The sequence below is a fragment of the Melanostigma gelatinosum genome (assembly GCF_949748355.1).
Source record: "Melanostigma gelatinosum genome assembly, chromosome: 4".
NCBI lineage: Eukaryota > Metazoa > Chordata > Actinopteri > Perciformes > Zoarcidae > Melanostigma > Melanostigma gelatinosum.
In genome coordinates, this window is record NC_136637.1 from 15,436,767 (window position 1) to 15,508,855 (window position 72,089).

The window sequence follows — 72,089 nt, forward strand, 5'->3', positions numbered from 1 at the left end:
CGTTGTACTGTACTTAACTCTCAGTGAAGAATCAATGCTAACAATTTGATATTCAAGGAGGGATTTGGTAATCCATAAATTATTATGGTGGCACCAAACATACCAAGCTAAATTACGAAAAGTGCAAACGGACAAAATCTATTCTGAATCCAAAGTGACAGGTCAGACATGCTACTGGTTCACACGACAGGAGTTTGGTGAGGGTATATTACCCCATCACACTACATCGGACACGGGGAGAACACTCACGCTGACTAGCACATGTGCCACAACAGCGGCAGGTCCAGCAATCCGGTGCCAGATAATAGATATGATCCAAACAAACCTGCGCGTGAATGATAGCATAAAGACTCTGTCCTAATGTAGGAGGTGAGAGGAAATCCCAACATTTTACACAGTTAGTTCATTATTTTACAACTGTATGATTGTAAATACTATATTTCAATATATCCCTCCTATAAGCAAAGCTCTCTACGTTGTACTGTACTTAACTCTCAGTGAAGAATCAATGCTAAAAATTTGATATTCAAGGAGGGATTTGGTAATCCATAAATTATTATGGTGGCACCAAACATACCAAGCTAAATTACGAAAAGTGCAAACGGACAAAATCTATTCTGAATCCAAAGTGACAGGTCAGACATGCTACTGGTTCACACGACAGGAGTTTGGTGAGGGTATATTACCCCATCACACTACATCGGACACGGGGAGAACACTCACGCTGACTAGCACATGTGCCACAACAGCGGCAGGTCCAGCAATCCGGTGCCAGATAATAGATATGATCCAAACAAACCTGCGCGTGAATGATAGCATAAAGACTCTGTCCTAATGTAGGAGGTTAGAGGAAATCCCAACATTTTACACAGTTAGTTCATTATTTTACAACTGTATGATTGTAAATACTATATTTCAATATATCCCTCCTATAAGCAAAGCTCTCTACGTTGTACTGTACTTAACTCTCAGTGAAGAATCAATGCTAACAATTTGATATTCAAGGAGGGATTTGGTAATCCTTAAATTATTATGGTGGCACCAAACATACCAAGCTAAATTACGAAAAGTGCAAACGGACAAAATCTATTCTGAATCCAAAGTGACAGGTCAGACATGCTACTGGTTCACACGACAGGAGTTTGGTGAGGGTATATTACCCCATCACACTACATCGGACACGGGGAGAACACTCACGCTGACTAGCACATGTGCCACAACAGCGGCAGGTCCAGCAATCCGGTGCCAGATAATAGATATGATCCAAACAAACCTGCGCGTGAATGATAGCATAAAGACTCTGTCCTAATGTAGGAGGTTAGAGGAAATCCCAACATTTTACACAGTTAGTTCATTATTTTACAACTGTATGATTGTAAATACTATATTTCAATATATCCCTCCTAGTGGCACCAAACATCGTGAGCCAAATTTTGAAAAGTGGTAGCAGTCAAAGTCTATTCTGAATCCAAAGTTACAGGTCAGATATGCTGCTGGTTCACACAACAGGAGTTTGGTGAGAGTATATTACCACAGCAGCCGACATCGGACACCGGAAGCCTGAAGTGAGGTTGAAAAGCTTGCAAGTTCATCTGCCAATTTGTCAGATGACAGACCTTCACAAGATGACACCTCAACATTCTCTGCTGTGTTCCAGTTTCATCCAGCATTCTCTCACCGACGTCACGATCTCCTTAGTTACGACTCCCGCCAGTCCGCCCCTGCCCCGCCCCTTAGTTACGACTCGTAACTAAGGGGCGGGGCAGGGGCGGACTGGCCATCGGGGATACCGGGGGAATCCCCGGTAGGCCGACGGGGTTTGGGCCGGTCTCTGACATCGCCGGCCCCGACTATATTATATGCTTCACAGAACACGTTCAATTGACTCTAATACCGAAAGTCAATAATCAGTGAAAACTGTATCAACAGTATAGACTGACATTATACTACTCCTCGCGATCTGAGACGCCATAGCACGGCTGGACACTACGGTGCTTTTAAAAACTTTTCTCCATAACCGCGGTCTGCGCCGTGCGCTCGTGCCGGGCGACGGTCGGGGCGGGGCCGCGGAGGTGCGAATGGCCGCTGTAGACCGGCGAAATACAGGGGCGGCTCGACTGTCACGGCGTCCATGAATCGAGAAGGACTTCTTACTGGAACTGAAACGATGTACTGGGATTAAATTCTTTGTCAACAAAGAATTTGGTAAGTGACAAACTGCGTTTGTTTTTTTACATCTGCAGTAACGTTTTTATGAATAATATTTGATGGCTCGTGCTCTTGTGTGTGGTGGAATGCGTGGATCCGCTGCAGGTCTGCTGGATTGATGTGCTTTGTTGTCATATGAATATATGTGACTGGTTCTTATGACTTTGTGGCTGTCATTGTGTTAATTACGTTGATTTTACCATGCGTTGTCAGTTATTGACGTAGCGTCCCGTCACGGATTCATGTATCTGCAGCTTGCGTCACTCGCTCAGAGACAAGCCGTTTTGAGTGCGAGCTAGCAGCATGGCACCGGTACCAAAACGTAAATCCTTTAAAGGTGGAGCTGAAAAGCTCAGGGAGAAAAAGAAGAGATATCTGGAGGAAGGTGCATCAAAATATTTAAAAATCTCTGACTTATTTGGGAAACCACCGACTGGTGACAGTGTTATGATGGTAAGTTGTGGCATTGACTTGGCCAATGTTAGCTTGCTTTTCACAGATGAGGTGTTCGGCTACAAGCTAGCCTAGCTAACGTTAGCTAGATAAATGATAAATGTCCAAAATTGAGACCGTTATGATCTGGTCAAATAAGCAAGCTGGCGCTGTTCGCATCATCGAGATTATTTAATTTAACATGTTAGCCGTAGTTACTTGCTTACAATCGATGAGCAAGCTATCCATGGTGGTAGTTGTAAAGAGGGCAATCTTATCATTTCTAATAATTTATGTCAAATAATGTTTAAGTTAACCAGCTCTCAACAGCACCTGGAGGCTTTTATGTTGATGGCTACTCAGACAGATGTTTTGCAGATGCTGGACAGTGAGAAAATCATAGACGGTGTTGCAGAAAAGAGTGAGCTGCTACTCGTGTAGTGAGGTAATAATAACACATGAGTATACTGATATTGTTTTTTATTACTATGTGACTATAATGCACCTGGGCTGGCAGAGTTAGTTTAGGTTCTGTTACTTAACTTATTGTTTTGTTATGCACCTTCAACACCCCTACACACACACACACACACACAATCACACACCCAGCATGCAACACTACTGATACCACTGATGTTCACACCCCATCGTATGTTCTGTTCATTTCAATATAGTTCAAACTAATTCTACCCTCTGATTCCAGTTTCTTTATTGTGTGGTCTTTCTCTGCTGACATTCATTCCTTAAGGCTCTGTAGTTATACGTATAACCATCTGATACTAGCCCAAAGTTCAGCATATTCATCGAGCAAACTACTACCTTGGAGTATTATTATAAAAAAAACATATATGATGTAATTTCTTTGTAATCATCGAAAATAATGTTAAGTGTATGGGTATTTTTCCAAGTAGGCCACTGACATCGATACGTGCGATGCATTGAGTGGGCCGGTCTGACAGTAAACTCCCGGGCCACTTTTTTCCCCCAGTCCGCCCCTGGTTACGAGGTCGGTCGGCCATGTTGGAGTACATACAGATCCTACATGGCGGCGCGTAAACAAGGAAGTGCGGCGAAAATACCATACTTTGAATCACTGGATAGTGCATCAAAGGTTCGCTACCTGGCCAAATTGAAGGTTATTGGTAACTTGGATCCCTATACGATGAGTGCAGATCATTTCAGTGCCGATCCTACTTATCTCCATCGGTAAACTACGCCAACATCTACGCATATCTCGTGAACACCCCCAGTCCTTACACAAAAGACGAGCTGGAGTGCTACAAAGGGCTCGACGCTTATAATCAGTTTGTCAGTGGACGGGTCCGAGACGTCAAAGCAACGGTCATCGACAATTCTCATCTCGTCATTGGAAGAATAAATATATACAGATCTGGTCAGATATTTAGCAATATTCAATGTTTACTCAGCGCAAACAGACACGTGTGTTTGTTTACATTGTACGTGCATGTCATTGTGTGCGTGTGTGTAGGAATTCACTTTCAACTAACTCCTAACTTCATCCCCCCCCCCCCACACATATATATATATATATATATATGATCTGACGTTAAACTCATATCAAGCAATGCTGAGGCTGCATCTCTGTGTTTCGCCTGTTGTACACGCTCGACACGTCTCTGGCACCGACTGCTGTCACGGGCCGATGAAGCTTCGGTAACCTTCTCATGTCCAAGTTTAATTTATATTTCCTTTATTAAATACTGTTCACAAACGAATTTGTAAATAAAATCACTGACCACTTATAAAGTGATCCGCACATACTCTAGTGTACGCCAAATTCCATTCCTTTATATCTCGAGAGATGCGTGACAGCCATTTCTCGCGACGTCGCTTGGATAGCTCCTTCGTGTCATTTCCTTGATGTGTAATGACCGCTGGCAAACGAAAGAATGATTTCTTGTCTATCAGCTCTGCTGCCACAACCAAAGACAGCACAAAAGTTCACCATGATCGATAGGTTATGCGACTCAGCCGTGCATGCCAGTGGCTTTGTGTGTACTCCAACATGGCCGACAGCTAAACTGTGACGTCACACGAGACCACTCCATTCTGTTCTATTCTATGAATTCACTATTTGCTGGTCCAGTGTTCAGCATGTTTTCACAAAACTCCACACATTATGACCCATTAGCAGTAATGATACAACACTGTATATTAAAAAAAATAATTTAGTCTATTGCTTTGCAGATATTTTAAATCATACATGCAACCAGTGGTGTATAGTAACGAAGTAGAAATACTTAGTTACTGTACTTAAGTAGTTTTTTTGGGTATCTGTACTTTACTTTACTACTTATATTTATGTTGACTTTTACTTTTACTTCACTACATTTTGCAAAGAAAACTGATACTTTTACTCCGATACATTTCCCCTGAAACCTTCGTTACTCGCTACAAAATCAAATCTATCTTTAGAAACAAAATGAATGATGAGAGCAGCGTCGGGGACTGTGGTGGAACACAGACTGCAAGCAAGCAGGTTTGGTGAATCAGTGGTCCTAGCAGCAAGTTAAATCATTGGTTAATCACGTTAATGCACAATTGCAAACAAGTGCTCTCAAAGCTGCGGCGTTTTGATTCCCAGTGATGCCAGGATGCTACATGCTATAAGCTAGCGGGCGACTACATGAGTATAATTCCACTCTACGATGACTGATTTCATGATGGAAGCAGAAATGGAAGCACCTGCTACTCCCGCAACAAACTACGGTGGTGACGAAGACCAACATCAGTGGATCGCTAGCGAGTTAGTGAGCTGAGGAAGTGTTGACAGTTGTGACGGGAGCCGAGAGAGCGCAGCGTTAGCATTAGCGTTAGCATTAGCATTAGCGTTAGCATTAGGGAAATCCTTCGCAGCTGTGCGCAAGCTGTCTGTGACGCTGAACACACCTCTACCTGCCTCAGCGGCCTGTGAAAGACTATTTAGCATAGCAGGACTAGTCTTCAGCCCAAGAAGAGCGAGACTGAATTCTCGCAATTTTAAAAACCAACTTCTTTTGAAGATGAACAGGACATTTTTCAGTTTCAAGTAATGACTGTGTTGCTGCTTTAGTATTGATCATGTTTTGATATTTGAGTCATGTTGTGGATGATCAGATGGAGTTATGATGGTAGCAGTCGCCCAATTGCAGATTCAGCTTGAGCAAAACCTTTGTATTCAAATCAGACCCATAGGAGTTTACAAGGCAGGTGTCCTTTCTCTAAACACTGACCTGATGCATCAAGTGGATATGTTTTGCTGAACATAATATTATGCATTTGTCCTCTACATCCTCTAGTCTAATGAGCAGACTTATAAACGCACTGTTACAACTCCTTCATAGTGTCATATTGCTTTTCAGAGAATTATGATGATAAGTTCATAGTAGATGCAAAAGTATACTTATGTACAATATATTATGTTGAACATTGTTGCTCCTGAATGGATCACAGCCAACCCAATTATGTTCAACACAGCTCCATGTCCTTGGTCATGGTGCCACAGCGCTTAAAAGAATAAACTTGATAATTCTCAAAATTCTGACCCTTTGCTTTTTTATTAACAGCATTTACTTGTACTTTTACTTTCAATGAACAGGTTATGATGTTCATTTAATGTTCAGGTTATGATGTACATTTAATATCAGAAAATTACTTTTGTACTTAAGTACTTTTGTACTTAAGTACAATAAATATCAGATACTTTAAGACTTTTACTCAAGTAGTATTCTAATAGGTGACTTTTTACTTTTACTGGAGTCGTTTTCCAGTAAGGTATCTTTACTTTTACTCAAGTATGGCTTTTGGGTACTTTATACACCACTGCATGCAACAAGTCACAACAAAAGTTTAAGCTGTTGCAAGTAACTCCACAAATGATCCTTTTAACATTGTTAAGCTGTCTCTGTTTGCAAATTCATATTCAAACGCTAATATGTTGCATCCTGTGTTCTGACAATGACACCCGAAGTCTGTTCCTGATGTCCACTCGACTCCGCCATTTTGTTTTGATTGCTGTCACTGCAGAACATCCCGCTTCACAAAGAGGAGGTTGGAAATGAAAGCAGGGTTTTCAGTGCTCTAGTGGCGATCTCAGGATATTCAGCCTCGAGTTTAATCCAAAACACCAGCAGAGTTGTGACCGAGACAAAGCGTCTTGACATGTCAAGAGGCACAGGTGGATGAAATTGCGAGAGAATTCGGTCATCTTTCAAAATAAAACTTCCTTCAGACTCTGATAATCAATAAAACGGAAATAATATAATATTTATTCTTCCTGTGCGGCCGGTACCGGTGGTTGGGGACCACTGCTCTAAACTAAAGCTAACCTCAGTTACTATAAACAATGATTCAATTATCAGTGAGGTTATGTCGGCCATATGATTAACATGCAGTAGATTCAGACTAAATCATCATGATGGGCCTTAATGTTGCCACCTGTCCTGTAAAATGCATCTATCAGCTGTTTTTGATTTTTATTACGTTCTGCTGTCCCATTGGCCAGAACCATATACTTTTTCCTTTCTATAAGTTCACTTGAGACTGTTGTATTCATTTTGCTTTTAAGTTCTGAACAAAAAAAGAGAAAACACTCAGTACTTTTCATTTATTGAAGTCACAGGAGTATACAAAAATATACTTGACCATGTGGTCATTTCATAATAAGGTTATTTATGTCTCAAAATGACGTAAAAAATACAGATGAAAATACAGAAATTTAAAAAAATACAGAAATACACTGCATTCTATTTCATCCTTACTGACCGCCAGAGGCAGTGCTTAACACTGGATGTATCCCGTCTCGCGCATGCGCAGGTCGAATATTTATATCAACAAAGTCACGTGTGACCTCGGATGACCACCGTCATCTATAAGTTCCGGTGTCATCCTGAGCTCAGTCCTTTTTTTCTTCTCGCGTCGCAGGTTAGCTACCATGGTAGCTTAAACAAGGATGTGTCTACGATCAAGACATATTAGAGCTCGTCGCTGTAGCCTTGTGACTACCGGTCGGAGTTGCGGTTCTCTCGCCCTCCAAAGGCTGCGACGAGCTGTCCCTCTTCGGAGGGAACGGTGTGTTCGCCGTTCGGACATCGAGCCCCGGACTGGTGAACGCCCCTATCATCGGTCGTCACCAGTCTGATAAGGGTCAGCTAAGTCGTGATGACAGCAATCGGTAAGATCGATTAACGTTGTTTTCTATAACAGTTGCTTGTTCCACGGTTGGCAGAGCGCTTCCGCTCTAGTAATCGAGTGGCGCGCTAACGAGAGCGTAGAATTACGCTGTCGGCCCGCCCTTCACAGTGTTACGGCTATCACAGTTAGCAGAGTGTTCCTGCTCAGGCAAACTTTGTGAGACACTAGTCCGCATTGGCGTTGTGTACATGGAGATTTAATCTTTACATCTGACGTAATTCGCAGTTAGCAGTGTCTTCACTCAGGCTAACTTGGATGCTAGCTGGGACTGCGTCCATCAACTTTGTAAACCTTACGGCTGTCACAGTTAACAGAGCGTCCTCGCTCAGGTTAACTCAGTGGAAAACTAGCTAAACAAAGCTGATACTGGGGCTGTAGCCATCAACTTTGTATCCTTACAGCTGTCACAGTTAACAGAGCGTCCTCGCTCAGGTTAACTCAGTGGGAAACTAGCTAAACAAAAGCTGATACTGGGACTGCGTCCATCAACTTTGTATCCTTACGGCTGTCACAGTTAACAGAGCTGTCACAGTTAACAGAGCGTCCTCGCTCAGGTTAACTCAGTGGGAGACTAGCTAAACAAAGCTGATACTGGGACTGCGTCCATCAACTTTGTATCCTTACGGCTGTCACAGTTAACAGAGCGTCCTCGCTCAGGTTAACTCAGTGGAAAACTAGCTAAACAAAGCTGATACTGGGGCTGTAGCCATCAACTTTGTATCCTTACAGCTGTCACAGTTAACAGAGCGTCCTCGCTCAGGTTAACTCAGTGGAAGACTAGCTAAACAAAAGCTGATACTGGGACTGCGTCCATCAACTTTGTATCCTTACGGCTGTCACAGTTAACAGAGCGTCCTCGCTCAGGTTAACTCAGTGGAAAGCTAGCTAAACAAAGCTGATACTGGGGCTGTAGCCATCAACTTTGTATCCTTACAGCTGTCACAGTTAACAGAGCGTCCTCGCTCAGGTTAACTCAGTGGAAAACTAGCTAAACAAAGCTGATACTGGGGCTGTAGCCATCAACTTTGTATCCTTACGGCTGTCACAGTTAACAGAGTGTCCCCGCTCAGGTTAACTCAGTGGAAAACTAGCTAAACAAAGCTGATACTGGGGCTGTAGCCATCAACTTTGTATCCTTACAGCTGTCACAGTTAACAGAGCGTCCTCGCTCAGGTTAACTCAGTGGGAAACTAGCTAAACAAAAGCTGATACTGGGACTGCGTCCATCAACTTTGTATCCTTACGGCTGTCACAGTTAACAGAGCTGTCACAGTTAGCAGAGCGTCCTCGCTCAGGTTAACTCAGTGGGAAACTAGCTAAACAAAGCTGGTACTGGGGCTGTGGCCATCAACTTTGTGGCATTACAACGATCACAGTTAGCGGAATGTGCTCGCTCAGGCTAACTCGGTGAATGCTAGTTATACTGAATCAACATTGAGGTTGTGCCCATTGATGGTTTTTACGCATTACGGCTGTCGAGTTCGCTCCGGCTAACTAGACTAAGCTAATACTCGGTGTGTCCATTGATTGTTGTAAACATTATGGACATATCGGTAGCGGATATCAGTTAGCAGAGTGCCCTCGCTCAGGCTAACTGGTAGCACACCAAGAGTTACAGCACCTGTCCAAGTGGAGAGTGTCCTCGCACTGTAAGGACTGTGGTTTTTTTTTGTCCGTTTTCACAGTAGCAGAGTGCTCTCGCTCAAGCTAACTGGTGGGGCACCAATATCTGCAGCAACTATCCGAGTGAAGAGTGTCCTCGCTCCCCTCTCACTATGAGGACTGTTTTCCTGACCTGTTCCACAGTGGCAGAGTGCTCTCGCTCAAGCTAACTGGTGGGACACCAATATCTGCAGCAGCTGTCTTAGGGAAGAGTGTCCTCGCTCCCCTCTCACTGTAAGGACTGTGTTCTTTTTGTCAGTTTTTCACAGTAGCAGAGTGCTCTCGCTCAAGCTAACTGGTGGGACACCAATATCTGCAGCAACTAGCTTAGTGAAGAGTGTCCTCGCTCCCCTCTCACTAGAAGGACTTGCCTGGCCTGTTTCCACAGTGGCAGAGTGCTCTCGCTCAAGCTAACTGGTGGGACACCAATATCTGCAGCAATTAGTTTAGTGAAGAGGGTCCTCGCCCCTCTCACTATAAGGACTTTGCCTGACCTGTTTCCACAGTGGCAGAGTGCTCTCGCTCAAGCTAACTGGTGGGACACCAATATCGGCAGCAACTATCTTAGTGAAGAGTGGCCTCGCTCCCCTCTCACTGTACGGACTGTGTTCTGTTTTGTCCGTTTTTTACGGTAACAGAGTGCTCTCGCTCAAGCTAACTGGGGGGACACTAATATCTGCAGCAACTATCTTAGTGAAGAGAGTGGGCTTAGAGAGTGCCCTCGCCCCTCTCACTATAAGGACTTTGCCTGACCTGTTTCCACAGTTGCAGAGTGCTCTCGCTCAGGCTAACTGGTGGGTCACCAATATCCGCAGCGGCTGGCTAAGGGAAGAGTGTCCGAAGGATCACTCGCCACTGACTGCCCCCTGCCTGTTCTCTTAACATTCAGCAGAGCGCTCCCGCTCGGACTGATTTGGAATTCCGCATAAACTAGTGGGACAAGGGTTCCACCAGAATCGCGGCCATGTTAAACTCTCCCGGCTGTAGGACCTGTATAGCTCCTCTTCAGCCGGAGGACGGCCCTGACCTCTTGCCCTAGCAGGGAGAACCCAGGCAGGACCTGCGGCATCACGCCTTGAGCAGTAAGGTCTGCTAGGCTGGCCGAAGTGGAACACCTGATGCGGGAGGGCTACCTCCCCCTGTCAGGGCAGCTGAATCCAGACCAACCTACCCTGGTCATTTGTATGGCGCTTGCACGCCGGGCATACACAGCAGCTGGAACATCCACCTGTGAGTGCCTTCTTCAGGCACCTTCCCGCCCTCACCACCTTTTCTGTTCCTCCCTCCGAGGAATATCTGAGGGAGTTGCGTGCATGGTGGAGACACCAGGGCTCTCTCCCGCCTTACATCAGACCATGCAGGAGGTGGCAAATCTGGCCTTGCACGTATGCCAGCCAGTTAGACGACTATGGCGTCCATCAGTTTCCCCTGAGGAGACTCTGAGGCCCGATGCCAGGTGCCCTCGACCCAATGTCGGGTCAAAGATGACCTGCTATCCAGGGCTTAGGACACAGCAGCGCTGTGCACCGTATCGACAACTCCCTCTCCCACCTCATGCTTTCCCTCGCAGATTCTCTGCAGCGGGCTACTTCGACGCTTCTGCTCAGTGATGCTTCATTGCAGGCGTTTGCGCTCATATCGAGGGAACGTGGATGTATGATGTCCACCCTGGTTCAGACTCGCCGCCAGGTTTGGCTGGCGCAGTCACCCCTATCTGAGACATGTAGGAGGACCCTCCATACTGTCCCAGTGGAGCCTGGTGAGCTGTTCGAGTCAGCTGCTGTACAGGCGCTTCAGCGGACTGTTAGAGCTAGCCAGACCTGGCAGCAGTTCTCTGGTCTTTGCAGGGACATGCCTGCACCCCCAGACCTAGGGGTCCCACTTTTGGCCCACAAGGCCGTTTCTCAGCCTCCAGCTTACCCTAGTAGCGCAACAGGCCTCGGCGTCCTGCTGAGAGGCCGGACCGCTACCTATACAACCCTACTTACGTCCCCGTCCCCCCCGGCAGGGGTGCCAGGAGATGTCTCCAGGCCGGCTGTCAGGGTTCTTTCTCCCATCAGCGGATTTCCAAGGGAGAGTGGTTCACGTCTATCGACGCCTGTTCCCATGGTGCATCACCACAACTTTCAGTCCTGGGTGCTTCCATTCGGACTCTCCCATCTCCCCATGGGTGTCCACAGTGTGTTACTGCTGTCCTTTCCCCCTGCAATCGCAGGGCGTGAACATACTGCCGTACTTAGACGACTGGCTGACCTAGGCGCCGTCCCGGCTTCAGGCGCCACAGGACACTGCTCGCCTTCTCTCACGTGGCCCGGTAGGCCTCAAGGTGAACATGGAGAGGAGCTACCTGAGCCCTTCTCAGAGCATAACCTTCATTAGGGTGGCCCTATGAGGGCCTGTCTGTCGCCCCAGGGCGGATGGCTGAACAGCCTTCACTTGGATGCCAAGTGGCACAGATACAGGGCAATAATATTATCGAAACAGTGTCTATTCATCTATTCACTATCCCCATGGAGGGAGTGCATATCTGGCGAACAGTGTCCCAGGAACCGAGCCCCAGGGGCTCGGTTCCATTCCACCAGGAGATTGTCACAACAGTTACCTGCCTCTCAAGGCGGGTGCAGGGTGACAGAACGGGACAGCCTGGGGGCAGTTGTCTGCTGAAAGACCGCAGGTCCAGGTTCTAGAGCTAGCGCTCGAGCATTTTCTTCCATGTTGAAGGGAAAGCATGTGCTTGTCCGGTGGACAGCACCTCTGCTGTGATTTCCCATGAACTATCGATGGGGCACCAGATCTGCAGAAGTTGCTACGGGGATCACCGTGGCCTTCTGACTTGGGAGGCCCCTCGCCTGACCAGCCTGTGGGCAATGTACCCACCAGGAGAATGGAACAAGGTTGTGGTTTTCCTGTTCCGTTACAAGCCTCCACCGGGAGAGTGGCGGCTGCATCCAGACGTGTCGACCCACTGCCCCCACTGGGTCTCCCTGACGGAGAGGACCAGCCCTCTGGGTCAAGATGCCCTGGCTCACACGTGGCCAGAGGATCTTCTTTATGCCTTTCCACCAGTCCCTCTGCTTTTGCTATAAGCTTGTCAGAGTTCTTCCCCGACAGGAGGGATCTCCTGTCACAACTAGAGGGTCGGATTTGGCGTTCCAATCCCTGCCGCCTTCAATTAGGGGTCACGGGAGGGCCCGACCGGATGCTGAGTGGCTGCATAGAACCAGTCTGACGGACTATTCTGAATGCCAGTGCGCGGTCTACCTGCCTGCAGTACAAGAAACAGGTGGAAGCTGTTCTCCGACTAGTGTGCGGCTCAGAACAAGGTCCCAGTACAGCGCCCCGTGCCTGCTGTACTGAGTTTCTACAGTCTCTCCTGGGTAAGGGCCGGTCTCCCCTGCATGGGACCTACCCTTGGTACTGGACAGCTTATGCTTGTCCTTTTGAACCCCTGGCACAGGCGGAGCCTAGATGGCTATCAGCAAGACGGTTTTCTCCTTGCGGTCAATTCAGCTCAATGTGGGGGCGAGCTGCATGCCCTATCAGTGGAAGAATCATGTCTGAGGTGGAACTCAGATGGCTTGGGTGTCACTTTCTGGCCTAAGGCAGTGTTTCTCCCAAGGGGGTGGATACGTTCACATATAAACCGGCCTATCCAGCTGGCAAAGTTGACCCCCCCCTCCCCCATCGGGAGAGGAGAGGTCAAGGCTGCTGTGCCCAGTGTGGGCCCTCAGAGCTTATATGGAAGCCACCGCCTGCATAGTCAGTTATGGTGAGCCTAAGAAGGGCTGTGCTCCTTTTTAAGAGAAAAAAGGAGAAACGGCACCTGTCCCACTGGATAGTGGAGGCCATTGCCGATACATACAAGGCGAGCGGCTGCGCTCGGCCATCCGGGGTGAAGGGTCACTACCAAGAGTGTCTCCACACCGAGGGCAAGCCTGAGTGGTGTGCCTGTGGGGGATACATGTGCGGCGGCCTCAGGGGCATCACCGAGCACATTCACCACACACTACAGAGTTAACGTTGCCGACCCTCACCCACTGGGGAGGGTTCTTGGCCAATTTTCTCTGCCGGAGCTATAAGGGGTAGTTACTGTGCTTCCTCGTGACTCTTTTGGTATAAGTCATCCAGTGTTAAGCACTGCCTCTGGCGGTCAGTAAGGATGAAATAGAACGAAAGTTACGAACGTAACTACGGTTCTATGAATCCTGGATGACCGCCAGAGTTCTTGGTCACTCGGAATCCCGTGAACTCGCGAGAAGATTCCATAGGACTGAGCTCAGGATGACACCGGAACTTATAGATGACGGTGGTCATCCGAGGTCACACGTGACTTTGTTGATATAAATATTTGACCTGCGCATGCGCGAGACGGGATACATCCAGTGTTAAGCACTGCCTCTGGCGGTCATCCAGGATTCATAGAACCGTAGTTACGTTCGTAACTTTCGTTATAACTTTACAGTAATATGCTGTTAAGTCATTTCACGGTATGAATACTGTAGAATTACAGGACATTGCTGGCAGCACTTTACTGTTATTTAACAGAGAAATTGTAGTGTAGGAATGTTTCTTTTATATTTATATTGAATGAGAGGACTACAGATGTTTGTTCCTCATAGTGAGAATTAAGCCTCCAGAGAGGCAGATACAAAGATTCATCACTTTACTTTGCAGCTCTGCAGAACGTTTAAGCCTCTTTAAGCTCATTGTTTTGGTTTAGGACACATTCACGGTTTGGTTCGGTGTCCCCACTCTCGTCAACAAGCAGCTGTTTTGAGCTGACACACCAATACAAATCCACTGAGCGCTGCCTGCTCGGCACCAAATAACGGACAGAAAGTGGAGCGGTCAGTGTCTAAAGCAGGATTCTCAAACTCGCCCGCAAAGGGCCGGTTGTAAATGTAACTACTCGTAACATATTGTTAAATAACTGTCTGCATTCACAGTTTAAAGTAGTCTTCAATGTGCTCACAATACATATCCATGTCAAATGTACAGTAACCAGTCAAAGAGCTGATTCTAACTGTTTAAGTGTCTCATAATTTTGACTTTCTATTTCATCATTTTGACTGTCAATCTCATAATTTTGACTTTCTATCTCAGAATTATGACTTTCTATCATAGTTATGACTTTCTATCTAATAACTTCGACTTTATATCTCATAATTTCGACTATGGGGATATTTTTATTATTATTAGTCTAACTTAAAAATTAAAAAATTAAAAGAAATAAAAAATGATTTTTTTTTTAAACTTTTTTTTTGCTGGCGGATTCGCGGGCCACATAAAATGATTAGGGCCGGGAGTTTGAGACCCCTGTCTTAAGACCGTTGAGAGTTGAGCCAAATTCTGACATGTTGAACCCGACTGAGTCTTAAATGGCCTGCAAACATTCGATTAGTGTGAAATAAGCAACACAGCCTCATGTTGCACATTTGTTTACGTCCCAGGCGATTTGTCTTTTAGGTGACGTCCATATGTACAATACTGCTTTCAACAAGGATGGTGATTGACAGGTGGGACAAAACATGTGTCGAGGCCAAGGTGCTGTATGTTTACTGTATGTATGTGCTGTATAAAACAATAATACAGTATGGGTGGTGATAATGATATGCTAGCTGCTAGCAAAGAGAAGCAGGATCAATAATCTTTTCTTGTAGTAGAATATGATTATTAGCCTAGCTTACGTAGCTTTAGCATCTATATATACTGTATATATAGGCCTACTACTATAACGATTTAATGTGTATCACTTCCTGCCATTTCAAATGATGAAAAAAAAATGCTGCTGTTCAGAAATGTAACTCTGTGTTTCCAGATGCTGGTTCCAGCTGTGGTCTTCATCACTCTGGGGAAATGTAACTGTTGTTGGAATGAGAGCTTAATGGTAAGGGACTTATTAAACCATCACACTCAAAATCCACAGGAGGTATATGCTAAGCTAAGTCTGCATCAAACACTCCAGGAGTAATGACACTGATGCTCAGCTGATGCTTAGCAGCATCCTCATTTCCCATGCTGCTCTCTAAACATATAAAAATACTTATACATTTCTGTTTGCTGCACACAGATCAAAATCACATCTTTCACGAATTGTAACTCTTAGTGTCCCCATTTTACTGCCATTTTGTTGTTTCTTTCTCACCACTTGGAGAATAATACTGAACAGTTGTCATTAAGCCAGACAACACTGTGTCCTTATGAGGTGGAATGTTAATGCTAATCAACTATAATAATTCTACAAGGGTCCCATTGTTACTCAAATCTCAACAAAGTAAGCTTGGCTCACACCATTCAAGCCACATGCACAGCTGCTGTTATGTGTGTGTGTGTGTCTATAGCAGTCTCTGTATCTGATCTATTAAACACATAAATGAAACCGTTAACATTTATACAGACAGGCATTCACACATACAGTCACAAAGGCATGCCAACACGTTCATGTTCTTCTATATAATCACTTTGTGTGTCTGTGTTGCTCTCCAGATGTGCGGGTCAGTGTTGGCAGCTGTGGTCGGCCTGGTGGGGTCTGGTTACTGTTTCGTCATATCAGGACTTGCCTTGGTGCAGGGTCCCCAGTGCTTCACTCCTTATGGATGGACGTACCCATTTGCAGACCAGGGGGGCAGGTAGAGAGATGCTGTGTGTGTGCGTGGGTGTTGGGGCATGGGGGGTTTATAAACAGAGAAGAATGTGTGTATACATGTCCTTAACTTTATATTTCACTGGTAAACAGAATGAACTGACTACAAACAACTGTAAAAATGTACAGTTTTACCCGTTGCCTTTTGTGGTAAATGTGACTAGGTGCCCTAATCTGGAAAACAATGGACTTTGCCTCCACTTTTTTTGTTAATTTCGTAAATGAGGACACCTTGTCATGTGTCGACTTATGTCATCAATGTATACTTAGAGACAACTCTCCCCCTTAGTATTTCAGTATTTTAAGAATGTGGTGCAGCACTCACAATGAGTTGTAACCAATGCAAAAAATATATAAAATATAAATGTAGTAAATGCTGTCCGTGATTGATCTTTCTCTCTCTGTGTCCCAGGTATCTCTTACAACCAGAGACGTGGTCACGGTGTCTTCAGCCGGTTCACATCGTGGAGTGGAACGTGACTCTGCTGTGTGTGTTGCTGGGCCTGGCTGTGCTTGAGTTCATCATCTGTCTGTTACAGCTGGGAAATGGTTTAGTCAACGCCATCTGCCGGCCCTGTTGCTACAAGCAGGAGTATAGTCTGAACGCGTAGATCAACACACACGTGTATGTAGACTCACCTGCTGAGACACAAGTGCCTGTGCACCCATAAACAAATCACACACGCAATATGTATGCACAGATACAGGACGTTAATGGACACACATGGAAGCGGAAGTCTGCACACACTGCACCATGTGTGCGAGTACAATTCAACCTTACTTAGACACACCTACAGTATCATGGACTTCTGACGGCCACGTCAGTGTAATCACTATATTTTCAAGCTTTTGATTTGCCCTTTTAGAGTGGCAAAAATCACGAGGCAGTCATTGATTATGATTATGATGATGAGCTTTTCTGGTGCAGAAGTCTCAACATTTCAAAGGCAACAGGTTATTAGTACATAATAATGTAGATATGTGTGTGAGCGTGTGTCCTGAATACTCCATAGAAAATACAGTAAACTTAAATAATAAAGACAAAGTAGACAATGATAACGACAATAATATCAATAATATTATTTAGTATGTTGTCCTATCCTACATGGGATAGGTTTCACTGAAGTAAGTAGCAGTGTGTGAAACTTTCATTTGCTTTTTTAAAGAAGAAGATACAAAAACAACTGTTCTCAAACTTGAGTGACAACTGTTCACTTCATGAAATTTACATTCTTAATTTCAAGGTTGCTCACTTTCTTTGTTATCATTATTGGCGGTATACTTTCTGTACCTTCAGAAACCCAATAACTACATTAACGTTTTTATTGCTTAAACAGATGATATTACACTTCAAACCAATGATATTAAACTAGTGTACTTAAGATGGCAGCCACATATGAGATAAGCTCTTGTGTCATTGGTGTTGCAAGGAGAGAAGCACATTTCCATTATTTGGTTGTTTATCCGCATCTTGGCTGACATGATTATCTGGATGCACCAGGAAGTGGTTGTTGTTGTTCCAACATTTATACACTGTTGGATCACTTAAGGATTACGAGCAGATTTTTATGTTTGTACATTTGTTTTAATTTTCAGAGCATTTTGTTGTAAATTGTTTTCTTTACGTCTTTCAGAAGCTAGATCAGTGTAAACAGACATTTTATATATGTTTTAGTGACATATTTTTTATAATGTTTGTTTGTTTGTGCCGCCTTTAATAAAAAAATGTCTATTTCCATTTTAAGTATCCAGTGAGTCATTAAGTTGAGGCTGATCTTTGTCCACAAAAACAGGTTCTCTTTTCATAATTGGCATATATATATATATATATCCTGTGTGTGTATATGTGTATGCATGCTTGACTCCCCTGCTGCACCTCCTCCAAACTGTTACTGGAAACAAAATGTTTCCATTAACTTATCTGGAGAAGGGGCCTTGCACAAATGCAATATTAGCTTACATTTAACAGTGTGTGTGTGTGTGTGTGTGTGTGTGTGTGTGTTTAAAGTGTCCTGGAGTTTCCAGAGTTGCCCGTTATTGATCGATGTCAGGACACAGACTGAGTAACTGTGGCCTCAGACCCTGCAGTCAAGTCCATCACAAGACATTTTTCAATTCTTTATCACACGGTGGCTGTGGGGAGAGTATTTTTTACTTTTTATGTCCATGTCACATTGTGAAAAAACTACTGCGCTTTAAACCTTAAAACAATGACAAACCAGTTTTGGTAGCAGAATTCATTGACCTTAATTGTCTTTAGGGGTAGGTGAAAGTACTTCAAATTAGTTTTAATTCAATTACTTAGCTTGGTTAGACTGATTTTGTGGATTAGGACAAACGCAAATCGAAACAACGGAATCAGATTTTTCTGTATCATTTTCAACCTTGCAGTTAATATTGGACAGCAGTAGTGACTGGATCAAAAGTCTGTGTTTTCATCACTGGCAAAAATCTTGCTTAGTCATGTGTACATGACTAAGCAAGATTTTTGGCTGCATTTCCACAAGCACGGAAAATATAACTGACTGTGGTACAGATCTGGCTTTCTATATTCTGACAAATATGAGATATTCTGCATAATGTCTGATGTAAATGTAAGTTAAATCTGATCTCTTCGTGGTTGTGCCATCAAATGTGGACATTGCAAAGAATAGCATGTTCTGTTCTTATGCAAATGTAACCTTTTGATCAAAAAGTCTGTCAGGGAACGCCCTCCCTTATCTCTGTGATGGGTTGGCTCAAACCCTGTCTGTTGGTCAGTGACCCCTCTGCCCTGCTTGGCTGTTCCCACCAGTCAGCTTAGGTAGTATAAAGACACACAGAGGGTCTAAAGCCTCTCAGACAGACTGACTTACAGCTGTCAGGTGTCTGCACTGCTTGTCTTCATCATTATCATCCTCTGGATCGCTCAACAGAATTAAAGAGTCATCGTCCTCCTTGGGCAGGTTATCAGTGGTAGTGCCAGCGCTATATCTTCAAAATGCAGCGACTGGGGTTAAGGGGAGTGTTGTTGCTGTGTTGTGCAGCAGTATGTGCGTCTGGGATGAGGAGAGAGTACTTCCTCAAGATAGAGGAAGTGTCTTGGAACTATGCCCCAAGTGGGATGAACATCATTCAAAACCGCACACTGCAAGAGGATGAGTGAGTACAAACTTAGTACATTGTCTTGATTACGTTGGAAAGATTATGTTGTCTTTCCAATAGCCACTTCACCCCCATACCATGATCTCAATTAAGATGCATGGATGTTTGAGCATTGTCATTTTTTGACCCACACTGCTCAACAATTTAACCTTCAATGTCAAGTATTGCAATATTATTACGACAATCTTCACTGTTGTGTGAAAACCTTGTATCTCGAAAGAAGGCAACTTTTAAAGACATGACAAATAGCCTTACTTTAACACTTATTCCATCTCTTCATCAAAGAAAAATTCAGTGTCACCACGTGTAGTGCAGAGTTTCCTTTGGAGAGTGATTCTTTATATTTGATGTGCTTTCTGTGCAAAATGCATTTTACATGTTTACTTTTACCCATTTAACCAATTACTTATGTTTCATGTGAACTATTTATTTTGTAATTTTTAACCTCTCTGCTCAGCATGCTTTAAAAAAAAAGAAGAAGAAGAAGAAGAAACCGCAGTAATGAATTGTGTTCCACAATTAATACATTTATCGAAATAATCTAAATAATAAGACCGTTTGTGGTTAAAATCATGTCCGATCATGAGCAGTGTTTGTGGGTAAAAAAGGTATATTGTACATGCTCACTCACTGTCATACTGTCACGACTTACTGGGAAACTTGATTAGATCAGAGCCATCGTTAATGTTATGAGTTACACCTCTGCTTTCCCTAAAATCACAAATCAAAATGTCTGATGTGAAAAGGCCCTAAAATTTTTAGCCAATCACAGGTTTTTGTAATATTTTAACTGCAACCCATAATAATCCTCGTTCTCTGTCTCTGTAGAGAAGCCTCCGTCTTTTTAAAGAAAGGCCCCCAGCGCATTGGCTCCGTCTACAAGAAGGCTGTGTATAAGCAGTACAGCGACGCCACCTACAGGACAGAGGTGGTGAAGGCGGAGTGGCTGGGCTACCTGGGACCCCTGTTGATGGCCGAGGAGGGAGACACAGTGACCGTCCACCTGAATAACACGGCAAACAGACCTTACAGCATCCACTCACATGGACTGAACTACAGCAAGGGCAATGAGGGTGAGGCATTAATGAATCGATGGGCAGCCTTAACAGGCTGATATATGTGTGACTCTGTGTGCTTGTATCTTCAGGAGCCCTTTACCCAGACGGTACTGGTCCAGAGCTGAAGCGTGATGACTCAGTGGCTCCTGGTACAACAGTGACATATGAGTGGAACCTCCCAGAGAGCCACAGCCCAACATTAGAGGACAGCAACTGCCTGACCAGATTCTACCACTCCCACGTTAACCCACCAAAAGACATCAACTCAGGACTGATGGGACCCCTCATTGTCTGTAAGAGAGGTACTGGAACCTTTTTTAACTTATCTGGTGACGGAACTTAAGTACATTTATTTAACTGATGTAATATTTTCAGGTACTTCTGCTTTAGTTTTAATTTTCTGCTTCTATATCGGCTACTTCCACTCCATTCCATTTCAGAGGGAAATGTTGTACTTTCTGTACTTTCTGTGGTTTATTCTGAAGGGGAAACCTACTTTAAGGCCCAAACAACGTTTCCCTCATTTAACTTCTTACTATCAACTTATCAATTTTTGAGCCAATCGTTTCACCACAAATTAAACTATCAAAAATATTGCTGGATTCTTGTCAAATCTGTGAGATCAGCTGTGGCAATACCAAAAATCAGCATCCAAAATAGTAAGAAGTTAATTGAGAAAATAGTTGTGTAGGGGCACTACTTACTGTAGGTTTCCCCTTCAGTACATTAATGCATGTTATCCTAAAATGTCCTCTCTCCACTCCTCTGTAGGAACCCTGGACCTGCATGGAGACAGCTCAGGAGACTATCTTTACGCTCTGCTCTTCATGGTGTCAGATGAGAACTTCAGCTGGTACCTGGACGACAACATCAGGACGCACATTACAAATCCTGCCAGTGGCCTGAAGGAGGATGAAGATTTCATTGAGAGCAACAAAATGCACGGTGAGTGGTAGTATCCAGGTACACATACGCATACTCATATGCATACACATACAAATACCTTTAACTCTGATTTAATTGCAGGTATAAATGGTTTTCTGTATGGTAACCTGCCTGGACTGAGCATGTGCCAAGGCAAGAAGATCCACTGGCATATGATTGGCTTAGGCAATGAGGTAAATATTGTATTTTTAATATCATCATCATCATCATCATTATTATTACTGTTGTTAATAGTTGTATTATTATTGTATAGTATTATTGTACTATTACTATTATTAATGGTATTGTTATTATTATTATTATTATTATTACTCCCACGAATCAGAATATTGTTCTAGTTGCATGTGTCATATTTAAAAAAAAAGTCTTAATTGAGGCACATAACCAACCAAAGTTCAAAATATGCAACTAGCCCTTTAATCCTTTAATTTTTCATTTTCATATTTTCCACGAAGATCATGCGATCGGTCGCGTGTGTGTGCGCATGTGTGTACACCCTTAAGTTTTCTTCCATGTTGAAGGGAAAGCATGTGCTTGTCCGGTGGACAGCACCTCTGCTGTGATTTCCCATGAACTATCGATGGGGCACCAGATCTGCAGAAGTTGCTACGGGGATCACCGTGGCCTTCTGACTTGGGAGGCCCCTCGCCTGACCAGCCTGTGGGCAATGTACCCACCAGGAGAATGGAACAAGGTTGTGGTTTTCCTGTTCCGTTACAAGCCTCCACCGGGAGAGTGGCGGCTGCATCCAGACGTGTCGACCCACTGCCCCCACTGGGTCTCCCTGACGGAGAGGACCAGCCCTCTGGGTCAAGATGCCCTGGCTCACACGTGGCCAGAGGATCTTCTTTATGCCTTTCCACCAGTCCCTCTGCTTTTGCTATAAGCTTGTCAGAGTTCTTCCCCGACAGGAGGGATCTCCTGTCACAACTAGAGGGTCGGATTTGGCGTTCCAATCCCTGCCGCCTTCAATTAGGGGTCACGGGAGGGCCCGACCGGATGCTGAGTGGCTGCATAGAACCAGTCTGACGGACTATTCTGAATGCCAGTGCGCGGTCTACCTGCCTGCAGTACAAGAAACAGGTGGAAGCTGTTCTCCGACTAGTGTGCGGCTCAGAACAAGGTCCCAGTACAGCGCCCCGTGCCTGCTGTACTGAGTTTCTACAGTCTCTCCTGGGTAAGGGCCGGTCTCCCCTGCATGGGACCTACCCTTGGTACTGGACAGCTTATGCTTGTCCTTTTGAACCCCTGGCACAGGCGGAGCCTAGATGGCTATCAGCAAGACGGTTTTCTCCTTGCGGTCAATTCAGCTCAATGTGGGGGCGAGCTGCATGCCCTATCAGTGGAAGAATCATGTCTGAGGTGGAACTCAGATGGCTTGGGTGTCACTTTCTGGCCTAAGGCAGTGTTTCTCCCAAGGGGGTGGATACGTTCACATATAAACCGGCCTATCCAGCTGGCAAAGTTGACCCCCCCCTCCCCCATCGGGAGAGGAGAGGTCAAGGCTGCTGTGCCCAGTGTGGGCCCTCAGAGCTTATATGGAAGCCACCGCCTGCATAGTCAGTTATGGTGAGCCTAAGAAGGGCTGTGCTCCTTTTTAAGAGAAAAAAGGAGAAACGGCACCTGTCCCACTGGATAGTGGAGGCCATTGCCGATACATACAAGGCGAGCGGCTGCGCTCGGCCATCCGGGGTGAAGGGTCACTACCAAGAGTGTCTCCACACCGAGGGCAAGCCTGAGTGGTGTGCCTGTGGGGGATACATGTGCGGCGGCCTCAGGGGCATCACCGAGCACATTCACCACACACTACAGAGTTAACGTTGCCGACCCTCACCCACTGGGGAGGGTTCTTGGCCAATTTTCTCTGCCGGAGCTATAAGGGGTAGTTACTGTGCTTCCTCGTGACTCTTTTGGTATAAGTCATCCAGTGTTAAGCACTGCCTCTGGCGGTCAGTAAGGATGAAATAGAACGAAAGTTACGAACGTAACTACGGTTCTATGAATCCTGGATGACCGCCAGAGTTCTTGGTCACTCGGAATCCCGTGAACTCGCGAGAAGATTCCATAGGACTGAGCTCAGGATGACACCGGAACTTATAGATGACGGTGGTCATCCGAGGTCACACGTGACTTTGTTGATATAAATATTTGACCTGCGCATGCGCGAGACGGGATACATCCAGTGTTAAGCACTGCCTCTGGCGGTCATCCAGGATTCATAGAACCGTAGTTACGTTCGTAACTTTCGTTATAACTTTACAGTAATATGCTGTTAAGTCATTTCACGGTATGAATACTGTAGAATTACAGGACATTGCTGGCAGCACTTTACTGTTATTTAACAGAGAAATTGTAGTGTAGGAATGTTTCTTTTATATTTATATTGAATGAGAGGACTACAGATGTTTGTTCCTCATAGTGAGAATTAAGCCTCCAGAGAGGCAGATACAAAGATTCATCACTTTACTTTGCAGCTCTGCAGAACGTTTAAGCCTCTTTAAGCTCATTGTTTTGGTTTAGGACACATTCACGGTTTGGTTCGGTGTCCCCACTCTCGTCAACAAGCAGCTGTTTTGAGCTGACACACCAATACAAATCCACTGAGCGCTGCCTGCTCGGCACCAAATAACGGACAGAAAGTGGAGCGGTCAGTGTCTAAAGCAGGATTCTCAAACTCGCCCGCAAAGGGCCGGTTGTAAATGTAACTACTCGTAACATATTGTTAAATAACTGTCTGCATTCACAGTTTAAAGTAGTCTTCAATGTGCTCACAATACATATCCATGTCAAATGTACAGTAACCAGTCAAAGAGCTGATTCTAACTGTTTAAGTGTCTCATAATTTTGACTTTCTATTTCATCATTTTGACTGTCAATCTCATAATTTTGACTTTCTATCTCAGAATTATGACTTTCTATCATAGTTATGACTTTCTATCTAATAACTTCGACTTTATATCTCATAATTTCGACTATGGGGATATTTTTATTATTATTAGTCTAACTTAAAAATTAAAAAATTAAAAGAAATAAAAAATGATTTTTTTTTTAAACTTTTTTTTTGCTGGCGGATTCGCGGGCCACATAAAATGATTAGGGCCGGGAGTTTGAGACCCCTGTCTTAAGACCGTTGAGAGTTGAGCCAAATTCTGACATGTTGAACCCGACTGAGTCTTAAATGGCCTGCAAACATTCGATTAGTGTGAAATAAGCAACACAGCCTCATGTTGCACATTTGTTTACGTCCCAGGCGATTTGTCTTTTAGGTGACGTCCATATGTACAATACTGCTTTCAACAAGGATGGTGATTGACAGGTGGGACAAAACATGTGTCGAGGCCAAGGTGCTGTATGTTTACTGTATGTATGTGCTGTATAAAACAATAATACAGTATGGGTGGTGATAATGATATGCTAGCTGCTAGCAAAGAGAAGCAGGATCAATAATCTTTTCTTGTAGTAGAATATGATTATTAGCCTAGCTTACGTAGCTTTAGCATCTATATATACTGTATATATAGGCCTACTACTATAACGATTTAATGTGTATCACTTCCTGCCATTTCAAATGATGAAAAAAAAATGCTGCTGTTCAGAAATGTAACTCTGTGTTTCCAGATGCTGGTTCCAGCTGTGGTCTTCATCACTCTGGGGAAATGTAACTGTTGTTGGAATGAGAGCTTAATGGTAAGGGACTTATTAAACCATCACACTCAAAATCCACAGGAGGTATATGCTAAGCTAAGTCTGCATCAAACACTCCAGGAGTAATGACACTGATGCTCAGCTGATGCTTAGCAGCATCCTCATTTCCCATGCTGCTCTCTAAACATATAAAAATACTTATACATTTCTGTTTGCTGCACACAGATCAAAATCACATCTTTCACGAATTGTAACTCTTAGTGTCCCCATTTTACTGCCATTTTGTTGTTTCTTTCTCACCACTTGGAGAATAATACTGAACAGTTGTCATTAAGCCAGACAACACTGTGTCCTTATGAGGTGGAATGTTAATGCTAATCAACTATAATAATTCTACAAGGGTCCCATTGTTACTCAAATCTCAACAAAGTAAGCTTGGCTCACACCATTCAAGCCACATGCACAGCTGCTGTTATGTGTGTGTGTGTGTCTATAGCAGTCTCTGTATCTGATCTATTAAACACATAAATGAAACCGTTAACATTTATACAGACAGGCATTCACACATACAGTCACAAAGGCATGCCAACACGTTCATGTTCTTCTATATAATCACTTTGTGTGTCTGTGTTGCTCTCCAGATGTGCGGGTCAGTGTTGGCAGCTGTGGTCGGCCTGGTGGGGTCTGGTTACTGTTTCGTCATATCAGGACTTGCCTTGGTGCAGGGTCCCCAGTGCTTCACTCCTTATGGATGGACGTACCCATTTGCAGACCAGGGGGGCAGGTAGAGAGATGCTGTGTGTGTGCGTGGGTGTTGGGGCATGGGGGGTTTATAAACAGAGAAGAATGTGTGTATACATGTCCTTAACTTTATATTTCACTGGTAAACAGAATGAACTGACTACAAACAACTGTAAAAATGTACAGTTTTACCCGTTGCCTTTTGTGGTAAATGTGACTAGGTGCCCTAATCTGGAAAACAATGGACTTTGCCTCCACTTTTTTTGTTAATTTCGTAAATGAGGACACCTTGTCATGTGTCGACTTATGTCATCAATGTATACTTAGAGACAACTCTCCCCCTTAGTATTTCAGTATTTTAAGAATGTGGTGCAGCACTCACAATGAGTTGTAACCAATGCAAAAAATATATAAAATATAAATGTAGTAAATGCTGTCCGTGATTGATCTTTCTCTCTCTGTGTCCCAGGTATCTCTTACAACCAGAGACGTGGTCACGGTGTCTTCAGCCGGTTCACATCGTGGAGTGGAACGTGACTCTGCTGTGTGTGTTGCTGGGCCTGGCTGTGCTTGAGTTCATCATCTGTCTGTTACAGCTGGGAAATGGTTTAGTCAACGCCATCTGCCGGCCCTGTTGCTACAAGCAGGAGTATAGTCTGAACGCGTAGATCAACACACACGTGTATGTAGACTCACCTGCTGAGACACAAGTGCCTGTGCACCCATAAACAAATCACACACGCAATATGTATGCACAGATACAGGACGTTAATGGACACACATGGAAGCGGAAGTCTGCACACACTGCACCATGTGTGCGAGTACAATTCAACCTTACTTAGACACACCTACAGTATCATGGACTTCTGACGGCCACGTCAGTGTAATCACTATATTTTCAAGCTTTTGATTTGCCCTTTTAGAGTGGCAAAAATCACGAGGCAGTCATTGATTATGATTATGATGATGAGCTTTTCTGGTGCAGAAGTCTCAACATTTCAAAGGCAACAGGTTATTAGTACATAATAATGTAGATATGTGTGTGAGCGTGTGTCCTGAATACTCCATAGAAAATACAGTAAACTTAAATAATAAAGACAAAGTAGACAATGATAACGACAATAATATCAATAATATTATTTAGTATGTTGTCCTATCCTACATGGGATAGGTTTCACTGAAGTAAGTAGCAGTGTGTGAAACTTTCATTTGCTTTTTTAAAGAAGAAGATACAAAAACAACTGTTCTCAAACTTGAGTGACAACTGTTCACTTCATGAAATTTACATTCTTAATTTCAAGGTTGCTCACTTTCTTTGTTATCATTATTGGCGGTATACTTTCTGTACCTTCAGAAACCCAATAACTACATTAACGTTTTTATTGCTTAAACAGATGATATTACACTTCAAACCAATGATATTAAACTAGTGTACTTAAGATGGCAGCCACATATGAGATAAGCTCTTGTGTCATTGGTGTTGCAAGGAGAGAAGCACATTTCCATTATTTGGTTGTTTATCCGCATCTTGGCTGACATGATTATCTGGATGCACCAGGAAGTGGTTGTTGTTGTTCCAACATTTATACACTGTTGGATCACTTAAGGATTACGAGCAGATTTTTATGTTTGTACATTTGTTTTAATTTTCAGAGCATTTTGTTGTAAATTGTTTTCTTTACGTCTTTCAGAAGCTAGATCAGTGTAAACAGACATTTTATATATGTTTTAGTGACATATTTTTTATAATGTTTGTTTGTTTGTGCCGCCTTTAATAAAAAAATGTCTATTTCCATTTTAAGTATCCAGTGAGTCATTAAGTTGAGGCTGATCTTTGTCCACAAAAACAGGTTCTCTTTTCATAATTGGCATATATATATATATATATCCTGTGTGTGTATATGTGTATGCATGCTTGACTCCCCTGCTGCACCTCCTCCAAACTGTTACTGGAAACAAAATGTTTCCATTAACTTATCTGGAGAAGGGGCCTTGCACAAATGCAATATTAGCTTACATTTAACAGTGTGTGTGTGTGTGTGTGTGTGTGTGTGTGTGTTTAAAGTGTCCTGGAGTTTCCAGAGTTGCCCGTTATTGATCGATGTCAGGACACAGACTGAGTAACTGTGGCCTCAGACCCTGCAGTCAAGTCCATCACAAGACATTTTTCAATTCTTTATCACACGGTGGCTGTGGGGAGAGTATTTTTTACTTTTTATGTCCATGTCACATTGTGAAAAAACTACTGCGCTTTAAACCTTAAAACAATGACAAACCAGTTTTGGTAGCAGAATTCATTGACCTTAATTGTCTTTAGGGGTAGGTGAAAGTACTTCAAATTAGTTTTAATTCAATTACTTAGCTTGGTTAGACTGATTTTGTGGATTAGGACAAACGCAAATCGAAACAACGGAATCAGATTTTTCTGTATCATTTTCAACCTTGCAGTTAATATTGGACAGCAGTAGTGACTGGATCAAAAGTCTGTGTTTTCATCACTGGCAAAAATCTTGCTTAGTCATGTGTACATGACTAAGCAAGATTTTTGGCTGCATTTCCACAAGCACGGAAAATATAACTGACTGTGGTACAGATCTGGCTTTCTATATTCTGACAAATATGAGATATTCTGCATAATGTCTGATGTAAATGTAAGTTAAATCTGATCTCTTCGTGGTTGTGCCATCAAATGTGGACATTGCAAAGAATAGCATGTTCTGTTCTTATGCAAATGTAACCTTTTGATCAAAAAGTCTGTCAGGGAACGCCCTCCCTTATCTCTGTGATGGGTTGGCTCAAACCCTGTCTGTTGGTCAGTGACCCCTCTGCCCTGCTTGGCTGTTCCCACCAGTCAGCTTAGGTAGTATAAAGACACACAGAGGGTCTAAAGCCTCTCAGACAGACTGACTTACAGCTGTCAGGTGTCTGCACTGCTTGTCTTCATCATTATCATCCTCTGGATCGCTCAACAGAATTAAAGAGTCATCGTCCTCCTTGGGCAGGTTATCAGTGGTAGTGCCAGCGCTATATCTTCAAAATGCAGCGACTGGGGTTAAGGGGAGTGTTGTTGCTGTGTTGTGCAGCAGTATGTGCGTCTGGGATGAGGAGAGAGTACTTCCTCAAGATAGAGGAAGTGTCTTGGAACTATGCCCCAAGTGGGATGAACATCATTCAAAACCGCACACTGCAAGAGGATGAGTGAGTACAAACTTAGTACATTGTCTTGATTACGTTGGAAAGATTATGTTGTCTTTCCAATAGCCACTTCACCCCCATACCATGATCTCAATTAAGATGCATGGATGTTTGAGCATTGTCATTTTTTGACCCACACTGCTCAACAATTTAACCTTCAATGTCAAGTATTGCAATATTATTACGACAATCTTCACTGTTGTGTGAAAACCTTGTATCTCGAAAGAAGGCAACTTTTAAAGACATGACAAATAGCCTTACTTTAACACTTATTCCATCTCTTCATCAAAGAAAAATTCAGTGTCACCACGTGTAGTGCAGAGTTTCCTTTGGAGAGTGATTCTTTATATTTGATGTGCTTTCTGTGCAAAATGCATTTTACATGTTTACTTTTACCCATTTAACCAATTACTTATGTTTCATGTGAACTATTTATTTTGTAATTTTTAACCTCTCTGCTCAGCATGCTTTAAAAAAAAAGAAGAAGAAGAAGAAGAAACCGCAGTAATGAATTGTGTTCCACAATTAATACATTTATCGAAATAATCTAAATAATAAGACCGTTTGTGGTTAAAATCATGTCCGATCATGAGCAGTGTTTGTGGGTAAAAAAGGTATATTGTACATGCTCACTCACTGTCATACTGTCACGACTTACTGGGAAACTTGATTAGATCAGAGCCATCGTTAATGTTATGAGTTACACCTCTGCTTTCCCTAAAATCACAAATCAAAATGTCTGATGTGAAAAGGCCCTAAAATTTTTAGCCAATCACAGGTTTTTGTAATATTTTAACTGCAACCCATAATAATCCTCGTTCTCTGTCTCTGTAGAGAAGCCTCCGTCTTTTTAAAGAAAGGCCCCCAGCGCATTGGCTCCGTCTACAAGAAGGCTGTGTATAAGCAGTACAGCGACGCCACCTACAGGACAGAGGTGGTGAAGGCGGAGTGGCTGGGCTACCTGGGACCCCTGTTGATGGCCGAGGAGGGAGACACAGTGACCGTCCACCTGAATAACACGGCAAACAGACCTTACAGCATCCACTCACATGGACTGAACTACAGCAAGGGCAATGAGGGTGAGGCATTAATGAATCGATGGGCAGCCTTAACAGGCTGATATATGTGTGACTCTGTGTGCTTGTATCTTCAGGAGCCCTTTACCCAGACGGTACTGGTCCAGAGCTGAAGCGTGATGACTCAGTGGCTCCTGGTACAACAGTGACATATGAGTGGAACCTCCCAGAGAGCCACAGCCCAACATTAGAGGACAGCAACTGCCTGACCAGATTCTACCACTCCCACGTTAACCCACCAAAAGACATCAACTCAGGACTGATGGGACCCCTCATTGTCTGTAAGAGAGGTACTGGAACCTTTTTTAACTTATCTGGTGACGGAACTTAAGTACATTTATTTAACTGATGTAATATTTTCAGGTACTTCTGCTTTAGTTTTAATTTTCTGCTTCTATATCGGCTACTTCCACTCCATTCCATTTCAGAGGGAAATGTTGTACTTTCTGTACTTTCTGTGGTTTATTCTGAAGGGGAAACCTACTTTAAGGCCCAAACAACGTTTCCCTCATTTAACTTCTTACTATCAACTTATCAATTTTTGAGCCAATCGTTTCACCACAAATTAAACTATCAAAAATATTGCTGGATTCTTGTCAAATCTGTGAGATCAGCTGTGGCAATACCAAAAATCAGCATCCAAAATAGTAAGAAGTTAATTGAGAAAATAGTTGTGTAGGGGCACTACTTACTGTAGGTTTCCCCTTCAGTACATTAATGCATGTTATCCTAAAATGTCCTCTCTCCACTCCTCTGTAGGAACCCTGGACCTGCATGGAGACAGCTCAGGAGACTATCTTTACGCTCTGCTCTTCATGGTGTCAGATGAGAACTTCAGCTGGTACCTGGACGACAACATCAGGACGCACATTACAAATCCTGCCAGTGGCCTGAAGGAGGATGAAGATTTCATTGAGAGCAACAAAATGCACGGTGAGTGGTAGTATCCAGGTACACATACGCATACTCATATGCATACACATACAAATACCTTTAACTCTGATTTAATTGCAGGTATAAATGGTTTTCTGTATGGTAACCTGCCTGGACTGAGCATGTGCCAAGGCAAGAAGATCCACTGGCATATGATTGGCTTAGGCAATGAGGTAAATATTGTATTTTTAATATCATCATCATCATCATCATTATTATTACTGTTGTTAATAGTTGTATTATTATTGTATAGTATTATTGTACTATTACTATTATTAATGGTATTGTTATTATTATTATTATTATTATTACTCCCACGAATCAGAATATTGTTCTAGTTGCATGTGTCATATTTAAAAAAAAAGTCTTAATTGAGGCACATAACCAACCAAAGTTCAAAATATGCAACTAGCCCTTTAATCCTTTAATTTTTCATTTTCATATTTTCCACGAAGATCATGCGATCGGTCGCGTGTGTGTGCGCATGTGTGTACACCCTTAAGTGAGTGAGTGAGTGAGTGAGAGAGTGAGTGTGTGAGAGAGTGAGTGTGTGAGTGAGTGAGTGTGTGAGTGAGTGTGTGAGTGAGTGAGTGAGTGAGTGAGTGTGTGAGTGAGTGAGTGAGTGTGTGTGTGTGAGTGAGTGAGTGAGTGAGTGTGTGAGTGAGTGAGTGAGTGAGTGTGTGAGTGAGTGAGTGAGTGAGTGTGTGAGTGAGTGAGTGAGTGAGTGAGTGTGTGAGTGAGTGAGTGAGTGAGTGAGTGTGTGAGTGAGTGAGTGAGTGAGTCTGTGAGTGAGTGTGTGAGTGAGTGAGTGAGTGAGTGAGTGTGTGAGTGAGTGAGTGAGTGAGTGTGTGAGTGAGTGTGTGAGTGAGTGAGTGAGTCTGTGAGTGTGTGAGTGAGTGAGTGAGTGTGTGAGTGAGTGAGTCTGTGAGTGAGTGAGTGAGTGAGTCTGTGAGTGAGTGAGTGAGTGAGTCTGTGAGTGAGTGAGTGTGTGAGTGAGTGAGTGAGTCTGTGAGTGAGTGAGTGAGTGAGTGAGTGTGTGAGTGAGTGAGTGAGTGTGCGCCTCTGTGTCTCCCCTCGGCTAATCTTGCATTCTGCTGCAGCAAACATAATGATATTTTTGGGTGCCCATGGCTGCATGCTCAAGAGCCTCTCGTGGTTGTGATGACTCACACTGTCTACAAACAACTTTCACAACTATTTTATACGGCCATTGGCTGCCTGCTGGCTCGTCACTCACTGCTCTCAACCATTTTGGGGTGTTTTCATTCAATCACACAATACAGCAGTGGTCGTAGCAGACCCGTCTTGCCGAGATCTGCTTTCTACTGAGTGAACCTTTTGTAGTTATTGTCTGATTTGTCTTTTTGAGCACATTTAGAAGAAGCTCAAGCTTTGTCTGACTGGGCCTATATTGACAATATGTTAACGTATACTAACAATACCAAGTACCTGTAATAGGACTCACATTTATTGTCTGAGTGCATGCAGTTCTAGTTCTCATTTTGTTGGTGAAAGTCTGAACAGTAACCGTCACATTTACAATTGCATCTGGCCTCTGTTGACAGTTTGTTGAAAAAACTAAATTTGTGAACATGTGTTACTTTTTTGCAGGGCTGCTAAACTGGACTCACAATAGCCCACATCATGTCTTGGTGTTAGCAGCAAGCACCTGGTCTTAACCCAGTTTAAATGTATTTTATCTGCAACAGGTGGACATGCATTCAGTTCATTTCCATGGCCAGATCCTGACCACTCAGAACCACCACACAGACATAATCAGTCTTTTCCCCGGCTCCAGCACTACAGCTGAAATGGTAGCTGACAACCCTGGACACTGGCTGCTGACGTGCACTGTCAATGACCATTTGATGGGTGAGCCGACTTCCTTAATTCTTAATTTGATTCAAGCAAGTCCTTTTGTCACCCAGTTGGATAATGAACAAATTTGTTTAGTATTTCTTTGTGAGTTTTTGTTTTGTGGTTTTGTCCAGCTGGAATGCAGGCTCTGTTTGAGATCAAGAAGTGTTTCCCCATCGTCCACAAGGCCCGGCCACACGGTGAGCTCAGACCGTTCTTCATCGCTGCTGAAGAGGAAGTCTGGGACTACGCTCCTACGCCGCCTACTGATGGGTTGGTTACTGCACACACACACGCACGCACGCACGCACGCACACACACACACACACACACACACACACCTACACACACACACACACACACACACACACACACACACACACACACACACACACACACACACACACACACACACACACACACACTCTCACAGAAATTGTCCAGGCTAATCTTCATGATTCTGTAAGAGACCTGCTAATAATTTGTATTGTGTGTTTGTGTGTGTGTGTGTTTGTGTAGTGAAGCAGATATGTTTGTAACTAGAAGTCAAAACCGTATTGGAAGCCGCTATAAGAAGGTTCGCTATGTGGAATACACGGACATTACCTTCACAACAAAGATGCTACGCAGCCCAGCGGAGCTACACCTTGGAATTCTGGGTAATCCAGGCTGGGCAGGGGTTGGTTGCACTTTTTTTTCCAGAGTCAGCGATGCTCTGGAGGCACAAATAAACTCAAATTAGTACAGCCAAACATGCTTATTACTCAATGAAAAATGCTATATATCGATAGTATGGTATGTAACGAAATATATTATATGTCTTGCTCCCCTTTCTGGTTAAAACTTTCCATACAACATTGGACTGTTTCATCATTGACTAATCTGCAGATTACTTTTTCATTTTTTATTCATCACAACTTCCCAAACATTTTCAAATAGCTTGTTTAGTCCAACCAACTGTCCCAAACAACCAAAGATATTTGGGTTACAACTAAAAACAGCTTTAAAAAAAAATTCTTCTGACCTTCTATAGCTTTGTTATTGTTGAAGGAGGTCTTTGTTCATATTTTGGACAGACTTCGTCAGATCACTTCAACAACAGTTTGCCAGTTCCAACACTAATGTTTGAAATATGTCGGCAGGATTTTGTTAACATGATGAGATATCTCCCAACATAGTGTCATCTAATGGTCCTTTGTCCTAAATGTGTGCTTGTGTGTCCATTTGTGTCCATCCATGTCTCCAGGTCCTGTGCTGCGAGCTGAAGAGAAGGACACTATCAAGGTGGTGTTTAAGAACAAAGCCAGCCGGCCTTACAGTATACAGCCTCATGGTGTTCAGTACAGTATAGAACAGGATGGGACGCTCTATCACAATGAACTGGAAGGTTAATACAAGCACATGCACTCACACTGTTATCAATGTACTAGATTATACTTTAGACACTTTCTTATCTTGTTTTATGTCTCCGTCTTTCCTGCCCTACACTTCTTCTCCTCCTCAGAGTCCCATACAGCAAAGAAACTGCGGGAGTTGAAGAGGGAACCAAGTGAGCTAAAAGCTGGAATATTACAGTGCCAGTCTAAGTTAGCATGCATTAACATCATTATAATATTCCTCTTTCTTTTAATACATTTAGGAGTGGTGACCCCTCCCCCAGCTGCTCTAGTCAGACCTGGAACGTTGCACAGCTATGAATGGACGGTGCCATTGGGTGCTGGTCCAGTCCAAGGGGAGGCCGACTGTCTGACCTATATGTACTACTCTGGAGTGGACCCTGTTAAAGACACCCACTCTGGACTGGTTGGACCGCTCCTTATCTGTCGTCCTGGATCACTGAAAAAAGGAATACAAGTAAGAAGAGGGCATCACTAAACTTATGTTTGATCAGGTCACATCCCATTAAATCTGGTGTTTCCAGTTATGATTTGGGGGATATTTGCAGTATATGTGGACCTAAATCTGATACATATCTGGCTTGTGGCAAGAAGGCTGGAGAACAGCTTCAATAGAGGTCTGCCATAGAGGGACACAGAAAACTGAAATGTATTGATGAAATCACAATTAGACACCTTTCCTCCTGATCCTTCTCTCTTCTCCTCATGTAGAAAAACTATAAAAAAGAGTTCCACCTCATGGCCACTGTGTTTGACGAGAACCTGAGCTGGTATCTGGATGAGAACATTATGTCCCTAACCACTGCTCCCATAGAGCCTCCTTTTAACAAGGAGGACGATGGCTTTATCGAAAGCAACAAGATGCACGGTGTGTAGGCGACGCACACTCACACACTGATCACTGGCAGCTCAGCTCAGCTTAGCTTTTTCCCTTCATGATTTTATCATTTTTGAGCTAATCACTGTATGTTTTGTTTCTGTGTCTTTCTGTTTTAGCAATCAATGGCTTTGTGTATAGGAACCTCCCAGGCCTGACCATGTGTAAGGGGGATACGGTAACATGGCACGTGTCAGGACTGGGTTCAGAGACGGACATCATCAGCCTTTACTTCCAGGGAAACCGCTTCATCTACCGCCAGAACAGACGAGACACCATCAGCGTCTTCCCTCACATCTCACACACTGTCACTATGGAGCCAGACAGCATGGGTATACATCTCTCTGTCTCTCTCTGTCTCTCTCTCTCTCTTGCTCTCTGTCTCTCTCTCTCTCTCTCTCTCTCTCTGTCTCTCTCTCTCTCTGTCTCTCTCTCACGCACACATGATTGTACTTATTACTTGTGAGAACCTTCAGTGACATTGTTACAACTTTGTTTTGATCTCACAATTCAAACAGAATGAGAATATAACATGTGTGTGTGTGTGTGTGTGTGTGTGTGTGTGTGTGTGTGTGTGTGTGTGTGTGTGTGTGTGTGTGTGTGTGTGTGTGTGTGTGTGTGTGTGTGTGTGTGTGTGTGTGTGTGTGTGTGTGTGTGTGTGTGAGAGACCGAATGATTTCAAACATTGGGTGTCTGGGATAATTATTGAGCCGAACGTGTACATTGTGTATTTCTGTACATATGATGATTGTGTTTGTTTCAGGTCAGTTTGAAGTGGTGTCAGCCACAGTGAACCATTACCGTGGTGGGATGAGAGCCAACTACACGGTAGCGAAGTGCAGCATATTTCAGCGTCAGGGTGAGACTATGTTGCGCTCAAAAACCTACTACATCGCTGCCATGGAGATGGACTGGGACTACTCTCCAAACCGTACCTGGGAGGCTGAGATGTTCCGCGGTCATGAGAAGTACAGTACCACCTGCACACACCAATTTTCTTTTTTCCCCTAAGATGTCAAAGTCATGACCCGACCTACTCTGCCTGTGTATGAGGAGATAGCTTGGTTGGGGTTAGGGTAATATCAGGGTAAGCCAATCAGAGGCAGAGTAGGGCGGGTCATGCCTTCGCCATCGTCGGAAAAAAATATCGTCCCCTGCACATGTACAGCATGAAAACAGTTGCTTACAAATATCTGGACTTCTGCGGACAGTTGGCGGCAAAATTGGCCTCCAAAGATTGATGACAGCGGAAACCATGCACTACCTTAACATGCATGCAGTTTATTTTATTATACAAACATTGTATACAACTTGAAGGATAAGATAAATGTTGATTCCCTGAATATTTCTTACTGTCCACAAATGTCAGAAAAAGACCAAAACCAGCAATGCAATTGATCTGACTAAGAGGTATTGCCTTTTAAGCTTGATGCATCTTAGACCTCAAGTTTTGCCCCAAAACTATTAAAAAACCCATCAATGAGCCATATTGTTGCTGTTGGTGAGATGTTACTTCAGTACAAACACACATTATTTTTGAGTCAATCCCACACACCGGCATGCAGCTGAGCACCAGACATGGAGTAATCCGTATAAAAATGATGCCCAACAAGTTCTCTGTGTACTCCTGTTTGAGTAAAGTTTTCTTAAAATTCCCAGCTGTTTTAGAAAATGGAGCCTTTTGAAAATGAGATTATTTATTGGAGACGTGTTTATTAAAGGTCTTGCGAAGGAACCAGAGGGGCTGAGAGATGGACTAACACATTGTTGGTTTTGGTGTTTTCATGGGATTTTTTAACAATAAGAAAAATGTACAGTAGAATACCACCAGTCTTCTTATCCTTTAAATCTAACTTTGCACTTTTATAAAACTTCTCTCCTTGCTATTTCATTTAACTCTGCTCAGTTATTTATGTCAAGATGAAATAATATTGCACCTAATGTTTTTTGTTGTCTTTAGTGTTTTGTATCTTTTGATAACCAAACAGCAAAACACAGATTCATGCAGAAACACATTTACATGCAAATGGAAGTGAATGCTTAAACACATCCGCATGAGGTGATTGTACCATAAACACACACAACATTTAATCCTTTGCAAAATAAGCCCGTCTCTCTCCCTCCGCAGCCCTGCTTCTGTCTTCCTGGACCAGCAGGGTGGGTTTATCGGCTCCCGTTACAAGAAGGTGGTCTACCGCCAGTTCACCAATAACAAATTCACCAAGCAAGTGGAAAGAGCAGCTGATATAGAACACCTCGGCATCATGGGTAGGCTCTCAGCCAGGGCAGCAGGAATGCACAAACTGTGATTGTAATATAAAAGCCACAAATACTATGTATAAAACATCTTGGATTTATGTTCCAGCTGGATTGGTCTTGTAATCAAAACACTTTCCCGTCTTCCAGGTCCAATGATTCACGCTGATGTGGGAGACAAGGTGACGGTGGTTTTTAAAAACATGGCGTCCAGGCCTTATTCCATCCACGCCCATGGAGTCAAGACAGAAATCCCGGCAGTTCATCTCACCCAACCAGGTAGTGTGTCTACCTGCTTGCAGACCATCAAGAAATATTGGAATTAATCCCAGAATGCAACATTTTAATTGTAGATTTACTTCATTATTATTGTGTAACAAAGTTACAATTTTCTGAGAATACCAAAAGGACTCTGCAAAGGTCCTTCACTTAGCTCTAATATACTTTTTTCACATAGTATGGGATTCAATACCTAGAAACATGTCTTTCCTAGTGTTGAGAAAATTAGCTTATTTGCAGTTTAAATAGCCACTAGGTTATGCAGATTTAATAATCATTAGGTTATGCAGATTTAATAATCATTAGTTTATGCAGATTTAATAATCATTAGTTTATGCAGATTTAATAATCACTCACGCAATACACACAGTACACGCTAGGGCAAGGGAGAAGCCAGTGGGAGATTGATAACTTTAACTGCGTCACAAAGGGATAGGCTGCCATTTTTAGATAAGGTAGAATAATAGAGGAGTGAGACAGGAAAGAGACAGCGCCCTAGCAGTGCCCATTCTCCTTGCCCCCACAGCCGACAACATCTCATACGCACTGACAGATGACTACACCTTCTGGGACGGGCCAGTGTGGGCGGATATGCTCAGGTCCCAACCAGGTTGAATACATGTAAAAACATGCTCAGCCTGCAACTTTGACTTGAACCAATGGGCCTCTAGAGGAGGGACCCTATATAAATGATTACGCTGCTATGTTGAAGCGTGTCTTATGGTGGACCTCTGAGAGGGAAATCATTAGAGCCCATGCATGTTTAATTGTGTTGGCTGAATAACTCTGTTGATAAATAAATCTATTGCTTTGATATTACTATACGCCTCTGAGAGCTTCTGTTTCATTCTTAAACCTGCTCTAAGTGTGAAAGATAGCTTTATTTTCACAACAAATTGGTGGAGGATGCGGGCAAGACTTGATACAGAGCATATCGGGTTGGAATGTTAACAGACCTCTCTATCTGTGATTTCAGAAATAATTGGCGAATCCTCCCCGAGGCTGGGAGCCCCAGTATCTGCCACTGGGTCCGTGCCAGCAGTTTCGGGAGGTCTGATATTGCCGGCATAACAAACAGGTGAGCAGGTCCTATTTAACTGAATCCTGCATATTGTATTCATAGCTTTAATTCTAAATTTGATATCAGACTGACCGAACTGTGGGTAAGGAATAGTTATAAAGTATTGTAAAGAATAAACACACAGCAACAGAGTTGTTATACAGCCATTTGGGGGGTCTGTGCACAGGAATGAATGAGTCCAGCAGAAGACGTTAGATAAAAGGCGAAAAATGATGTTTTTGTGGCAGCGTAGAGTGAAGGAATGTGAGCCGTGCCACGCGCCTTCTCTGTCGCTGTCACGCGCCTCGCGCCTCGCACTCAAATTCCTGCCACAAATAAAGCGTAATCTTTAACGTAATTATAAGACGTTTTGGACTACGAAGAAACTGTATAACATGACGGGGATATATGTGTGTTAAAGGTCATTGATAAACTGTAAACTGACAGTGAATGGACCGTGAAATATTACCGTATCAAGTGTGTTACGTGTGGTGTAAAACCAAGTTAACTCTGCGTAGAGTAACCTTCAGATAGTTTCTGCACGGGAGCACAGGTTTTAAATTAACTGATTGATAGCGGACGAAGAGAAAATTACCTTATCAAGACATCAAGTCTCAGGACACCAGGATTGTGCGTAGCGTTTAGTGGAAAAACATGATATCTCTGCTTAGAGTATCCTCGACGGAGTTTCTGGGCGAGAGCGCAAATCTTGAGTTAACCGGTGAATCGTTGATAACGGTCGGAGTTTAAAAGAAAAGTCGCCAGGAGACAGGCCAGAGCAGAGGCCTTGGCTATTTAAGTGTGCTAAATTGTGTTGTGGATATACAGGGCCAGTAGCATAGGGGTTAGCATTGCGGCCTTCCACGCGGTGGGCGGTAGGGCCGTGTTCGAACCCCAGCCAAAGCAGATATTATACTTGTGTATATGATACGCAGCGGCCGCTGTGATGCATTAAAGTAACGTTGTTTGTTTTGTGTGTTGGTTAGGGAAAGAATTTTTATGATTTGACTGTATTTGTTTGCTGAAAAAGCAGTTTGTCATTTGTATCGTGATCAAGAGGTCATCGATACACAGTCGGTTTGCTGAGGGTGAGAAAGTGGATTAACTGTTCAGTTAATCCGAGTGTTCAGAGACGGGAGCGTGTGTGATTTTGATTATTTGGTATGAATGCGTGTGACTATTTGCGTTTTAACTTTTGTTTATTTGTTTGACTGTATTTGTAAAGATATTCCTTTACCGTATTTGTGATTTGTGCGCATTCCAAAGACGGCAGTGTGCTTGGTTTCAATTTTGTTTAAAGGAGTGTTTGGAGCGTGCATATGAGAGAAAAAGCTGAGGGCTGCGGCTGCTGCAAATGTGTGTGTGTGACTTTCAAAGTTTGAGGGACAGTGGAAACGCATATGAGACACACCCGTTGCTATCAAACACAAACATAAAACATTAGAATAGATCGATACGTGATTTGTGCATATTTCAGAGGGGTTGGTTTTAATGGTTTTAATGGTTTTAATTTGGTATGTGTGCTAAGGGTTAATACTTCAGTTTACTGGGAGACTAAACAAAGTTAGGAGCGAAAACATAGCAAGGCCAAGGTTGGAGATAAGCTGGCAGTCTGTGTTCCACCACAGTCCCCGACGCTGGTCTCATGATTCATTTTGTTTCTAAAGATAGATTTGATTTTGTAGCGAGTAACGAAGGTTTCAGGGGAAATGTATCGGAGTAAAAGTATCAGTTTTCTTTGCAAAATGTAGTGAAGTAAAAGTAAAAAGTAAACAAAATTGGGATTCCCTGAAAGAGGCAGTTTTAGCCTATGATTAAAATTTGATTAACTCAGAACGTGCTGGGAGCAGAGAAAAGGGTGAAGCAGATACAAATAAGTTGATGTCCAAGAGGAAACGAAAATAGGTGTAACTGTTTAAAATAGACAGAGAGGCATGTGAGCAGAGAGAGAGAGAGGAATGCAGGGGTGAGACACACACACACACACACACACACACACACAGAGGCACGCACACACAGAAACACAGGGATCTAAGAATTGTATCTCTACATGTCTAACATTTGCTGCTGAACTTTTGGCAGCTGTTTTGTTTTGTTTGTTTTGTTGATTTTTAGTCCTTGGTCCTGATCTGGGGATTCCGCTTCCTGCTGTATGCTCCCCAGCCACAAACAACTTGAACGACACCCACCACTCAACACGTTGAGGATGAAGAAGACGAATGAGACTCGTCAAAATCTACAGGTACCATGTCAATGCTACAGAAAATATCTGCGGCATTCAAACCTGCAGTGAGTTGCATACGACAATGGTGAAAACTGGCCGTATAAACATGCGGTGACAGCCCTGACTGAACTTTGTAAGAAGGCTTTCTGCCATCCATAAGCCTGGAGAACATCACACAAGAGAGTTGTGTGACATGCAGCATGCTGAACATGAGGATCAGTTCAACAACGGACAACAGAGAAGTTTCGTCAGCACAGATGCAAGCATGCCCAGCTGATAATGTATCAGGGCATGAGAGGAAGCTGAAAGACACTTTGAGACTTTGACACACACCAACTGAAGACTTTGTGTGCCATACATGTGGCAGCTTGAACATTGAGGAACAGATGCTCACGCTCCATGAACAAGGAGTGGTGGGAGGGCTCGACAATCAGCCATCAAAGGGGGGTGCAGCAGGGACCGGAGTGAGACCAGAGCTGGACCAACGACGCGCACACAAATACAACACCGAGGGTGAGTTAACTTCAGATTCTTTAGATGACAAACTTGTATATTTAATACACACATTAGGAACTAGACAAACACCACTCACACCCACATATGTATTCGAATGAGATTGAAGGATTTAGAAAGTCACAGCAAGTCACGTTAACTAAAAAGAGAAAATGTTTAGACTGTCACATGCAGGCTGATTCACTTCACTGCACAGCACATGGGTTACGTGAACGAGATGCAAGGTTAGAGGAAGTATGATTTAGAGAGGTGGAAATTATATAATGGTATAATAACAGTTTGTTGGACAAAAAAGTACTGCTGCTGTCTGTTTCTCTGTGTCCCACACAATCTGAGTTTGTAAAGGGGGAGGATTCCACATGTTTCCACATGTTTCCACATGGTACAAGCCCAGGACTGGTGTGAAGGACATGTCTGACTGGCAGCAAGTCAGACTCAATTCACTGACTTCAGCAATATAGAGGATCCTGGTAATGTACAGAAACAAAGGTGACTTACACAAATCAATTGTATCAGTAAAAAGAGTCATTCAACTTATGTTTGATAAAACACACACACACATCCGTCAACATGGCTGAGCTGTCTCAAATGAGAGGCTATTGAAAGTATTACACCTGTTTTTGAGTTTTTATTGAAGGCTATATAATAATGGACCCAGGTGTCCTTAGGGTTATTTAGATTAGATTAGATTAGGACAACTTTATTAATCCCCAGAGAGGACAGACTTTTGCCACCCAAAAGCCCTGGTGTATTTCACAAAGCCTTGTGAAACAATCTGGTTGATTTACACTTACCAAGTGGTTCAGCCTTTTTTACAATATGTTGAATGATATCATGATTTGCAGGAAGTGGAAGCCAGACTAGGAATCAGACATAGGTATGGATCAGTGTATCATCCACAGTCACAAGGACTGGTAGAGAGGGCAAATCAGACGCTAAAATCGAAAAATAGCAAAAACATGTGCAGCATCAAAGCTGACAGGGGTTGAAGCTTTACCACTAGCTCTAATGGCAATTTTCAGTGGCACAAGGAAATGAGACGCGTCTTTCACCACATGAGTTAATAGTCATATTCCTGCCCTAGAGGTGCAGCAGGTAGACATGAAGGTGTATATGACTGCATTAATCATTCTCACGGAGGCTCTCTCCAAACAGGTCCAGCGAACCAGTGCAGCTGACCAGGAAGAGGTAAAAAATCTCATCCGAGTGGGTGACTGGGTCAGGGTCAAAGTTCATAAGAGAAAGTGGACTGACCCCAGGTGGATAGGGCCGTACGAAGTGAAGGAGGTTACTTCACACTCGGTCCAGGTCATAGGTAAATCAGGAGCACCTTGGCACCACCTGTCACATTGTGCCCCAGCACCTGAGCGTTCCAGACCCTTAGCAGAGGTCAGAGGTGATCTGGCGCAAAATGGAGTGTAATTGTAATTTGTTGGGAAGAACGGACATCCAGTCACTGGGGATTCATCCCTCAGTTACCTGGAAAGATATGGGTATAGGTAAAAGAACCAGATGGATCCTAATGGGTGTGGGTGTGGCATTTGTGATACTTTTGACTTGGGGATTGGAGGTGAGGTACGAAAAAGTAAACAAACCAACCAGCGGAAACTATGGCTGTCTGCCAGAAGCAGTGCAAAATCTGACAGGGTTTGAGAGTCATCCAAGCTGCAATCTGACAACAAGCGGCAAGGATGTGAACAAAACTCAAAACAACCTCGAGAGAGGGAAGAGTAGGCAAAAAAGAGATGCCTCAGAACCGGCATACAAGCGACCACCAAAAGCGTGTCGTGCATATCTGACCTTAAACTACACCAAGGGGAGCAAGACCGTTTTTACTTTTGATTTGTGTGATGTGATTAACTGTGGAGGAAGACCAAAAGCATGGAGAGGTTATGCTGTGTATTTGTGTGCTGACCATTCCGTAGTCAAGAGATGTGAGAATTACGTGAACGTCGCGTCCAAGGCGTTTTGTTATTCCTGGGGCGCGGTAACAAAATACACAGGGCGGTGGAAGCCACAGACGAGAAAGACCTTATGGGACAAAATAGAATTCCAACGAGACTTTTCGCCAACAACCAATCCCTTATCTCTGTCTCTAAACAACGTCACCAAAAGCAGCACAGGGAAAAACATAATATGGTTCGCCCTATTAGTGGACGTCCCCGGCAAAGACCCGAGAGTAGGAATTCAGATAAACATAATTCTGTACAGACCACCACCACCACCGGACCCACCAATTGTCTTGTCAGAAGACTTTTCTAAATGGACTCCCCAACAGGTGATCCAATTAGCTACAGGACATGGAAGCAACAATGTTTGGTTAAATTGGATAGTTGATAATGCTATAAACAAAATGGGTGGCTGTGTAGCTTGTGCTGCAGCAAGAGCAGCTATGTTCACTGAACCAGCACCACTATATCCTGAATCTGACCCAACAGGATACGCGTGCATGACAAATATGACTAAAATAGCTACTCCACCAAATTGCACAACTCTGGCATCCATATTTCCACCAATTGATAACGCAACTGCAGTAGGATATTTCAAAGCTTACAAAGCCTGACCCAATGCAGACGCAGACATATCTTAGCAAAAAGAGCAGCTGGAACTGAGTTCAGTCTGGACAAAGGTCCAACCTACATGGATGAAATCGGAGTGCCCAGAGGAGTGCCTAATGAATACAAATTGGTAGACCAGCAGGTTTTGAGAGTATCGTATGTATCATTCCATGGATAACAGTAAATAAAAATGTTGATCGTATTAATAATGTGCATTACAATGTTCTTCGCTTGGCTAATCATACTAGGGATGCAATAGAGGGCCTGGCTGAGCAGCTGGCCCCAACTTCTTTGATTTCTATGCAGAACAGAATGCTGTAGACATGTTGCTTGCTGAAAAAGGGGGTGTTTGCTCAATGTTTGGAGATCTGTGTTGCACTGTCATCCCCAACAACACTGCGCCGGACGGTTCAGTCATAAAAGCACTGAATAGTCTGAGGGCACTGTCAAAAGAAATGCAGGAAGCATCAGGTGTAAACAATCCATTTGGCGATTGGATGGAAAACATGTTTGGAAAATGGAAGAACCTGATCTTGTCAATAGCAGTGTCAGCGGGAGTGTTCATTGCAATACTGGTGTCATGTGGATGTTGTATAATACCCTGTATTCGTTCTTAGGTTAGCCGTCTCATCACAACTGCCCTCTCCAAGGAACCCCCACCACCCCCTCCTTATGGAGCTTACCCAGTATGGGAGGAGCAGACCAGCCTGTTAGGGTCAGATGAGGCAGAGCCAGACACAGGCGTGTAACAGGGTAGGAAGGTAAAGAAAGTGACGTCTTTCAGACGTCAAGAGAGGGATTTGTTGAGAAAATTAGCTTATTTGCAGTTTAAATAGCCACTAGGTTATGCAGATTTAATAATCATTAGGTTATGCAGATTTAATAATCATTAGTTTATGCAGATTTAATAATCATTAGTTTATGCAGATTTAATAATCACTCACGCAATACACACAGTACACGCTAGGGCAAGGGAGAAGCCAGTGGGAGATTGATAACTTTAACTGCGTCACAAAGGGATAGGCTGCCATTTTTAGATAAGGTAGAATAATAGAGGAGTGAGACAGGAAAGAGACAGCGCCCTAGCAGTGCCCATTCTCCTTGCCCCCACAGCCGACAACATCTCATACGCACTGACAGATGACTACACCTTCTGGGACGGGCCAGTGTGGGCGGATATGCTCAGGTCCCAACCAGGTTGAATACATGTAAAAACATGCTCAGCCTGCAACTTTGACTTGAACCAATGGGCCTCTAGAGGAGGGACCCTATATAAATGATTACGCTGCTATGTTGAAGCGTGTCTTATGGTGGACCTCTGAGAGGGAAATCATTAGAGCCCATGCATGTTTAATTGTGTTGGCTGAATAACTCTGTTGATAAATAAATCTATTGCTTTGATATTACTATACGCCTCTGAGAGCTTCTGTTTCATTCTTAAACCTGCTCTAAGTGTGAAAGATAGCTTTATTTTCACAACACTAGGTGAGACTTACTCCTACCAGTGGTACGTTACAAAGAATACAGGACCAACCACAGAGCAGGAGGAGTGCTTTGTGTCAGCATACTACTCCACTGCTGATGTTACCAAGGTACGCCACACACACGCACACACGCGCACACACACACACACACACACACACACACACACACACACACACACACACACACACACACACACACACACACACACACACACTTACCTCGTCTCCCTGCCTAACAGGACCTGTACAGCGGTCTGATTGGTCCGTTGGTGATCTGTCGCCGTAGCTGGGGCAGGTGAGTGTCTCTGCATCATTTCATGCAGCATGTACTGTGTGCGTGTGTGTTTTCAAGGTATGATGAGGCAGGAATGAATTTTTGTTCTGTATCACAAAACAATATTATAAAGTATTTTATAGAGTGCTAATTTACAGCTTTATAAACTGTGTTTCTTTCAGGAGTCTTGGTATGAAAAAGCAAGTGGAAGAGTTCGCGCTGCTTTTCCTGGTTTTTGATGAGAATGAAAGTTGGTAAGTGGAGTCTAACCTTAAAACTAACTATGAACTGTTTAGACCTTTAGTAGTTAAGGTGTCTAATTTCAATGCAAAACAGATTTTGTCCCTTTACTTCATGGTATCTAAAAAAATGTTCTTTTGGTTTTGTATTCTGAGGTTTTGAAATTGTCTGAAATGTATGCCGCCACCACCATACAATGGAATTGATTGGAATTTTAATTATGGTAATTAACACTGTCAATTTGAAATACTTACTTTCTGTAAACCCTCTCACAGATAATCAGGATAATCCACACACTTTAATAATGTCAACATTTTCCGTTTAGAGAATTTCATCAGTAGATGGTTCAACAGTGAAGTTTATATGCAATTTTATCGGGTCCCACCTCATATCCTTTTATTATTATTATTATTATTATTATTATTATTATTATTATTATTATTATTATTATTCCAGGTATCTGGATGAAAATATCAGGACCTACATCAGGAACCCTCGCACAAACTTGAAGGATGATGAAACCTTTATAGAGAGCAACAAGATGCATGGTGAGATAAAGATAATCTTTATCAAAATAAACGGCATCATTTTGACCGATGGTATTTTTTTTTACTTTCGATGTCGATCGAAATATTCTTCATGTCTTTCCAATATGTTTGTTTGTGTGCTTTTCTGTATATGCAGCCATCAATGGTTATATGTATGGAAATCTGAATGGTCTAAACATGGAGGTGGGTGATAAGGTGTACTGGTACCTGATGGGAATGGGCAATGATGTGGACATACACACCGCACACTGGCATGGGCACAGTGTGGAATATAAGGTATACAAGACAAACAAACTTGCAAGACATGCCTACACAATCACACATTACGCAAACTAATACACACAAATTCCAACTATTTTTTGCTCTTTCTCTCCAGCTGGGTGGAGGTCCTCATCGTACGGATGTGTATGAGCTGTTTCCAGCAACCTTTCAGGTAAAACCTCAAAACATCCTGACGTGGCATCAACTGATTTAATTTGTCTTATTATATGCACAACTTCAAGGGATCAGTGTCGTAAAAGGTTATTGTTCATCATCCATTGGATTGTAAAATATATTAAAATATCTTCTCTTAAAACAGGTTACAAAATTCATATAGACACACCAAATAAGGAATACAGATTAACTTAAAATATTTTTTGCTCACTTTTAAAAAAGGAAATCAGGTAAAAGTATTGTTTTAATTGTGCTGCTGCATATATGATATAAGTGTTCCTTTGCCAATCCTACCATCTTTAACAGCAAATATATATATATATATATATATATATATATATATATATATATATATATATATATATATATAGAACTTAAAATGTTAGAACATTTTGCATCAGTTAGTTGCAGGAAAACTGGATTCTGTAGGTTCAGTGTTGTCAAACATGAATAAAAATGAAACTTGTGACTCACTTGACGTTTCCATCCTCTCCCTGTTCAGACTGTAAAGATGCGTCCTGAGTATCCTGGTTCCTGGCTGCTCCACTGTCACGTCATTGACCACATTAAAGGTGGCATGGAGGCGATGTATACTGTTACTGAGAAAGGTAAGAACACTAATTGGGCAGGGACATGAATTCAGGCTTGGAGAAATGCGAGATAATGAGTATGCTGTGCAAAGAGTGACATGTTTGTTTCTCGTCAACAGCAAAGAAGAAGGGAATCTTTGGCTGAACAGTTGAGAAAAAAGGATAGAAGACAGCCGAGATGAGCTGACATTTTATTTCAGGACCCAATTCATTAAACGCTCTTCATAAACTCATCTTAATGTGAACGGTTACTTGTGCAGATAATTACATCTCAGAATAGACATCACAATTCATAAATAATAAAATGTGCATTTTTAAAATTGTCTATCTGCTTTGATATTTTCCCAAATGACACTGAAGCCTGTAAGAATACTGAAAAAAATAAAGAAAAATGTAAAATGAATGAACAGTTCTATATAACTGTTATGTGTGGCATGTAATGACAGCAGTCGGGCAGCAGGGGGCACTGTAGCCGTAGAGTTGCACTGTGTGCGGAAACTAAAATCATTTGTAACACAAGTGAACATTGTTGTCTTCAGCGATGTAACTCACATAACACATCAGCAGGGGAAACATGTATCCTTTGGAATAACCTTTTGAGTGATTACTGTGAGGTAGGGATGTAGTGTTGCCTTGCGCATGATTTTAGCTGGTGCCCATTGCATCGCAACCAATCATTGTGTTCATACACTCACACACAAACTGCTCAGCTTTATGTCTTTCAGAGCACTTAAAAAAACATTTTTATGTTTTAATATTATGTTGTAGGTTATTCCCTAAATACCTGAATAGTCTTTCCAACTTTCCCTAATGAATTTAAGATGGGAGTAACTGACGCTGTTCATTATTAGGGTGATTGGCAACCCAGCAAATACGGCCTATTTAATAGGCTAGTTATGTTGTCGTGGGATTCTTTGTAATAATAGCATCAAAATAGTATTTGTAAAAATAAAAAATTTAGATTTTCTTTCATTCCAACATTATAACTCAAAACCCCTAGTAGGCTGAACAACATTTACTGAAAAAGCATGCAGTACATGTTCTCTAGAGGTCTCATGCTTGGAGGGGTAAAAGAGAAAACTTAGGACTGAAACAAATGTTAGCCTAATGATGTACGGTTAGGTTTCACAAGCATGTACATGAAAGCCACCGGAAACCTGCAATCAGGATATCAAGTTGTTCATACTTTGACACAAGCAAGGGTTCAGTCTGATCCACCAGTGGATTGCAGTAATATCACTTTAATGCATATTTAGCAACATCAGCAGTCTACGACCTGCAAGGCTGCATCTCTACAGCTACAGACCAGTGTGAAGCAGCTCAGATGTCGCTGATGCATGTGTCTGTCTGTAACTGCTGGGCTATGTCTTTTTGATGCAGTGTGATCATCTGACTTTCTACAAACATTATACACAATAACACTTTAAGTGCACTGGAGGGATGCAGGAGTAACACATGCTCGGCTTGACTTGACCAATATGTTTAGATGAAACTAAGGAAGCAATTTAGAAAAGCAACTGACAGTTCCTCTTTTCATCCAGCTGATGTCACTGCGAACTAGGAAATTTGGATCCACCTCTGACTTTTCAAGATGATGCAACTATAAGCCTTTGACCTTGTCAGTGTCCCACAGAGGAACCTTTGAGAGGGGATCCATTAGGAGCAGTTAGTCCGCAAGTACTGATGAGAAATTGAATGGCTCCAATCTCTCATACACATCTGTGTGCCACGTGTCCTGCAAATCCTGTGAGCGGTGTCTATGATTCCTGGAGTCTAGTGTCACAATGAAAGTGCTCGACAAGGCAGTTTAGAATCCTGGAAGTTAATCCCAAAATAGAAGATGCTATGAATCATTTTAGCATGTCCCAGACTCAGATAAAAGCCTCAAATATATTCAAATAAATATGCAGTTTGATAGGCTTGTGAGGAGCCACTTTATTCTGACTTTTCCCCTTTTTCATTGTTCAAAGGGATCTGATATTGTGAGGATCAGCTATCATCACCAAACACACACACATACCAAACACGTAGACGCTCACACACTCACTGAACTGAGAGCAGATCAGTGTCTTAGCAGCCACCTGCAGTGCTCCATTAGCTGACTAGGAAATGGAATTTAAAAGATTCAGACCATGAAATGTGGCCAATAATGCCAGCTCTGATCTAAACCTGTACTGCATCTCAATGATGTGCCAAACAGTTCTGTCATATTCAGCTGGTAAAACTTTGCCTGATACTCGCTCTCACTCAGCTATGGTGACTTTACCCGAGCCATAATATGTTGCTGTTTAAGCCTGCTGAAGGAGACAATTTAAAGCTGCAATTCAGATTTGAAAAGAACAAAATAATAAGTATGAAAGTAATGCTATAGCAACATGCGAGGCTGTGACTTTCAGACAAATGTTGTTACCCAAATAAAACAGGTTTAACCTCTTTACGGTAGCAATGGTAACATATGTTCACAAACACACAGACTGCACTGTCCTACAGGCAAAACAGGTGCATGAATCTAAAGGCAGCTTTAAATACCTGATGCAAACTAACTTTAGGCGGGTGAGAAAAGACAAACAATTTAAGCAGTCAAGTTACATAAAGATCCGATTTTCAATTAACTGTACAATAACTCAGGAACACCATATTCAAGCCAGAGTTGGTCTTGCTCGGGCTCACAGGAAAAATAAATAACAAATCACAAAATAGGAAAAATCCATGGCTTCCTTCACCCCTCTAATCGCATGTCAAGATTGTCAACACTGCTGGTAGAGAGGACAGGGAGTTCATGTGCAAGTGTTCATGAAAGGAAGTGGACCTTGAAATGTCAAAAAACATTTAGAAAGCAAAGTAAACAAGATGTTACAGTTATCCTGTATCTGGGGCCGGATGTGTAAAGACATGTGTAGACATTTGTGAATTTGTGTTCCGAACGTAGTTTCTTAAAAGTAACTGCTTAGTATTGGCTGTGTAATGTATTTGTTTCACTCATCTAGTCAGTGTTTATTTTTTGGGACTGACCCACTTCAGGACATGTTGAACTTGCATGTCTATAACTCATGTAACCTCAGGCCGGGCGTATCTGACGACCCTTGTATGAACTGTAGTTTCATGCCACTGTCAGTAAAAATGGCAAGACTTGCAGAGATAGGTGAGGATTTTGGGCTGCTGCCTGCTCGTGTGTCTGCAGACCCAACAACATCAAAGAGGCTCAAGGCGGTCTCACATGGTCCACCAAAAAAAGTAAGAAAGGTTGAAGCTTTGGCTCTCAATGTTGGTAATCTTTCATCAGAGTTTGCTCAGATTAAAGAGCTCCTCCTCAATCTCCAGCCTTATAATAGGGAGGCCAGCTCCTCTTAGTGACTCCGCCACAAGGGACTCGCCTTGTTTAGAGGATGATGTACTGTCAACTGCAGCCTCCTGCAGTTTGTGTGATGATGGGCAGAGCGATAATTGAGATACAGGGCATCTGATGCTTTTTCTCAGGGGTCTGATGGTGGGTCTTTATATGGATCAGAGGCTGGCCATGCCACAAGGAAGCCAGCTATTAGGATGGCTTTAGCATGGCTGGGGCTGGATGAAGCTCCTGTAGGAGCGGCTCCTTTGAGTGCTTCTTTCAGGCAGACGCCACAGCCTTATGCCTTCTCAGTCCCTCCTTCTAAGCCCTGTATTAAAGAGCTCCAGAAGTGCTGGTTAAACCCGAAATTGTTCTCCCATCACACTAGTGGTATCAGTCATCCAGTGCATTTGTTTTAGGAAGAATTAAATAGAACAAGAGTTCTGAATGTAACTATGGGTCCATGAATTCTGGTTGACCGCCAGAGTTGTCTGTCACTCAGAATCTGGGCAAGAAGATTCTGAAGGAACAGAATGCGTGACGACTCGAGGGTCATCCAGAATTCATTGAACCATCGTTACATTTGTAACTCCCATTTTACTTCAACAATATACAAACATTTAGTCAGTTCTGGATTGTACCTTTAGCAGCGGTTCCCAAATTGACCTTTTAAGGTTTCTGTATTCTCATTGTTGTTGTTTTCTACATTTACCATACTTTATTATGTTATCTATGTTTTCTTTCTTAATTTACTTGTGTTTGGTTTATTTGGATATTTTTTTCTTGGAGGCAGCTGTGCACTGAGCTCTCAGGGCCACCTAATATACAAAACATATATCCATGTGATCAATTCATCAGTGATCCGTTTGATTGGCAAAATATAGGTACTGCTCCAATCTTCACACATGACCCCCTTGAGTTGTTCCACACATATTAGATCGTATTATAAAAGTGCAGCTTCAAGCAGCCAATAAGTGAAGCTGACTAGCTCTCAATGGGAAAGCGGGATGTGGGCACTGTAATGTGCTTAAACCAATGCATTCAACCCGAGTTACGACCTTTAGTTCAGGCTTAATCAGTACAAACAGCATCATAAACTATGAGAAGCTTTTACCTTTATTGTGGATTAAATGTATGCAATCAGCTTCCATGAGGGCTCATTATGCTATGGTACATCTGTGCAAGTGCATGTCATCTGTGCTTCTGTTTTTGTGTGTGTAGTTACATTTCATGGAGGTGTCGCTAGAAGGTCTTTTATAGTGGGATGATTTCTGATGCAGCCTGCCGGTATAAGGACCTGAAGAAGCCCTGTTCAAGTGCTGCTGAAACAACTACTTGGGTGTGTATTAGGACTGATACCCTGCGACATCAGCGTGTTGGAAGCAGATGGCCGGTGGTGCCTGCAGTCGTATCTCTCTCCCACACCAGGCTCTCTGGGCAGATTCGACATCAGCTTAATTAATGATTTGATAACTGCAGAGGTGTTAAAAGGAGCATGGAGACCAGCGTGAATTCCAAATTTCTGTGCACCAATCAGAGTTCAGTCAGGATCACTTTATTTCCATGTTCAGTACATCTGGCAGTATGGCTCTGTTCTGCTGTTCTGGGAGCACCCGTCTTTTGCTGATATAGTGTTGAATATGTGTGTTATAGAGAAATATATAAAATTGTAAACCTCTTAAATTTTAAGAATCTTTGAAGTTAAAATAGTAAAAAACATAAACAAGTTAAAATCAGAAGATGGAGAAGATAAATCACCAACATATTACAGTATGCGCAGTATAGGTGCACTACTAAACTTCAAAACTTCAAACAAAACACCCCCAAATTTTACAGTTTCAGTGTCAGAGACCAAGTGAGAAACCCATCGTGATGCTGGTGACAATCATGACGATGATTCACTTCTGAATAGCCTTCCTGCTTCAAACAAAACCTACCCAAAAAACAAAATTGTTCTTGCCATTTTGCACCACGGAAGAATAAAAGATGCTGTTTCCTCCGGCCAGGCTGGAGGAAACATATTCATGCACTTGTTTCTATGGAAACAGAGCAGGTCGGGTGTCAGGGGACAGCATATGTGATCCCCGTGGCTCTCACGCTGAATATATAAACCCTGTGAAACACAACACATTACTGCCTTGCTTTGTTGAAAAACACCAAACAGCCACCTGTCAGCAAAATAAATAGTATCGGCCAGGTATAAGTTTGGGAAGTCCACGAGTCAATCCATACACCATAGCAGCAGCAGCAGGAGGATGAGCTCTGCACAGTTGTTGTCGGAGGTATTTGTTGAGAGTTAAAAAAGCACAGAACACATGGCCTAACTATAAGCAACTTTGAGTTTGTTCAATACCCATTTGGTGATGAAGAGGTAAGGAGAGTTAACTGAACATCTGGATGATGGGACGTGGAGCAGGACTTCTGATGAGCTCAGTGGAAGGAACTTTGGCTCCTGACGTGATGAAGACTGTTGGTGAACGAGGTGGAGGAGGGTTGCGTCCGTTCGCACTTCAATGACAACTGACAGCAGAGAAGAGAACAGTCTTTTATCTAAAGTTTTACGGCAATGATATGATTGGCTTCAGGAACATCTGGTTGATTTAACTAGAGCCGATATTCAGCAGACAGAAAAGAAACCGGAGAGTGAGAGACAGAGAGATTTGTGAATGACTCAGAGTCTCCCTGACTGAACTCCTGCTAAGCTTCATTCAAACATGAATCATGCCTTAGTTGCCAAAATGTAATAAAATAGGCATTATGTTTCTTTCAAGATGTATTTCCTGGTTCAAATTAGTTATTATTAGTTATTATTTTTAGGATCCTAATCACCTATTGATGTAATGTTTGGGACTTACCTTGCTCAAATGTCCACATACTTTCTACATTTCTGTTCACACAGAGTGCTTTGATAACTGAAAGATGATTACAGGTCATATATGAGAGTAATTCCTCTCTCTGTTAGCCACACACCATGACTGTGAAGCAGATTAGTGCAGATGTATTCAAACCAGTGTAATTAAAAGATTTCCTTATAGATAAAGACAAGAGCAAAACTAATAACAACAAATATCTGCACATACAGTGGAGAGATGAGTTTTACTTTTACAATAGTTAGTGCCATGTCATTACCATGAGACGACATCTTAAAAGTGCTCCAAATATTGATTGAAGCGGTCTCCCTGTTAGAATTCAATCGTGTTGTTACCCAAAACACTCAAGGAAAAGTGACAGTCGGGGGAATTTTAAATCCAGCTGGAATTCTAAAGCTTGTTTTTTCCCTTTCTTCTTTTTTAAGTGCCAGCTGGTCATCTTGTCTAAAATAAGACCGTTCGAGTGGAGTTTAGCACAAGGACATCTATAAGCTCTGAAGCTTCTATTGCCTGTAGTCAACTCTCCTGGTAACAGAAAAACTGAGAAAAACACCTGTGTGATTGAGTGACCTTGGGTTTGTTTGTCGCTGTCAAACTCTGAAACAATATACTGGGGAATCTGGGGACTTTGCTTCTTAAGACTCAAGTTGTTCAGCAACATTCAGCAGCAGCAGATTAAAACTCCCCGGAGGACATCAACATCTACTGCTGTCAGATGTTCCGTCTGTCTTTCGTCTTTCCTCTAAAAGGCTACATGTTGTATATTGTTCAGCCAATTTGAAATGCACCGGCTTCATTAGCAGCCATCAATTTTGACTAAGTGCATGTTTAATAGGCCATTTTTAATATAGGCTGTGCTTGGCATAAGCATCACCTTATATCCACTCTACTCCCCATCAGAATCGGACAGTTTCTCAAGGAACGGCCCCTTTGTTTCAGATAACCTTTCAGCCCACCTTAAAAGTATAAACTCATTGTTGTGAGCTGCTTAGTCACAAAGTCATAAATCATTTCTGTCCTCCGCACTAAGCCTGATCAAACTGAATGGAAACTATTTAATCCAGTGATTAAAAAGGATTGAAAGAACATTGAACTGAGGAAATGTCTATAGAGCTGATTTGGTCAGACTCGAGGTACAGACTGTGTGGGTGGGAGAGCGGCCCGTCGGATAGAAAAACTGCCTCATAACTGATTTCACCCATAGATTGCATGTCCATCAACATCCGTGTGTCTGCGAGTAACACACTGACCCTCAACCACCTAATTTAACCACCTAATGAAGACATTATATCAGCCTCAATTTGTCAGAGAGTCCCTGCAGTGTTAGTTCTCAAGCTAAAACATGTGGCTCAGTGGCAGAGCAGGGACGTCCTTCAATCAGAGGATCGGTGGTTCGATCCCCGGCTCCGCTAGTCCATGTCAATGTGTCCTTGGGCAAGACACTTATCCCCAAATTGCTCTGTGTGGGTATTAATGTTAGTTACTTCTGATGGGCAGGTGGCATCTTGCAGGGTATCCCCTGTCATCAGTGTATGAATGGCTGCAAATGGGTGAATGGTGACATGTAATGCAACTTTCCCACACATGCCCCTCTTTGAATATCATTTAGATTCTGTTACTATTGGACCTCCCCATCACCACCATGAGCTAGATACTCCGAGAGGTTTCCATTAACCACATGTTGACTGTACTCCACCACCAAAGATGTAAATAAAGTCTACAAATATTATAACTGATGAAAATATGATTGCAATTTATATCTTATTTAAGTGCAGAATTATAGAAAGTGCAACATTTTGCACAAACGTGTCAGCACTCAAATGTACGCAAGTGTGCGCTGATTCTGTTGTCACCGAAGATCAAATCCCAAATAAGAAACGTTGGTGAATGTCAGTCTTTGTGGGTTTTAAGAAGATATTTCGTCTCTACATCAGGTTGGTGAATCTGTTTTAAAATAGTTTTTTAGCCCAAATAGAGCAGCCAAGCAGAGATATTTGATACTAAATGGTTGTTTTCATTTATCACCTTGTCTTTTTTATTAATTAATTAATTTGACATTTAAATCATTTTGCAGCTGAGGTGGTGGTGAGACACAACACAGAAAAATACTTACCGTACTACGGTTGCTTCACTCTGCTGAAGCTTTCAAGCCTTCTGAAGGTAAATTCAAAGGTTTATCAGAAGCAAAAAACAACTAAATCTTGTGATTGAATTGACCTACTTTTATTTCGGATTAAATAGTCCTCACCGAACTCCAACGAAGACACAGACCATTTATGCTGAAACCATCGCTTGTCACGTTTGAACTACAGTGTTGAACCCTGTAAACATTACATATGACAACAGGCTTGTATTTCCCGAAAACAACTTGAAACTCTGTAACTTTCCGCGATGATTTGTGGTTTAAAAGCCTGAAAGAAAGCACTCCTTTGGAAATCACAGCCTTCTCCTTGTGTCCTTGGTTCATCCCTCAAGGCTCTTCTTTGATTAAAAAGCTATTGTCGCTTTTTTGGGTTGTCCTTGACTCAAGAAAATCTATACTAGAGGATTGTAGTGATTAATAGAGAAGTTCATTTAATCTACAAATCTCTGTATATGCTTTTCATCTTTTTTTGTCTTAGAGAACAAAAATGGGACCTGCCAAAATGACTAATGACTCTCGTGAGTCACGTGACAAATTAGTTGCGTGACTAACGACAAAGTGACAAAATGTCAATGTTTACTTTTAGTTTCATACAGGACACAAACATGGGTCTCCTAGATGAAAGTCCTGTGTTTGTGGACTCTCTTGCTCTTCATACTAAGTGAGTTGCTCTGCCCATCTAATCATGACGGGGGTGGGTTTACATTGGAGTTAGTTGAAAGCACGGTGTGTCTGTTTCAGACGGCAATGGGCACTGACCAACTGCTATTTGACGAGTTGGGAGTGTGAATTGGTTGCACACGCACATGCACACGAAGCATAGCTCGTGAAGAAATTGTGGTAACATATCAAGTGCTGACGTTAATGCCAGCGTCTCACTGTTTTTAGCTGTCAATGTTCGAGCCGAATGTGAAAACATGTCAGTAGTTTCATTGTCGATCAGTAAAATGGACTTTCTGGATCGCTCTCATTAACTCAGTGAGACACCCATTCACTGTCACTCACCATGCCGGAATATCAGAGAAAATTGGCACCTTTGCCCCGTCCCGATGCAGAGAGAATTTAAATGGTGTGATCAAACATTCATAGACCAGACACAAAGGTGGAGCAGGAGTTTAACATTCACTCCTTGTTCCCGTCGCCGTGCATGCTCAATCCCCGAGGCTGAACACTTTCTTCATTTAAAAAACACAGCATAAGTGGTGATTGTTTTTTAAGCAGATCATCTTCTTTAATTGGAGGCAGTTCTAGCATTTTCAGGATCAAAAGATCCCTGTCAAATTGATGGTGATATCCAGGCATAATTACTCTAAAAAAAAAAAAACGTTGTGAAGATAGTGTCACACCAGTCTCACACCACATCAGATCACATCACATCACTCCTCTGTCTCACACCAGTGGTGATATAATGCTAGTGTGTCTGAAAAATGTAAAAAAATATGAATTGTATTTTATTTGATGTGTATTATACCCACATTATTCACACTTCATGTATGAGGCAGTTTCAAAGTGCATGAAAAACATTCGCTACTTCAACACATTCTTTATATCCAAAGAAAGGGTTTAAAAATGAGAGGAACATAAAGCAGAAAAGTTAGAAAGCGTCAAGTTTCTCCACTTCATCCATCTTGATTGTATAAAGCAGTTTGCTTCAGCATTGGTTACATTAAAGCAAACTGTTTTTTCCACAGAACAGTGGCCCAGCAAGTTGAAAACATACAGATTTGTGTGGCCACTCCGCAGTGACAATTTGTATCGATCTTGCTGAATTCGGTAAACAGCGAGCAGAGTTTATGTTTTAAAATCCAGACTACCTCAGAGTCTGATCCTTCTGCAGTTTATTCAGTTTGATTTGATTCACATCTACAAATTGAGTCAATCAAACGATGGTTAGAACAAACAGATCCTGTCACATATTATGTAAAATGCAGTTTTTACATAATGGTGCAGCTGATTTTAACATGTTTACAACATTCATGTTTGGATTTAGAGTTAAACGCCCTGTGCAGTAGCATAGATCAGATGCAGCACAGCAATACTCAACAGATATTTAGAGCTGCATTTAGGGTAATGAAAATCACAGTTGGAAGCAGAGTACATGAACAAGTCAAACTCGTGTTTAATCCAGTTGTCTGATTGTACAAATTCTTTAGATCACAAAACAGCACTCTGAGCATTTTTTTAAATTTCCTTTGGAGGTTTATTAATATGCGGTGCTCATCGTTGTTTCTGGCTGTTTTAAATGGTTCCCATAATCATCAGAGATCGGTAGCTCAGCATTATGAGCTGCAGTGACTCCAAACTGCAGTATCTTAATAGAGATCTCCGCTTGTGCTTGAATACACTCTCAATTCTGTGATTCAACTTTTAATGCAAAGCAAATAGCAACATTCTGAACACTTAATATAATAAAACACAAAACATACAGGTATTCAGAGTAATCTGTAGAATAATTCGTTATAAATGTTACCTTGTATTATTCTGAGCCTACGAAAAATCCATGAGTGGTTTCTAGTAATGTGATGGCATGTACTGTAAGAGACCCAGTTCCCATAATCGGTCTGAGAGAGTAGACAAACCAGATTTATAGTTTTCTCTTCAGACTGAAAATGTTTGGCAAGATGAAAGCAAAGTTTTCATGTATGCTCAGTTGTGTTTTATTTATTTTAATTCGAAGTCCGAACACAACTGAAAAACCTCAAAAATACCTCTAGATGTCTAAATAAGTCAGTTTATAAGTAGTTTATACATTTTCACTGTTGGTCAAATTAAGACACTCAAAAATACAACCTGTGCATACAGCAGTGCCTTGTCATCCAATTTCCTGCATAATCTGTTTCTTTTGAGCATGTAAGCATACCTAATGGTTCAATCTGGATTGAGACTAACTTTATTGTAACTTGTTTAGCCTTCAATATGCACCTTTTCATTACCATACACACCCAGACTCGGCTTGTTGGCCTGACTTACAGTAGACAGTAGCTAACAACAACAACAACAACAACAAAAAGCCCTATCCAACATCTACGCTGCACTGTACATCTAAAAGCAGCCCTGTTGACATGAGGAGGAAGCGCTGTGATGTTTGAAGGTAAGCCACAGCTGGCAATAACTTAACGCCTGTCTGTTCCGTGCTTGTCTCCATAATGAACCCACCTGGTGGACTTACCTGCATGTCAACACATTCAACACATCTGGCTATTGGCATTTCCCACTGGGTTAAGAGCAGGACACGATGGTGAGCGGCACGTAAATCACTGTAGAGGATGTAATCATCATGCAAAGCTGATCGCAAGAACCAGGTTTGCCTGGGGTGGCTAGAGACCACACACACACACACACACACACACACACACACACACACACACACACACACACACACACACACACACACACACACACACACACACACACACACACGTATCTGACAATCAATGTCTGCTCGTTTATTATTGATGCTCTTCATATCCCCCCATCCATCATTGGCCTGCACTGTATATTATGAAGCTGTCTCATGAAACATAAATGGATGTGGTGGGATTACAATAACATGCCTCTCTGACTTTGTCTCCTACAGTGAATCCTCATTGGTTGAGGGCTGAGCTGCTGCACCTGAATGGGTGGAAATAACTGAATACTAATACAGCATAATATCTGTCAGAGATCTCCAAAAGCCTCTTTAGCACTGAAGATATTAAGATGTGAATCATTCATTTCCCCCAATATAAAAACATAATTGAGACTTCTTTAGGACTTCCATTATTCATGTTCCTGCAAGCTGCGGTCTGATTCCAGATCGGCTGGGAATCCAAAGATCTGTGTAATTACAGTATGAGGAATGGCCGAACGATGCATCAGACAGAAGTGATTTTCCTTCCAAGGTTCTGTGTATTATTTTGCTCTTTCATTCTGCAGCTTTCCCTCCATGTCAGATACCTATAGATCACACAGCTACAGTATTGCTCTGCTATTACACAGCCTTACCTTCAATGGGTTTTCTTTTCAGAATAACAATGGACTCGTGGCTAGATTCCATTTTCCATTGCACCAAGTAAAGGTAAGAATAAAGGGAGTTTATTGTTTCCCACGCAGGCAGTGGGTTTAGCAGGTATTAGTCTAGTCTTATCAGTTGGAGGCACAAAGAGCTGGGGCTCTGGGGTGAGGAGGGGAGCAAACCTTAAGGGCAGCAACATGTGATCCTTCCCATCCTGACATCGTCGTGGGCCTCTGCAAGGAGGGCTGACATAGCAACAGTGGGATCTTTTGCCGTGACTGTGTGGTAAATGAAACGCCTTTAACGTGCTCTGCATCCAAAACTACCCATATGACAGAACTAAAAACAACTCCTTGTTTTTCATGCATTTTCTTACGAAAGTCCAGCAACACGAGGCAATTTCCATTCGTAACAACCATACAGTCTTTTTAAAAGAAACTCCACTCTTCATAGGAAACGAATGAGTCAGGTTTAGTCAACAAAAGTACTTCGTTGGGTTTAGGAAAAGTCAACATTGACTTCTTGTTTCCCACAGGGCACGAACGAGAGGCCGGTTTTTGTTGGACCTATCTGCCTCGCGTCCCACCCGCCCTGAGGGAGTTTTGCGGTGTATATTATGAATTGATTTCGTTAGATATCTACAAATTACAGCATCTTTATTCACGTAGGTTTAGCTGTGAACGCCGTGTGAGAAAAGCCTGAGGAAAACAACTATGAGTGTTGGAAGGACATGGAGTGTGAACTTTTGTCTCCTTCGCACCTGCTGAAGATGATCCACTGCCACCACAGCTGGTGAAGCAAGGGCCTCAATCAGGGCTTACATGTACATCGTGGTCTATTTTCGCTGGAGCAGCTTGCATCTCTAAAGCATTACACTCACCTGCATATGAATTTGCTATTTAATGAGTAATTATTGACTTTATCTATATGTACTTACATAAAACTAGTTTTCTTGTTTGATTTTATTAATCTTCTCTGAAGTCAGTGATCCAGGATAAGGAACGACTTGGTTTTCCTCCTGCTGATATTCAGGAAAGATAAGACAGGATGTGTACACTAATTAAAACAAGTAAAGCAAAGCAAAGTGGGTTTTTTTTCAAAACTTGTTTTACTTGTTAAACACAAAATAGAACTAAAACACTTTTAGTGGACTTTGGAACAGTGCCGGAGTCGTGCTACATCATGTCACACCCAGATAGGACTTGCATGGCAGTAAAACAACATGCTAATTAAAACACACATCCAATGCTGCTGTTTCCTTGGAGAGGACAATCATTAAACATGTTCAAATTGATTAGACACTGCATTAAAACAATAGAAAGTACGGACCTATGTTTCTGGATTTTTTATATTAGAGACTTCTCTTTCCTCAAAGTAATGGTCCATTCATCATAATCTGTTACCTCCTGCACAAAGGCACAGGTAGAGGGAAATATTGTCAACGTCATCCAAAAAGCTGTCCAGAGTTTCACTGTCTTTTTGATGAATGAGCCAATTTGATGGTCTGCTTGCGTATCAGTTTCTCTCTTGCTGCTGTCTGTCTTTGTTTTTACACGTATGTCTCTATTTTGTTGGTCTGTCTTTCCATCATCCTGCATACTGTCTTGGTGGTTTCCTGCCTGTCTTGTGCTCTGTTTGCATGTCTGCCCATACGTCTGTCTTTGTCTCCCAAAAGAACAAGATCCCATGTCAAAGGAAATCACTTTGACAGGCAGACAGCTTTGAAATCCTCCGATCGACCCTCCTCTGCGTCTCCTTACTGCTGACCTTTCACATCTACAGTATCAGCACTTATTCTGTCACAACAGCATTTTTACCCTGCATCCTGTTTGGTTTTGTGTCAGAAAGATAAGAAAGAGGGAAAGAGACAAAAGCTACAAAGACACTAGTTCAGCCCTTAACCAGAATTCATGGCTGCGGTTGGATAAGTAGACCTGAGACAGACGAGCCTCCAAATGGAGGGGAGATGGGGGCAGGTTCCTGCTGAACAGCCCTTTTCTGGATGAATACATTTGATCTGAGGGCTTATTTCATTCATGTCCTGAATCCTGGACACTCTAATAGGAAGTGTCACAACTGTCCTACACCTGAATGGACCAGTCGTTTTGGGTGCTGCAGCTAACGCAGCTCCTCAGAACTACTGTCATTCAACAGTTTTTGAAAAAAATGAAGATAGAAAAGATATCTAGAAAAAGAAACCCTCCACAATCTTTCTACTGGAAATTGTAATAACTTTGTCCTGAACCTACTTTTTAACAGAAGGCAATTCATGACGCTTTGGAGGTTTACTGTTTTAATATCCAGTCAGTTGTCTGTGGTTATTACTGGCCACCCACCTTGTTATATTTTTTTAAAATTTCAAGTGCTGTGAGAGTTAAAAACTTTACAAGAACTAAAAGGAATAATACTTTTCAACATCTTAGCTAGCTAGCACGAAGTGTACACCCTTGCACCATTCAAATCAACCGATGGGATGCTTATAGGGGCCCTAGCCATCAGGCCCACCTCACGACCGGAAAGTTCAGGTTAAACGCGTGCACACAATACACACATGGTTTGTCGGTCCAGAGCCAAAAGTGCGGTAAGGCCAGTTCTGCTGTGCCCCACGAAGCAGAAACGGGCGAGCAGCTTCAGGCAGAAAGACAAGGTTACACACATTACAAAGCAATATGTAGTGATGATGAAAGATTGCAAAAAATGTCATGAAGTAGACGAAGTTTGCCATTATTGTATCTGAAATAGAGAAAAGCTTATAACTTCCTACAGCAGAGCCCCACGGGCTCTGCTGTAGGAAGTTATAAGCTTCATTATAAGTCATAAGCTTCATTATAAGCTACATTTAGGCATGAACATTCTTAAAGAACATTAATATTACCACCAGTCCTTCGTGACCAACCAACATCTCTTACTGCCCTCTCCATTCAAAGCAGTCCAGAACCTCAACAGCAATCCTCTGTGCCAGGACATGCTCTGCAACAGCATTATGATTGTTGTATCTGCATTCAGTCTGTATACTTTATTACTCCGTCGATCAAGAGGATAGTCAGCAGAGATCCCAGAAGTATTAACTCTGTAACAAAACAATCTGATGAAAACCTGTCAATCTTTCTGCCTGATTCATGCTAAATACATATTTTAGTCATGTTCATGTTGAGAGGCATTTACAGTATTGTTCACCACAGTCAGGGGCTGCAACTCAGGGAGAAGTGTTCACAGAATGGTCATGCTGTTTCGGTGATTCTGTCGGTGACACCTCGAGGCATCCTAATCGCTCAGCGTGCCTGTGCATGGGCTTTCCTGGCTTCTGGCTAAAAATATGATGAAATAGCCGGTGGATGCAATTACAAGGAAGTCAAAAGGCTTGTGCTGAACAAAGCAATATCAAGTATGTGGAGTAAAAGAGGTTGAGCGAATGTGAGAGGCTGCCGGTTTGACTGCAAGGCAAGTCTTTGCAATTTCATATGGATAGATTCCCAGGAACTTAAACACAACTGATGAATATTTTACTTTTCAATTTCTTGAAATGTCTTGTCTCAAATGTCATGGCCCTGTTGAGCTTTCTGTAGGGAGATGTCTACCAATGATCGTGCACTCTAATTATAAGCAAGTCAAGTCTATTTTACTGGACCACTTAAAAGTCACATGTTAAATTCAAGCAGGTGAACCAAGTTTTGACGCCATATTTATTTATTTGATGACTCATTCATTTCAGTGTTAAACATACAGTACGGAAATGTGTTTTATGTTTTATGTATTTATCATGAACTGTTTAAAATGGTCTAGTTAAATGTATGGATGCTTTTACTTCCAAATTTGCAAAGGAAGTAACGTGCTTTATTAGAATCCTTTGGTTTTTGTCATTAGGTTTAATTATATGTCGATGCGAGGTGTCATGTGCAGAAGGCATTTGCTTTAAAAAAAAATGTTTTTCTTACATTTGCGAGTCAATTGTTTGTTTCAAGTATTGGAACTATTAATTAACACAGTAGCTACAACATTTAACTATCAAAATAACATAAACTATCAAATAACATTTAACTATCAAAAACAGTCAGCACAGTGCAGGAAATAGAAACATATTTGAAATGTACAATAAGATATGGAATATAGGATATGGAATAAAGTGCACACAAAAACAGATAACAGGACCGTAAACCAAGTGAAGTGTATGAATGTTAAAAGTGACGAGTGTGTTTAAATAGAGAGACAGGGATGTGCGGGGGAGAGACCAGAAGGAAAGAGACCAGAAGGAAATTGTCCTGGGGATGCCAGAGTCAGTGGGGGACCCGGGCTCTGTTAATGAGCCCGACTGCCGACGGGAAGAAACAGTTTGTGTGGCGTGAGGTCTTAGTTCTGATGGACCGCAGCCTCCTGCCAGATGGAAGGGGCACAAATAGATCATGTCCAGGGTGGGAGGGGTCGGCAACAATCTTTCGTGCTCGCTTCATGGTTCTTAATGTGAACAAGTCTTGGAGGGAATGCAGATTGCAGCCAATCACCTTCTCAGCAGAGCGGATGATGCGCTGCAGTCTGCCCTTGTCCTTTGCAGTGGCTGCAGCGTACCAGACCGTGATGGAGGAGCAGAGGATGGATTCGATGATGGCTCTGTAGAAATGCACCAACATTGTCTTTGGCAGGTTGAATTTCTTCAGCTGCCTCAGGAAGTACATCCTCTGCTGAGCCTTCTTGGTGATGGAGCTGATGTTCAGCTCCCACTTGAGGTCCTGGGTTATGATGGAGCCCAGGAAGCGGAAGGACTCCACCACGTCGACGGGGGAGTCACCCACAGTGATAGGGGCTGGTGGGGCTGCGTTCTTCCTAAAATCCACAACCATCTCCACTGTCTTTAGAGCGTTGAGCTCTAGGTTGTTCAACCTGCACCAGGTCACCAGATGGTCAGTCTCCCACCTGTAGGCGGACTCATCCCCACCAGAGATGAGTCCAATGAGGGTAGTGTCATCCGCGAACTTCAGGAGCTTGACGGACTGGTGACTGGAGGCGCAGCTGTTGGTGTACAGGGAGAAGAGAAGAGGGGAAGAACGCAGCCTTGGGGGGAGCCGGTGCTGATGGTCCTGGAGGCTGAGACGTGTTTTCCCAGCTTGACGTGCTGCTTCCTGTCGGACAGGAAGTCTGTGATCCACTTGCAGGTGGAGTCGGGCACGTGCAGCTGGGAGAGCTTGTCATGCAGCAGAGACGGGATGATGGTTGATGATTGAAAGCAGAGCTGAAGTCCACAAACAGGATCCTGGCGTAGGTTCCTGGGGAGTCCAGATGCTGGAGGGTGAAGTGATGGGCCAAGTTGACTGCGTCATCCACAGATCTGTTGGCTCTATAGGCGAACTGCAGGGGGTCCAGGAGTGGGTCGGTGAGGGTTTTTAGGTGGGACAGGACAAGGCGTTCAAAGGACTTCATGACCACAGAGGTCAGGGCGACGGGCCTGTAGTCATTGAGTCCTGTGATTGTTGTGAAAAATAAAGTTATCTCCCACACTCAGAGCGGATTTAAGAGGATAATGAAAGCTCTCACGAGGCGTTATAGTTATATTAAAAGCAATAGGTTTATTTATCAACAGAGTTATTCAGCCCTGCAGTAATACGTGCACGGGTCACTAATAGCTTCGCTCGCAGAGCTCCACCATTTAGACACGCTTCAACATAGCAGCGTAATCATTTATATAGGGTCCCTCCTCTAGAGGCCCATTGGTTCAAGTCAAAGTTGCAGGCTGAGCATGTTTTTACATGTATTCAACCTGGTTGGGACCTGAGCATATCCGCCCACACTGGCCCGTCCCAGAAGGTGTAGTCATCTGTCAGTGCGTATGAGATGTTGTCGGCTGTGGGGGCAAGGAGAATGGGCACTGCTAGGGCGCTGTCTCTTTCCTGTCTCACTCCTCTATTATTCTACCTTATCTAAAAATGGCAGCCTATCCCTTTGTGACGCAGTTAAAGTTATCAATCTCCCACTGGCTTCTCCCTTGCCCTAGCGTGTACTGTGTGTATTGCGTGAGTGATTATTAAATCTGCATAAACTAATGATTATTAAATCTGCATAAACTAATGATTATTAAATCTGCATAACCTAGTGGCTATCAAAACTGCAAATAAGCTAATTTTCTCAACAAATCCCTCTCTTGACGTCTGAAAGACGTCACTTTCTTTACCTTCCTACCCTGTTACACGCCTGTGTCTGGCTCTGCCTCATCTGACCCTAACAGGCTGGTCTGCTCCTCCCATACTGGGTAAGCTCCATAAGGAGGGGGTGGTAATGGTTCCTTGGAGAGGGCAGTTGTGATGAGACGGCTAACCTAAGAACGAATACAGGGTATTATACAACATCCACATGACACCAGTATTGCAATGAACACTCCCGCTGACACTGCTATTGACAAGATCAGGTGCTTCCATTTTCCAAACATGTTTTCCATCCAATCTCCAACTGGATTGTTTACACCTGATGCTTCCTGCATTTCTTTTGACAGTGCCCTCAGACTATTCAGTGCTTTTATGACTGAACCGTCCGGCGCAGTGTTGTTGGGGATGACAGTGCAACACAGATCTCCAAACATTGAGCAAACACCCCCTTTTTCAGCAAGCAACATGTCTACAGCATTCTGTTCTGCATAGAAATCAAAGAAGTTGGGGCCAGCTGCTCAGCCAGGCCCTCTATTGCATCCCTAGTATGATTAGCCAAGCGAAGAACATTGTAATGCACATTATTAATACGATCAACATTTTTATTTACTGTTATCCATGGAATGATACATACGATACTCTCAAAACCTGCTGGTCTACCAATTTGTATTCATTAGGCACTCCTCTGGGCACTCCGATTTCATCTATGTAGGTTGGACCTTTGTCCAGACTGAACTCAGTTCCAGCTGCTCTTTTTGCTAAGATATGTCTGCGTCTGCATTGGGTCAGGCTTTGTAAGCTTTGAAATATCCTACTGCAGTTGCGTTATCAATTGGTGGAAATATGGATGCCAGAGTCATGCAATTTGATGGAGTAGCCATTTTAGTCATATTTGTCATGCATGCGTATCCTGTTGGGTCAGATTCAGGATATAGTGGTGCTGGTTCGGTGAACCTAGCTGGTCTAGCTGCAGCACAAGCTATACAGCCACTCATTTTGTTTTTTATAGCATTTTGAACAATTCAATTTAACCAAACATTGTCGTTTCCATGTCCTGTAGCTAATTGGATCACCTGTTGGTGGTTGCTGAAAAGTCAAATTACAAATTACAAAACAAATTATGCATTTTGCGTCAGATTACCTCGGACCTCTGCTAGGGGTCTGGACGGCTCAGGTGCTGGGGCACAATGTGACAGGTGGTGCCAAGGTGCTCCTGATTTACCTATGACCTGGACCGAGTGTGAAGTAACCTCCTTCACTTCGTACGGCCCTATCCACCTGGGGTCAGTCCACTTTCTCTTATGAACTTTGACCCTGACCCAGTCACCCACTCGGATGAGATTTTTACCTCTTCCTGGTCAGCTGCACTGGTTCGCTGGACCTGTTTGGAGAGAGCCTCCGTGAGAATGATTAATGCAGTCATATACACCTTCATGTCTACCTGCTGCACCTCTAGGGCAGGAATATGACTATTAACTCATGTGGTGAAAGACGCGTCTCATTTCCTTGTGCCACTGAAAATTGCCATTAGAGCTAGTGGTAAAGCTTCAACCCCTGTCAGCTTTGATGCTGCACATGTTTTTGCTATTTTTCGATTTTAGCGTCTGATTTGCCCTCTCTACCAGTCCTTGTGACTGTGGATGATACACTGATCCATACCTATGTCTGATTCCTAGTCTGGCTTCCACTTCCTGCAAATCATGATATCATTCAACATATTGTAAAAAAGGCTGAACCACTTGGTAAGTGTAAATCAACCAGATTGTTTCACAAGGCTTTGTGAAATACACCAGGGCTTTTGGGTGGCAAAAGTCTGTCCTCTCTGGGGATTAATAAAGTTGTCCTAATCTAATCTAATCTAAATAACCCTAAGGACACCTGGGTCCATTATTATATAGCCTTCAATAAAAACTCAAAAACAGGTGTAATACTTTCAATAGCCTCTCATTTGAGACAGCTCAGCCATGTTGACGGATGTGTGTGTGTGTTTTATCAAACATAAGTTGAATGACTCTTTTTACTGATAAAATTGATTTGTGTAAGTCACCTTTGTTTCTGTACATTACCAGGATCCTCTATATTGCTGAAGTCAGTGAATTGAGTCTGACTTGCTGCCAGTCAGACATGTCCTTCACACCAGTCCTGGTGTACCATGTGGAAACATGTGGAAACATGTGGAATCCTCCCCCTTTACAAACTCAGATTGTGTGGGACACAGAGAAACAGACAGCAGCAGTACTTTTTTGTCCAACAAACTGTTATTATACCATTATATAATTTCCACCTCTCTAAATCATACTTCCTCTAACCTTGCATCTCGTTCACGTAACCCATGTGCTGTGCAGTGAAGTGAATCAGCCTGCATGTGACAGTCTAAACATTTTCTCTTTTTAGTTAACGTGACTTGCTGTGACTTTCTAAATCCTTCAATCTCATTCGAATACATATGTGGGTGTGAGTGGTGTTTGTCTAGTTCCTAATGTGTGTATTAAATATACAAGTTTGTCATCTAAAGAATCTGAAGTTAACTCACCCTCGGTGTTGTATTTGTGTGCGCGTCGTTGGTCCAGCTCTGGTCTCACTCCGGTCCCTGCTGCACCCCCCTTTGATGGCTGATTGTCGAGCCCTCCCACCACTCCTTGTTCATGGAGCGTGAGCATCTGTTCCTCAATGTTCAAGCTGCCACATTTATGGCACACAAAGTCTTCAGTTGGTGTGTGTCAAAGTCTCAAAGTGTCTTTCAGCTTCCTCTCATGCCCTGATACATTATCAGCTGGGCATGCTTGCATCTGTGCTGACGAAACTTCTCTGTTGTCCGTTGTTGAACTGATCCTCATGTTCAGCATGCTGCATGTCACACAACTCTCTTGTGTGATGTTCTCCAGGCTTATGGATGGCGGAAAGCTTTCTTACAAAGTTCAGTCAGAGCTGTCACCGCATGTTTATACGGCCAGTTTTCACCATCCTCGTATGCAACTCACTGCAGGTTTGAATGCCGCAGATATTTTCTGTAGCATTGACATGGTACCTGTAGATTTTGACGAGTCTCATTCGTCTTCTTCATCCTCAACGTGTTGAGTGGTGGGTGTCGTTGTTTGTGGCTGGGGAGCATACAGCAGGAAGCGGAATCCCCAGATCAGGACCAAGGACTAAAAATCAACAAAACAAACAAAACAAAACAGCTGCCAAAAGTTCAGCAGCAAATGTTAGACATGTAGAGATACAATTCTTAGATCCCTGTGTTTCTGTGTGTGCGTGCCTCTGTGTGTGTGTGTGTGTGTGTGTCTCACCCCTGCATTCCTCTCTCTCTCTCTGCTCACATGCCTCTCTGTCTATTTTAAACAGTTACACCTATTTTCGTTTCCTCTTGGACATCAACTTATTTGTATCTGCTTCACCCTTTTCTCTGCTCCCAGCACGTTCTGAGTTAATCAAATTTTAATCATAGGCTAAAACTGCCTCTTTCAGGGAATCCCAATTTTGTTTACTTTTTACTTTTACTTCACTACATTTTGCAAAGAAAACTGATACTTTTACTCCGATACATTTCCCCTGAAACCTTCGTTACTCGCTACAAAATCAAATCTATCTTTAGAAACAAAATGAATCATGAGACCAGCGTCGGGGACTGTGGTGGAACACAGACTGCCAGCTTATCTCCAACCTTGGCCTTGCTATGTTTTCGCTCCTAACTTTGTTTAGTCTCCCAGTAAACTGAAGTATTAACCCTTAGCACACATACCAAATTAAAACCATTAAAACCATTAAAACCAACCCCTCTGAAATATGCACAAATCACGTATCGATCTATTCTAATGTTTTATGTTTGTGTTTGATAGCAACGGGTGTGTCTCATATGCGTTTCCACTGTCCCTCAAACTTTTAAAGTCACACACACACATTTGCAGCTCAGCTCAGCAGCTCAGCAGCTCTCTTTCTGTCATATGCACGCTCAAAATAATCACATTCATTTAACCAAAATTAAAACCAAGCATACTGCCGTCTTTGGAATGCGCACAAATCACAAATACGGTCACAAATACGGCCGAAAGAAATGGATACTTTTACAAATACATTCAAATAATAAACACAAAATTAAAATCATCCACTCGGTCTGTTCTTTTAACCACTCAACAGTCAATTCACTTCCTCACCCTCAGCAAACAGACTGGCGCATCGATGACCTCTTGATCACGATACAAATGACAAACTGCTTTTTCAGCAAACAAAATACAGTCAAATCATAAAAATTCTTTCCCTAACCAACACACAAAACAAACAACGTTACTTTGCATCACAGCGGCCGCTGCGTATCATAAAACACAAGTACAATATCTGCTTCGGCTGGGGTTCGAACACGGCCCTACCGCGTGGAAGGCCGCAATGCTAACCCCTATGCTACTAGCCCTGTGTATCCACAACACAATTTAGCACACTTAAATAGCGACGGCCTCTGCTCCGGCCTGTCTCCTGTCGACTTTTCTTTTACACTTCGTCCGTTATCAACAATACATCGGTTATCTTGAATTTTGTGCTCTCACCCAGAAACTCCGTCGAGGATACTCTAAGATATCATGGTTTTCCACTAAGTGCCACACACAAATTCAGTGTCCTGAGACTCGATGCCTCGATAAGGTAATTTTCTCTTCGCCCGCTATCAACGACTCATCGGTTATCTTAAAACCTGTGCTCCCGTGCAGAAACTATTTAAAGGTTACTCTACGCAGAGTTAACTTGGTTTTACACCACACGCAACACACGTCCGGAGACGGACACTAAATGTCTTGATACGGTAATACTTCACGGTCTATTTTCTCAATGACTTTTTACATATATCCCCGTCATGTTATGCCGTTTCTTCGTAGTCCAAAACGTTTTATAAATTACGTTAAAGATTACGCTATTTGTGGCATGAATTCGAGCGCTTCATGTGGCGCGCGTGACCGCGACAGAAGAGGCGCGCGACCGCGTCTCACACTACTTCACTCTACGCTGCCACAAAAACGTCATTTTTCGCCTTTTATTCTACGTTTTCTGATGGACTCATTCACTCATGTGTACAATGACTGTATAACAACTCTGTTGCTCGGTCGATTATTCTTTACAAGTACTCTATAACTATGCAATACTTACAGCTCGGTCAGTCTGATAAAATCTGGATCAGCCTATAAATACAATATTGCAGAATTCAGTTAAATAGGTTTCTGCGCTCACCTTCGTTTGTACCGGTACAATCAGACTGTCGAGCTGCTCGCACGGCACTGGTGGCAATTACCAGCAATCCCAGCCTCAGAGGGAAAAAACAACGCCTTTTTGGTTCTGAACAGATAAAGAGAGGTCCATTATTTCTCTAATCCGAAGCTCTGTATCGTATCTATCACGTCGGGGTCACCATCTGTTGTGAAAAATAAAGTTATCTCCCACACTCAGAGCGGATTTAAGAGGATAATGAAAGCTCTCACGAGGCGTTATAGTTATATTAAAAGCAATAGGTTTATTTATCAACAGAGTTATTCAGCCCTGCAGTAATACGTGCACGGGTCACTAATAGCTTCGCTCGCAGAGCTCCACCATTTAGACACGCTTCAACATAGCAGCGTAATCATTTATATAGGGTCCCTCCTCTAGAGGCCCATTGGTTCAAGTCAAAGTTGCAGGCTGAGCATGTTTTTACATGTATTCAACCTGGTTGGGACCTGAGCATATCCGCCCACACTGGCCCGTCCCAGAAGGTGTAGTCATCTGTCAGTGCGTATGAGATGTTGTCGGCTGTGGGGGCAAGGAGAATGGGCACTGCTAGGGCGCTGTCTCTTTCCTGTCTCACTCCTCTATTATTCTACCTTATCTAAAAATGGCAGCCTATCCCTTTGTGACGCAGTTAAAGTTATCAATCTCCCACTGGCTTCTCCCTTGCCCTAGCGTGTACTGTGTGTATTGCGTGAGTGATTATTAAATCTGCATAAACTAATGATTATTAAATCTGCATAAACTAATGATTATTAAATCTGCATAACCTAGTGGCTATCAAAACTGCAAATAAGCTAATTTTCTCAACATGATCCTTGGTTTTTTTAGGGACAGGGATGATGGTGGAGACCTTGAAGCAGGCTGGTACGTGGCATGTCTCCAGGGAGGTGTTGAAAATGTCTGTAAACA

The 72,089-nt window shown here is 42.7% G+C and overlaps 4 protein-coding genes across 4 annotated transcripts; all 4 read left to right on the top strand.

The window, feature by feature from the left end:
* Positions 1–14,997: 14,997 nt before the first annotated feature.
* Positions 14,998–17,876, top strand: LOC306776067 (transmembrane 4 L6 family member 1-like; the record flags this gene model as incomplete). The annotated part of the gene is made up of 4 exons (XM_079266652.1): positions 14,998–15,039; positions 15,314–15,382; positions 15,982–16,124; positions 16,551–17,876. 4 exons carry the CDS (start codon positions 14,998–15,000, stop codon positions 16,747–16,749), a joined length of 453 nt encoding a protein of 150 aa, XP_079122778.1. The 3' UTR covers positions 16,750–17,876.
* A 1,305-nt stretch (positions 17,877–19,181) lies between these two features.
* Positions 19,182–23,862, top strand: LOC306776068 (hephaestin-like; the record flags this gene model as incomplete). The annotated part of the gene is made up of 6 exons (XM_079266653.1): positions 19,182–19,279; positions 20,111–20,355; positions 20,430–20,642; positions 21,112–21,285; positions 21,367–21,458; positions 23,806–23,862. 6 exons carry the CDS (start codon positions 19,182–19,184, stop codon positions 23,860–23,862), a joined length of 879 nt encoding a protein of 292 aa, XP_079122779.1.
* A 725-nt stretch (positions 23,863–24,587) lies between these two features.
* Positions 24,588–27,466, top strand: LOC306776069 (transmembrane 4 L6 family member 1-like; the record flags this gene model as incomplete). The annotated part of the gene is made up of 4 exons (XM_079266654.1): positions 24,588–24,629; positions 24,904–24,972; positions 25,572–25,714; positions 26,141–27,466. 4 exons carry the CDS (start codon positions 24,588–24,590, stop codon positions 26,337–26,339), a joined length of 453 nt encoding a protein of 150 aa, XP_079122780.1. The 3' UTR covers positions 26,340–27,466.
* Positions 27,467–28,708: 1,242 nt separating this feature from the next.
* LOC306777004 (ceruloplasmin-like) lies at positions 28,709–47,697 on the top strand (the record flags this gene model as incomplete). The annotated part of the gene is made up of 24 exons (XM_079267928.1): positions 28,709–28,869; positions 29,701–29,945; positions 30,020–30,232; positions 30,702–30,875; positions 30,957–31,048; positions 32,585–32,747; positions 32,867–33,005; positions 33,252–33,391; positions 33,979–34,119; positions 34,237–34,281; positions 34,372–34,586; positions 34,841–34,997; positions 35,126–35,338; positions 35,770–35,974; positions 37,135–37,274; positions 37,413–37,541; positions 45,382–45,488; positions 45,620–45,675; positions 45,837–45,908; positions 46,351–46,442; positions 46,579–46,718; positions 46,819–46,875; positions 47,380–47,485; positions 47,587–47,697. 24 exons carry the CDS (start codon positions 28,709–28,711, stop codon positions 47,610–47,612), a joined length of 3,228 nt encoding a protein of 1,075 aa, XP_079124054.1. The 3' UTR covers positions 47,613–47,697.
* Positions 47,698–72,089: the final 24,392 nt, after the last annotated feature.